Below are 61,615 nucleotides of genomic sequence, written 5' to 3' on the forward strand. Positions count from 1 at the left end.
ACGGAATAGAGAGAAGGTCAGAGTTGGTCACTTGACATATTTATTTGGGAAAGTACCATCCAAGCTGCATCTAGTAACAACTGTCGTATTCATTGAACTTCGTTGTCCACTGTCCGAATAAGTACGATTGACTAGCATATTTTTGTAATGTACTACTCATAAGCTTGCTGAAAATCCATCGACAGCCCACAACCGGTTTCGCCCTTTTTGGGGCTCATCAGGTAGACGCAGTCCCCGGGTTTCCGTCAACCAAATTAGTTTGCAAATGAGTGCATATTCGTTAATTTCGTGCAATTTGGTTTTAAGTAGAACATAAGGTTGACCGAAACCCGGAGATTGCGCCTAACTGATGAGCCCCAAAAAGAGCGAAACCGGTCGTGGGCTTTCGACCGATTTTCAGCAACCTTATGAGTAGTACATTACAAAGATATACACGTATCGCGATATCCCGAATATCGTAGCGACTGAAACACGAGGCGGCCTGGTGCAGCACATTCAGTTGCCTGAGAACATCATAAACGAGAGATACAGCTGGGTTCCAGGTGAGTCTCTCGAAAAAACTAAATTAGTTTGCAAATGAGTGTATATTCGCCAACTACGATTGACTGGATTCTGCGGTTTTATCAAAACATGCACAACAACAGGGCGAAAAGTATTTTGGGTTATTTTCATTTTGTAAGCACACGGTAGTTAAAGGATTAAACAGGGTGAGAAATACCCCAACTACCATTGAACCTGAACCTAGCACTTGCGTTAATAAGCGACCAAGAACTCTCAGGAACCTGGAGATAAATGAGTGAGATAAATAGTGCATTTCCTGGACAGAAGAATGAGCGTGAGGTCAGTACAGGCGAATCACCCCAACAACGGATTACTGCATCCATAGATAAAACATCTGACTATCGAGAGTAAATCCTTTAATATGTTTTGTAAAGTTTCATTCAGCTACATTAACGGGCAAAAAATCGCAAGGAATACCTCTGCAGCACGCGAAAACCCCTCAACAAGTACTCTTTGCTATGTGGATGAACGGAGAGGGAGGCAGTATACTGAGAGCTGCCGTGCTCAGTGACGTAGCACACCTGTTCATACCAATGGACTTAATTTTATACAATGGGTGTTAATGAACTTCATTTTGTAGCTAGCCCAAATTAAATGGCACGTGACTGATGACTAACCCCAGTTGGAGCACAATTTGGATCAAGTAACAGGGTTGCTGTACGGTCTAGTAATACAGCCCTCCAAATGCCAGACCATAGAGAGAAGTCGGTACGACGAAGTTTCTGGAACCCAATAGACGTCGGAAGGCGATACTTCCGATGTAACAAACGTAGGGTGTGCAACGTGCACTGATGTAGAGAACACCAGTATTCACATTTGACGATGGTTTACCAGAATAGCGACTGTGCTGGTGAAAAGTTCGATGAATTTGGAGCAGGCATCTGCGTACTGGCTTGATATGAAGTCAAGGAGTCCCGGGAACATGATAGGAGACGACAGACACTAGTAGAGCTATAAATGAAAGGCAGAATATAGATGTTTACAGATTCATAGCATATGAAGTTAGATGCCGAACAGCACTCAAGACGGCCGGAGGTGAGGACGTTAAATAAGATTGCATGATTTGCTGATACTCTTTGATTTCCCAGTAGAAGGTCCAAGGCGAGGAGCACTGAAATAGTTAGGATCGATGGTTACTGAGTAAATCATTACAACATTGATCAGAGATGATGGGAAAGATAACGTTTCGGAATTTCGGGACATTGAGGGTAACACGAAGCCTCCTAGCCAGTTAACAACATTACTCTGTCCAGTTTATTGCTGCAGACTTGTTCCAGACACATGATAACTGCATCCACTCGCTGTCATCAAAGTATTCATACTGGATGAGAAAAACAAGGATAGACATATCGCTTACATACAAGGAGATAGAACAGGGGAAAACAACATCTCTTCTGGTCGGTAACCGGGAAGAGAAATGGTCATCTAAGCTTGTGGATTATGCATGGTCTCTAGTTTTCAATTAGCTTGACCAGGCCTTGTTCATTCCCTGAACCACCAGGACGATACAAACTCAGGATCACAATCTGATTTGATCTGCTTCATCTTCCTATACATTTCTTCTGCTGCAATTTCATGCCTCAAAATACATTCGCTGATGTGTACAGTGGTCTGGTTTGGCAGGCCTACAAATGCCGAATTACGCTTGTCGAGGTCCCCGCATAGCTACTTCAGGTACAGCCACGCTTCACAGTAGTTTATACTACCGAAAACCTTGTTGATACAGATCCCATGTCTTTTTGACAAAAGTCTATTTCGGTCTCCGATCGTTCGCGAGACCTCATCATATTACATAGTTCCAAAGAAATCGAGTCAGGACATCAGAAAGTATAAAAAAAAGACCGGTCAAAACGGTGGCAGGAAAAGAGTCAGAAAAGTCGAGCAGTTCTGAAAGTGGACCACCACAGGTAGTGTATTAATTTTAAAAAAAGAAAATCCGGGATTGCATCCCAGAGGTAAGCTTACTGTACACTTCGTGGAATATTTGTACCGTGAATGCATAGAACAACACCAATCCTTCACATGCGACCTTCCCTTCCGAAAAGGTAATAGAACGCTCAAAATGAAACAAACCACAGGCCCTTAGAGCGAAAGTATGGTTGTCTTGGTCTTGGCACAACATAGCTCTACTATTTCTGCACTGTTTTCGAAATTAAAACGAGGATAAGTGTACGGTCTTGTCTGATAGTGAACACATTAATGGAGGTCACATCGTGAATCTGAATTGGTTCCGAAATTCTGCAACGAATGAACTGATCCAAGAGGCACGGTGTTTCACATTCTGTCTAGCATCCAAAGATTTTATTTCGCTCCTCCGATTGTGCAAAAAACGATTTTGGATAACTGGTGCTGTGGGTGAATATCATGACCCAGAAGACGATATAGTTCAGCTATCCGTGTGTAGCGGACTTCCTTCTTCAGGGAGGGAGAGGCGGGGTTGGAACGTAACCCCAGAGAAGACGAGCAGCTACTGCATTCCATGACTGAGATTGATTAGACCTCGATAAGTAACAGCATTCCAAGAGTGAAGTTAAAGTCCTCAGACACGGATTTATTATTTTATAAGTGCGCTGACGTTGTATACACAGATTTGTAGGTCTTGTTTGCGTGTTCCTCTAGCTGTCTGGGCGACTTATTGGACGGTACCAGTGCACCCTCGCAAGCTTATTGACCCTCGGACACACCTGATTGTACCGCTTGAACAGACCACACTTGTTTTCACCGTATTTCACCAGCTCGTCATGCAATATGGGTCTGCCTCGACTTTTTGGCACCTCCTGCTTACCATCAGAGTCACAGCAATCGTGATCGTCTCCATCTCATCACGGTTGATCCGCGCCACTTACACGTATCATTTTTAATACAGAGAGCGAACATGTATAAGACAATGGACAGAAAACAAAGAATCAGCTTCGGTCGAACCGTAAGCGCAAAAACCGTGCATACATGCAACAGGCCCACCGGTTAATCCAGTGACTTTTGTAGTGGCAGGATTTCGCACATTGACACGTGGCCCAGTGGCTGGAACTGAGCCTACTCACGATGTTTTTCGCAACGGCGACAAATTTCCTGTTGGAGCAGAGAACTTGGTGATTGGTGAACGGCAAGACGACAAACTACATGCAATAGTAGCGACTTGGGAATTGTGAGTCCAACGTCAGCTGAATATGATTAACAGTAGGTTTTCCTGAAGTCGGCGCTGTTACCACTGAAGAACAACACCCAGCAAACCTTTGGAATTTTCCACCAAAGGATTACTTCCGGTTTAGAAACACTAAAAGAACTGTTCAGCATGCTCCTCTATTCAACTGGTAACTCTATCTGGAGAATGTCGTTCCATGAGGAGGCTTTTCGTGAAGGAAAACCTGGGGTACTGCGCTGCCCCAGAAGGGATGATCATTGGAAAACGAATGCCTTGAGAAAGTGAACGAGACGGATCCCAGTAGCAGAGAAAAAGGGCCTCTCAGTGGTACTGTTTTAAAGAAGCAATTAATCTGAAAGCTTTAAATAATTTCTATGTTCAAAGTAAGTCTCAGTTAATGTACACTAAGCACAGTCATTCGAAGGTAGGTATTTAGCAAGTCACTTTTGTAATCGCTTCGATTCCTCCATGGTCTTTGCCTATAATGCCCATTTGGCGGATCAGGCCACTGAGTTCACTACAATGCAGTATTATCAAATCGGCTTACTTCTATCACTACCATATCTGATATTCAAACCTCCGTCACGCCAAACTGACACTGTATAATTGGCATCTGACTCATTACCACATCACTGACCTGCCGCTGGGGCTCCATCCAAGCGTACTCAATCGGTTATCATGTTCACCACAAAGAATCCTCCTACCATAACAGAAAAACCGAAATTTCTTGGGACACATAAACCTGAGGAGACAATGGTCCAATGTGGAAATATCCTAAGCTGAGCCGTCGTAAATGATACGCATTTTCTAGTTCCTCAAAAGCACCCCTCTAAAGGCTTGTCCGAAATAATGACGTTTAAATGCTGGAACACTTTTGACCCAACAACTTTTGACTCCATCGGTAGCAAACACCTCTTGATGTTCAGCTTGTGTTTTAGCAACATTCCGAAAATCCCATCGTTTTACTTGAGTGAAATAGGTTTGGCATTGCAAGAATAGTGCGAAGTCATTTGATATAGCTGTCTCGCTATTATTTCTAATGCAAGAAATTTTGCGGATTACCATAATCGTGGAGGGGACAGCGAAATTGGTCCTGGTAGCGTAAGACCTGTTGCTAACATTCCTTTCATTAAGGGCACTGTAAGGGAAATTTGCCTGCAATCTGGAGGAATGTTGTCACAGAGAGGGTTGAAAGAAATTCCTCCAAATTTGGATGCTTACAGTCTTGCCGTGTGCACTGTACAACCATATACCTACAACTGGCACAGAATTATTAGATTTCGTTTACCATGACAATGAAAATTTAGCCAACGCAGGCCTGGGTTATAGTAACCTAGCCATTCTTATCTCGCCTGTCAGTTACGGTAGAAGATAACATGAGACGTTGTCCAACACCGAATTCGATTTAGGCCAGATAAGAACCACTCTGATTGTGTGGTTCATCGAGCTGCCAGGTTGATCAACAGAACGTACGCGTGTAACAACAGGAATGAAACCGACATCAAGCCACCTTTACCTACATTCGAGTGTGTGGCAGAGCATCTCTCTGCAAGGTGGTGTTTAATTACGGGTTAGATCGCGACGTTCATATACCAGCTGTCTGAAAGAAAGCCTGGATGAGGACACGTGATCACGTGTAACAAACAGTGTTTGAAGAGAGAACCCTCATTAAGACAAGTAAGCGAGTATACAGTCTGTACAACTGACGAGTATTGTTGTAACCTAAACTGAACGGACCGGCTGCAGAAGCCGTTATCTTCAGTCCACTGCTGTATAATGCATTTCACATAACAAGCATATAGCTATCTCTTTCTTTTTTTCAACTTTAGGAAGCCAGTATTGCATTCACAAGCATATAGCTATCTCTTTCTTTTTTTCAACTTTAGGAAGCCAGTATCTCCCAGCACTTTGCTTCGGGCCAATCTGTATCGCCTCTCTCCATGCTTGCCCTTCAGTGCCAAAAAGTTGGGGCTAGTAATAGTTTAAATCCACCCTCCTACTCTGCAACCAGTCTAGCAGCCCCGAATTACGGTGCTGAGCCAATCTGCCCAGGTCCAATAACCAATACATTAGAACGGGGAAATGTGGCCTCGGAATCTTTAGTGTCTCCGAGAAATTCGTCTCATAGTGTGCCGAGATTCTCAGCTATCAGCAGTGACGCTCCGTCACTCCTCGCATATCCTACCCGGTCACCAATGGCCCCTTCGGATCTATCTTCACTTACAACAAACTCATCGGCGTGTAGCGAGCCAACCGATTTGCCACCGTTACTCCCACAGTCGGGCCCCATGCATTCCGGTTATTCTACTGTCCCACACCAACAACCATCGCAGTGCTACTCAACGTCTGGCAATTTCTATGATGGTTTGCGAGATATTCGTCCTCCTTCAGGGTTTTTATCTGAATTCGATCCAGCTGTTCCACATTCTAGATCTGATCAGGTAATATCCACTCGACCGCACGAGAACGAAATGATGCAACCACTTTCTGTGAATCGAGCTGATGTTACGTCCTCGGTCTCATTTACCCACGATAGAAGGGTCGAAAGTAACCAACCTGCACACTATCCTAATGTACGTAACACCGAATCCTGGACGGCTCTCCTTCAGAGTGAACAAGCACATGACTACCTAACTTACACTCAGGATCATCTTAGCTCTATACAATGTACACAAAATGAATCACACTGGGCAACGCCCTATCGTGCCACATTTGAAGGACAAAGGCTTGAGTATACCCCAGTTTCGAACTCTGTTGGTTCGGATACTTTCAGTCAAGCACAAGCCACGTTCTCCTACGGTCGAGAAACCACACCGACAAGTCATCCCACAGATTGTTTGCCGACAGAAGGATATGCATTGGAAAGTGAACAGCACGATCACCGTCAACAACATCCATGTCTCTATACACCCCAGTGTCATTCATACTCTTATCCAGAATACGCCAGTAACAACTTTGGAGACTGGTTCAAAACACATAGTAAAGAATCTGAGTCAAGACTGCCGGATTCATTGGCCGTATCAGCCTACGAAAATAGTGAAAGTTCCGCTTGGGGAAACGGAGTAAATCAGTTATGGTCAAATGATCCCTACAAGTCCTTTCTTGTAGCTGCTGCTGTGGCCCAAACCCCAACCAGAGGCCCTCAGTTGTATTCCAGTAATTATGCACACATATATCAGTCCTTATTATCCGCTAGAAATGGTGGCCTGACCGAAAGTCCCTATGGGTCGCCCTGTTCACTAGACTACCGAACTGAGAAAAGTGACGATATTGGTTCTCACAGCTCAGTTAGTCTTGAAGGCTCACTCCAATCGACGACAGAGCAAAGTGCTACAACTGTGACGTCAAAGAGCACCACTTCTAGCGGAAGTTCCAGACGCTACTCAGGACGGACAACCTGTGACTGTCCCAACTGCCAGGAAGTCGAACGTTTAAATCTTACGGCTCCAGCTGTGGCAGCCGAACTTCGGCGTAAAAATCTGCATAGTTGTCATGTCCCCGGTTGTGGGAAAGTATACAATAAGACGAGCCACCTTAAAGCACATTTGCGATGGCACACGGGAGAACGCCCATTTGTATGCAATTGGTTATTGTGCGGGAAGAGGTTCACACGTTCAGACGAACTTCAGCGACATCTACGAACTCATACAGGTGAGAAACGTTTTCTTTGTCCGGTATGTCATAAACGCTTTTTGAGAAGTGATCACCTGAATAAACACGTTCGAACACATTGCGAATCCGATGAACTGGGTGGGGAAACGGATACTGTGAAAAGTGTTGATGCGGAGGAACGACCAGATTCATCTCTGTCTCCCAAATCCGACGTCTTCGAAAGCGAGCGAGCCGAAGGACTTCTGTCCCGTTGTTCAGAGGCGTCAATCGATCAAAGCCGACCTGAGTCTCGGACACATGCCAACCATTGTGATTATAAGGATGACCTTTATCCGGATGCTCCACATCGTCCAGCAAAAAGACACTGTGATGGAAGTGCTGCACCTGCTGGAGTTAATGATCGTTCTTCCTCCATGTGGTCAGTCTAGGCTCAGCCTGATTGCAAGGGTGGCTCAGTCCACTGAGTCAGTTTGTTCTACATGACTGAGTCAGTGTGTCACTCTTAGACATGAGCCAACCCCAGGACAAATTACAACTTTACACAAAGATCCTAATCAATGACAGTGATATCACGCATATTGCTTTTCTCTATACTGTATCCCTGGAGTCGTCTTGATACTTCTAACTCCCGCATCACTTCTGACCTACTGATATCTTTCGTGTTGTTGGTATTGACAGAACCACACAATCATGAATTTACAGCAAACAAGCAAGCTTTTTCGTTGAGTTCACTCCGACAGGGTTACTCAGCAGCAGTGTATAGAGTCGAAACTAAGGCAGAACAAATAATGTATGGGGTAGGAACGTGTTTGGAGAATGGAACCTCAACTGAAAATTGAGTTATAGCGCGAGATTTCATCTGAATATTTGAGATTCGATTCCGGTCACCGTATTACGCTTTTCTAGGCTCGATACACAACCCGTTTACAAAAATGATTAGCAGCATTTGGTATCTCTAAGTAAGTCTTTATACCTGAATTTTTAAGCACACGGTCTTCAGCCTTCAGACCACCGAAAGACAAACTCAAAGGATCCCGTAGACCAGTGGTAGAATCAGTCAGTGTAATGAAGAACAAAGTTCACTCGACACCTTCACTGAGCTGGCAGGCACGGGGATGTTTGCTTCTGCGTCCAGAAGAACTGATAATGAGTGACTGTTGTGGGCTACTGTGGATCGTGATGGAAAGTCCTGAAAGTCTCAATTCCATTTTTCATCGTGTGACTGGATGATAATCCAGTAAGAACTTTCATACATCACCAACTGCTTTGAAGACGGTTTTGGCGCGCAGTTCGTCGCTTAAAGAAGGACAAACTACCTTTATTTTCTCTCGGTCGTCAGCATCACCTAAAATGGAGCTAGCAGGGTTGCATATAAAATCCCCGATGTTTGGTAGAGCAGACATCACACAACATACTCCGTTCTTCCCCCTTTTAAAGAATGCGACAGTCTCGTCGACACTCTTTTCATGCTTGGGTGATTCACGTGATTTCAGACTATAATTAGGTTTCTTCAGCATCAGTCAATAGTTGCCGGTTGGTGAGCACTTCATTGTATCTCCCAGGCATTGGTCACGTGGCCAGTTCACATTTGATAATTTATTTCATCTGTGTTGTGTCCAGCGTCTTCTCAGCGCTGACAAGTCTTGGCGAAAATGGTCCGAATACGACAAATACCAAACAAGCACATGGCTGTGACCTATGCTAGGTGGTAAGGTGTAATCGTAAGGTAGCGTCAACCTTTTATCTTTTCGGGGGAGATGTGAACAGGCAATTCCCGGTAGAGTGTGTGCGCACGTGCCTTGATTAATAGAGACTCAAACTGACTCTTAGGAGGAACGGAAGCAACCAAATAGTTGCGTAATAAAATATTTTTATGGATTGCGGGGTTATTATTCTTAGTTGAGGATACTTGCGCACCGTATGAACATTGATTCAACGTGCCGTGATGAGGCTCCTGTACGGTTACCTTAGTCTTCGTGGACATATCTAGTTTACTGATTGTGCAACCGGCAGAACAAAAATGTTTGAACCAACTGAATCGTCATGTAGGTTAGCACATTTTTCCACGTTTTTCAGATTGCTGGCATTCCTTTTCATCCACACAGAAGCTGTTATACTCTATGTATTTATCCTTCTTCGCTCATCTGAGTGGTGACCATAGGGGGGTTTCTGCTCACAATACGTAGTGCAACTGTGGGGTCAGGCACTTCGATTCAGAACTTTTACGTTCGTAGTCCCTAATACGAGCCAGACTTTTCAACTCGTAAGTCTGTGAATTGTCGGTCTGGTTTCATGTAGCTCGAATACCGCACACCTTGTTCAAAGAAGTGGTAGGGTTGCAACAAACACACTCGTTTGCAAATCACTTTGGTGTTCATGGGAGATGTATAGAATAAACGGATGACTGTGAGAGTGAGAGTTAGAATATCGGCTGAAATGAGCGCATCCAATTCCGGCGGCAATCACTCATTGTAGAGTTTTGATCAGTAAGGTGCATATCTATTCTGGTTGCAGCAATTCTTACCCTTAAATTGTATACCTCGAGGGATATAAAGGGATAATCTATGCTGAACTGTTTGTGTCAGTTGTCCTGATGCGGAAAGTCCAAGAAGAAAGAAATTTTATCCGCACAGCTAATTTTACGGTCAACTGCTCAGAGTAATATCGTTGAAAGAAAGGCCAACTCAAGTTTCCATCCTAAAGCATAGTGGAGTTAATCAGTGGGCAGATGGTCCGGGAACACGTGGTTATCAACGGTTCACTATCCCATTTTTCGTCTTGTTCTCTTTTTTCTCTTGTCCAAAGACCAAGATCAATTACCTGAGAAAAGCCCAATATATAACGGCGAGTCAATGCTCTAATGACACGATTCAGCCAACAAGAGTGGCGACCGTGATGGTGGAGCGGTAGGGAGCAAAGAAGCGTTGAAGGGGATAAGGGGGGAGATCAAAAAGTTTCCACAACGTGTAATTATACATTCTTCTGTTCTGGCAATCAGGTCTTGTCGTGTTGTGTTTGTAGGAGACACTACACTCTTGATGTGAAAGCTACCTAACGAACAACGGGACATTTACAACGCTAAGCATGGAGTAGCGAAATAAATGCTTGTGTATGGCTGTACGCTTGTGTGTGTCTTTGTACGAGGGCAGAAAACTTTAATGGGAAAGTGGATGGCAAACGATGGGTAGCTGGAACTTCAGCTGTCACATTTTAGTGAGACCGGAATCGAGCTGGATAGACTGCTCGAGCAAAGTAAGGTGAGAAAAGAACTTGGAATCGAGGCTTTCTATTGTGCGTATGTAAGTTCTACTTTCAGTTCACGTCGGAACCAAGAGCGTGTGAGAGCTCGTTAAGTAACTGTTGTCCGACAGATTCAACCAACGGCTGGAATTCTCTCCAACAAAGTGAGAAGTACACACTCACCTGCGTCCTTACATTTTACGTTAATATGAAGAGCTGGACAGTCCGAGATGGGCACACTGAAGACCCAAATAAGCAAAGACCTTGAACTGAAATACTAGAATTCAGAAACATCCAATTGTCTATTTCTGCACTGGGATGCTTGTGTTGAATCAGACCACATTCACAAGAGGTACGATTTATTTTTCAGTCATTGTAGGAAGACGACGAAAACACGAATAACCAAGTTCTCTTTAGGTTACCAAGGCAAAACAATCAGTGATTAGGGTTTTTGGTTATCAGTTGACTCCACTGCTGTTCCGTATTGATCAGACGCACCTAACAGCTACAGCCTACGCGTTACATCCTCGATGACTGAACTAAACCATGCAGTTAATCTACTTACGTTATTGCATACTACTTGTATTTACTCAGGATCCCATCCAGGGTATGCTTCATTGTAAACGTATTCACTCTCTGTAGTCAGGCTGTCTGGGAGAATTTCGATCGCACTGGTTTACAGCACTGTTTATTCTAGGGATAAAATAATGGGGTAAGTAACTACGGGAATGACCAGACTAGCCTAAAACACAAGTTGTGTGAACTCAGCTTAAACCTTAACTTTAACTCTTGCATTTCTATGGAGAATGCTTTCATGGGGGGCAGGAATTGAATTAGGGTAACTCTTTTGAACGGAAAATAAACTAAAATCATGTACCTGACACACAGAAAACGAAACTTGTTGGCAGGTAGAATCAGTATCGAAGTCTTCAGATTGCAGCCCACTTCATGTGCCGTCACTTAGGCATCCACTGAAAAACAGCATTCTCATGCTGATCATTATCTAACTGATCAGCGTATCCTTATTGAGATTTCGGTTTTCGGTGTGTTCTTTCTGGTTTCAGTTTCGGTAGTGCTACGGAACGATTTCCAAGACAGGGAAACCTCTATTGGCTCATCTACCAAGGAACTGTTGGAGTCAGTCTATACCCGGGAGTAATAATAATCTTAGGGGAGCTGTATGCATATCCAACAGCCCCTACAACTGATTTTCGTTTGCTGGCGGTAATGTTGCACGGTATGTGTGTGTGTGTGTGTGTGGAGGATCCGTGATTTAGAAAAAGCAGCTGATGACCAAAGAACTCAGTGTTCGATATGTGCGAAGAACTTCAGTTTCAAAGTGGCCACACAGATAAGCTTCCACAGAATGCACGTGACCAAACTGGGAATCCATATAAGCTAGAAGATTGATACTGACCCAGCTGGTTTCTAATGGACTAGGGTGATGCTCATGGGTTTTTTTAGGTTCAGAGGTGCTAGAGGTGTTAGAGGTGTGGTGCATGAATGTGTACAGTACTAATATTACACCTTTACCTTGTCGGGAGCATCTGACCGTGATTCAACCACAGATTCTGAAGGACATGAAACAAATACTTATGAAATCCACAATAGCAGACATAAGCCACTACGTCAGGATAACGGGGACACCAGAAGGTTAAATTTGGCCGATTAGTGTTCATCCCAACCGAGAATTTGAGAGACGCGTCCATTTTGGTGGCACGCTACTAAAAGAAGGAATAGGGAGGAACGTTTCCTGTCAGCCAATGAGATTTCAAAAAGGATACCTACTGAGTCCCCTCATTTGGAACTCCGCAAATAATAAGATAGTACTTTTGTCCTCTTATAGGAGTCACGAGAAGTAGCCGAGCGAAGCGTTTACTGGATTACAGGGAGTGTGGGGTGATGGCCAGTTAAAAAAAGTGTGCGTGGGCGGGTGATGTTTTCCCGTTGCTGCCCACAGCCATCGTTCGAATTTTGGTGGTTCCTGGGGCAATTTTGAAGTACTTTCTCAGAAGAATGTGGAGCCCAGTTTTCTGCCCACATCAGAGTTGTCTAGACAGTCGCTATTTATTTACGCCATTCGTACTGATCTTTTTGAGTGTCTTCTCCAAAGTTAGACGACTCTGTGTGGTTTGTTACCAAGTGAGGGTAGGGCCAGATTTAGCAAGCTCAGACAACTGTAAGAATGTCAATTCGAAACTGCTTGTCGTCAGATTGTTTCGAATCTTAGATAAGGCTCAATTACAGGGAGGGGTGATGGCCAGTTAAAAAAAGTGTGCGTGGGCGGGTGATGTTTTCCCGTTGCTGCCCACAGCCATCGTTCGAATTTTGGTGGTTCCTGGGGCAATTTTGAAGTACTTTCTCAGAAGAATGTGGAGCCCAGTTTTCTGCCCACATCAGAGTTGTCTAGACAGTCGCTATTTATTTACGCCATTCGTACTGATCTTTTTGAGTGTCTTCTCCAAAGTTAGACGACTCTGTGTGGTTTGTTACCAAGTGAGGGTAGGGCCAGATTTAGCAAGCTCAGACAACTGTAAGAATGTCAATTCGAAACTGCTTGTCGTCAGATTGTTTCGAATCTTAGATAAGGCTCAAACCGACGCTTGGTCAACTTCCTTGCGCGGACGGTTACGTCACAGTTCACCCTGGCTGCATTATCGACCACGTTTCACCCCTCGGCGTCGGTGCACACGTGAGTCAAACTGCGTACACTAATCTACACTTGTCGAATGTGCCATAGCAACAGCCGTGGCACGTGCATTGGTCCTTGTGGCTGAGCGAAATCATTTCTTGTTTCATCGATTGACGTTCGAACTCTGAGATCACACTGGTGGACTTGACAACACAGGTGCTCAAATGCCGACCAAATAGTGGTTACACGACTGTAACTCGTTTTCAAGTCTCATTTGTTCAAAACACGAATCCTAAATTTTCCTTGCTGGTATACACTTTCACACAGATCGTTTTGGCAGGTTCCCAGGTTCCCAACACAAAGAGGACCTCACGGAAAAACTGGCATGAAAATGAAGCGAAGGAAACTTGAGATAAAACTCATGTTCCGCCTTGGCCATTTAACCAATTCGAAAACATTTAAACGGATCATAAAGTATAAAGTTTAAGACTAATACCACCGTTGTTCCTCCTTCATGCTCGGCATTAGAAGGCGCAAGTATCACCCTTGATTTGGGAGAGTGAACAGTGAACTCGAAAATTCCGGCATACTGATTGGTTGTCCGGAAAATAGGGCTTTTCAATGGTGCAGCTGTTTTTTCACGTTGACAAAGAATATCCACGTTATTTAACATACAGGACAGTCACAGACCCAGAAGTATGATCCGCAATCAGGCGGATGGGACTTTAAGTGGTCTAACTCGAACGATGCAAACAAAGTTGTTACCAGAACGGAACTGTTAACTGCCAAAAATTTCGTCCTAACTACGGACTGATCGATTCTGATCAATTCTCACATTTTGCTTATATTTGTCGTCATCACATGTTCAGCCACCAGATTGCATCGTGCTGAGCCCCTATTGATTTATCATCGTTCCACTCTCACATGTGACTCCATTGGTCGTTGCATTTCGTTAGTTGTCTACCCGATCATGCATAACTGTTGTTTCCTATGGGTTATTCGGTTGAATGAGCAAGTCCCAGCCAGTTCATGCCGTTTTCCGATGTATATAACCGCATTATTTAGCGACAAAAAAAGACCTGTTCCTGTGCTCGACTTTGGCTTCTTCCTTACGCAAGTTGACGGGTTACCTCCGGACGACACAACAAAAGTAAGGTTAAAGTAACTCCGCCCCCGGTACTCGACCTTGAACCCTATCTGTTGCATGACTGACTGCCTAGGAATTGTGTCTAACGGTGATGCTCCCGACTTAGACCCATTCTTGTTGATGGACCGTCAGCGTCGGAACGGACTTGGTCATGTGACTCTCAGCGAGAATTTAAATTGTTCGTCCACAGCACACAACCCTTCATTCAAGATAGAACGAAGACGGAATTTTAACTGTAAGCACATTAATAGTTTATTTCATTTGTACTGATCGAGCGTGAAAAAAGTGGTCTAAATCAGTTGTACAAAGAAACACAACGAGATATTATTAAGGTAATGCACATAATCAAAAGCAGAAATGAAGTGTTAGCTCTCTATCCTCGGTGGTTTTTGAAGCATTCGTGAAGCTGAACGCAACTCTTTGCTAAGATCTTGTGTGCATCGAGGCACTTTGTCTATAGCATTCATATTAATCTATTCATCGCTTCCAGTATTAATAATACTAAACCTATTTATAGTAATCGGAGAAGGCTGTATCATTGTTGACATAGGTGCTCCAGTGCCGTGCAGCCACAAGGTCTATATTTAGAGCCTTAGAATGAAAAGAAGAGAAGAGAGTGGGTGAAGGATAGAACCTGGTTTTGGCCTGTCGCAAGCATTCCGAGATGTCAGCACCTTCAAGTGCTCAATCAGACAATCTGGAAAGAAACTGACGACACTGATGCCAATGACATTGATCAGCTGCCATCTGCAGTATCACAGGGCAAGCCCTGGGAGTCACGCGGATTTCATTGTGGAAGGTGGGCCACACCAACAACGTCTGACCTCTCCGTAATCCCCTTCGCACCCTCATTCCAAGTTATATGCTGTCCACATCACGGTTTCCGCCATCCTTAAGGAGGTAAGGAGAACAACATTCGTCTCAGGAGACAGTTTTTCGGTATGCGTCGCACATCGTCGAGCCATCGAAGTTGATGAGGCTGGGGGTTCCACGCGATTGAAATACCTGCTGTACAACCGAAAACCCGCTATCTAATTACTTCGCTATGAATTCATTGACACCATAGAACACCAGCAATGCTCCTGATACACTGATGGTAAAAAAATAAGACGCTATCTATCATCTGTCCACAGGGACCGTGTCCCGCAACGCACAGCAGTACGGCCCTCACTACTGTCTGATATACGTGATACCTGAAAACCAATGATATGTACTTTCGATGCTACAAGTGAAGCGAATTAGCACACGAGGTTCGGTCACTAACTTCAGCAGACACACTGCAAATATATCTATCGAAGCATGTAAGATTCTTCACAAGTTCCAGTGATTTTTCTTGATGTATAGTGGGTATGTCCATAGACTGTACTTGCCGAAGCACGGTTTTACACTTTCAAAGTATAAGGCATAGATCGAAAAATGGTATGATAGTAGTCAATTTATTGAACAAAGCTAGTTGTTTGGGCTTCGTCTTCAAAGATGAGAATGATGTCGTCTGCATAATCCAGATAGACATGGTTGTCGCCGGCAACGAATTGAACACTAGAATTTTGAAATCCTTACAGTTTTTGTCTCATTATTTCATCAGTGATGAGTGGAAACCCTATCGGACAGCACTTTCTGTAGGAAAGCTTTTGGAGACCGCATCATACACTCTCAGGAGCCCAAAAGTATCTGAATATGGGGACCGAGTTATGTTCACAAAATTCTGGGGTATACCTTGTTGAGCAAGTGCAGTTAAAAACACCAACCGATCGACAGAATCGAAAGCAACCTCGAAGTCAAGGAATGCCATGACTGTAAGTCGTGTGTACATGTGGCGTTGCACTAACACCTGGTGGAGTGTGAAGATGTGGTCGATGCAGCCACTACCCGGTCGAAACCCGGCTTGATTCTCACGAGTCAAGATTTCGCTTGCCACCGTAAGACGACGAAAAATCAGTGACCTTGTCACAACACTTTTGTAGTTACTACATTCACTGCGAGTACCTCTTTTCAAAATGAGTACTATTATCAATTCACCCCAGTTGTCTTGGACGGTCTCTCTCTCTCTCAGATAGGTCCGAATAGGCTGGAGAGGTATTGGTCGAGAAACCCACTGCCATCATTGAACAGACTAGGTGGAAAGCCGTCAGGACAAGCCACACGCTGACGCTTGAGTTGATATATGCATTCAAACACTGTTGAGATTAAAGACGGCTCCATATTTACGGTCCGCCTTTCTGTTGAAGGCCGGGATTTCGGATTAGCGGTAGAAGGTGGCCAACTGAATAGATGTTCGAATTATTGGGAGAGAACGAGGAGGGGGGTCAGTTCAATTATAGTACTTGCATCCCGTATCCTTTTTTGTGGTAGACAACATACATCAACGCAGAGGGAGTCCAGTGTACGAACAAGAGCCGTTTGTTGTCCTGCTTGCTTCAGTGTGCGAACTTTAAAGGCAGTTAGGTAGACCGGATTTCGGGGTGTCAAAACGGCCTTCAGAGTGCTCAGGGTCGACTACAAAGAAGCTGCAGCTGAGTGTGATGCACGGTAGGCAAAGTGTTTCGATCTGTGGAGAGACTAGTCGAATTGGGGCGGGTAGGGTAAAAGAGTGAGGACCTGAAAGTGTAAGAAGTGGGGCATTAGCAGTAGTATGCTTTCGCTTACCTTCTCTGCTATATGCACCAGCTGTGTGTGGCTGAATACCCCACACGATATGGCACCAGAGTATTGTTAATTGTAAGTATCATTGTTGTACGTGGGCCAGGATATTGCCAGAGTGCCCACACTGAGACAGTAGGACGATTAGCACCCTCGATCAAAGCCTGACTGCAAAGCAAAGGATTTCGGCGGAATGCACAACTAGATAACCATTCTTATAGAACAAATAGCCACGCATTTACCAACCCAAAACTTGGGGGGGGGGGCGGAGACTGCACTGTTCAGCCCTATAACCGTTGACCAACCTCGTACGAAAGACTATGTGAGTGTAGCACGGATACCCCACATTACCGTTCAGTGGGTGGGTGGAGAGACGGAGGCGCACAAACTGTTACACAAAGGCGAGGTTCAATTTCATCGTGACGGGTCTCTTCGCTTTCGGACACTCATTCAATCGTCATACACAGGGCGCCACTCAGTCACCAGGCTAGGATAGCCATTGTTCTCCACACTTTGTGCCTACGATCGAGATTTTTATTGATGCCCAGCCAGTGTCTTATGAAACCGGAAAGACAAGTGGTGGGAGTTGCCATACTTATTTAATAAGAGGCATTTTTACTTGATGGAATCGATAGTCTGCTGTCTGTTTTGAGCACTAGCTGACATGTCTGTGTGTCAAAATGAAATATCTGTAGGCCAGAATGTTTGGAGGTCGATTTTCTCAGGGTCTCAGCATATTCACAAAGTAACTTAACCTCTCTCTGTATATCAAAGTAACTATTTGGCATATTCACTTTGGAAATCCAAAGAACGTGATTACAAAACTGGGCTTCAATTTCCAACGAACACACTCATCTGCACATCGATTTGGTTTTGTCGGAAGACTCGCCTAAAACCCAAATGAGTCTCTCGTTTATGATGTCGTCACATAATCCTATGAGTAGTGTATTGCTTCTATTCGATGGATTTCGTATTGTTCAGTAGACAATTTGGGCGGTCGTCCAGGGGGATGACATCTCTCAGCAAATAAAGCGTTGTGTTGTCTGATAATCCGAACTGAGTCTTTTGCCGGTTTGTCATTCGAGCATTCACACGAGTGTCACATGCGTCAGGGAAAGTTTCAAAGGGGAAAAAATTTCCGGCTGCATTTGCCGTTCCATCTTTGTGTTATGTTCATGTTTATTAACTACATTCTGTTTGATGAGATTAGGGCTGTTCTGTTCTTTTGCGGCTTTTTGTGATGGGCTACACCCCTCTCAAGGACATCGGAAAACCTAGTTTTATCGGTTTAAATTTCTCGTAGTTCACCGTGTTAGTGGTTAATTTACCCCCTTCCTTCCGATTGTCGTCTGACCTCTTGAACACTATGTGATACTCTAAGTTTAACGGGATTCTCCTACTCTAATTAATTTTGAAGCGTTGATGATGAACGACGAATCAGATGTTCATTACTCAGCTGAGTGATTACGTCGCGCGACTTACCTAGTTTTGCTTCCTCACGGCAACTACCTTCTGGTCCCACCTTATCGTGTGCAGTTCTGTCTAGATTTGAGCAAATCGGAAACTTCTGTCCAATAGTTTTTCAGTAATGTGGTCGCCTGAAATTAGTGGCCTCAAAATACTGAATAAATCAGTGAATTTGTTAAGCTATCGAAGAAGACGATAAAGATAACCGAGTTCAGTTCTCTTCTGATAGTCTTCGACATTTCGTAGATTCGGGTCTTAATTATCCTGCCTGTTCTGTGCTTCCTCTCCTACCATAGACTTAATACAGTTTTAGAGGGGCTTGGTCCATACTTGATTAAATTTGGTTGTTCTATTTTTGGCCATTTCAAGACCAACAAGGCATGATACCGGTTGAGAAGTTGTTCGAGGATTGCAATCGCTGTACCTTTGGACAAGTATTTTGCAAAGTGAATACATTCAAGTAAAGAACGGTCACCTAAAGTTATCGTCCGTTTGTTTTACGGAAGTGGATTTAGTAAGCTGGCGAATAATGGCAACAAACTTCCATCAATCCAACTGATGAACAACGCTGGTTGTGTGGTTATTTAAACTAATTTCTTTGGAACGGTTCTTATGCGGACAATCATCTAGGGATGAAATCAGCTATATTCGTTCGTTCCATCAGTTGTCAAACTAGTTAGTCTGAAGTTACATTCATTCGCCTTACAAATAACTGCCGTACTGAACTCTGGTTGTTGTGGGGGTCGTCTATTAGGCACGTTCATTCGAGAACCTCCACTTTACTTGGGTCTTGGCAGTTTGGACCAGAACGGACCTGGGCAGGCATGGCACTCAGCAACATTCATTAGTCGAAATGTCAGGATTTCACAGCAAGGCACGTAAAGTGGACAAAGCGAATTTGTACCTCATTTGCTATCTGAATGCACCTTGGTCTTTAAAAAGGCAGCTTCACTTGTAGCAAGAGTGAATTCCGTTTCTTCTTTCATGCGGCTCAATGGGTTAAAAGTCTTTTTGTTATTATTTATTTAAAGTTTGAAGAGAAACAATAATTATCCCTGGTTTGGGTTACCACACAAGTAAAATACACCTATGGGGCGAGATGGCCCATGTGGCTACAGCGCGAATTTACTAAATGCAAGGTCAGTGGTTCGAACCCGACCTCTGCCTCTAGTTTACCCCTGTTTAGGCGTGGGCAACCTGGCAGTATCCCGGCCCTCGTGCAACCTTCGGGTGGCATGGCGTTTAGGCACCGAAAGGATGCGACAGCTGAACGATTTGGAAAAAAATACACCTGTAACACGAATTATTTCCGTGATGGTTAGGATCCATGTGCTAATTTCCAGATTGGGTCATGAAGTGGGTTTACCTCTGCTAGACACTTGCGTAGCCCACAGGAGCATTTGGTTCAACCACATCTAGTTGCATTTTTGCCACACAAAAATGCATCTTTTTGCTCCTGGTTGACGGAATCAGACAAAATTTGGAGCTGTTGAGTCAACTAGATAAGTAGCCAAAATAGCTAAAACGACAGCATTCAAGGTTAGTTGGCTGTCGGTAAAGGTTCAGATCTACAGCTTGCAGACTGAAGTTTCTGCTCCAGTCATACTTATGTTAGAAAATTTAGCTTTCCAAGTTGACTCGTAATACATACTAAGCTGAGGGATAATCAGTAATAAGGGAGCAGAGATTGTCCTCTATATAGTTGCTTAGAGGCTTATGAGAAGGTCTATTCGCAGTCGAGCAAACCCTTTTGTAATATGAGTATATGGATAGCCGTTTTTAATGCATACAGGGAGAGGCGAAAGGTGAAGTTGGTTGCAGTATACTTCCTCACTTAAATATGACCAACTTTAAAGCCAATATGACTGAATTTAACTGACTATCACTAACCTTGTCAGTGGATATGTTAGCTGTTCGCTTCTATGCCAGTTTTGCTTTCTAACGTGGGAACTCAACTAAGTCTGCCTCTGCATTTGTTCCGTCTCTGGGCATTGAGATTGCTTTGCCTCACAAACACCACTTCACAGAAGGCTCAGTGGCCTTTGAAGCAACACTGCATCCCGAACATCCCCTTGGAAATTTAAATCGCAGTTTCCGTTTTTTACACGTGGGGATGTAATGCACAGTCCGTTGTCAAGGTGTAATGCACTGAAAATCCTTACTCTTTAGGAACGACACTGAGTTGGAATTGGCACGCCCATGGGAACCCAGACTCTGAACTTCTCATATTGTTCTCGTCATCAGTGAACTTTTAATAATGGTGTGGTCAAACTGCAGGACAGAGAAAAGTCTGGCATTAATAGTTAGAACAGGAACTGAATTTCCATGTTTTCTTCTTGCGATCAGACACTGGAACAATAGGTGAATAATACTGCTCAGATCTTGCTGATGATGGTTCATGGGGACCAGGAAAATTCACTTTACCTGAAGCGAGACTCGTCACTGAGCAGGCTTTAAAGCAGTTCGACTTTTTAAGAACAGATGACTAGAAACAGCTCGCGTTTTTACTCTACTTTTAAACTTATGAGTAGCCTAATAAAAAGATCTTCAGCGAGGGCCTTCCAGTGGCCTCGTTTTTGGCGCTGTTGAGGTATTAAACCAAACGGAATACGGCGTTTCAATGTAAATGGGCAATCTGTTCTTCTCAAATCAAGTTCCGAGTAGGTCCACCGAGAAGCCGATTGGAGTCGTTGTTTTTGATGGGATTGTCACAATTTAGCTAATTTGTATCGTGGCTATGCATGCACACAGATGGGCATGAAAACCTAAGAAAAATAAGATCTCAGGATCCAATGAAACTCATCCATTAGAGTTCCAATCAAGAAATGGTTTTAGTATCTAAGTGTCAGTGGCGAATTTCATCAGGCTGTCATCGTCAAACCAATTCACTAGTTAGATAAATCAGGATGAAACCCACCTATTAGTAGACCGGAACTAAAATTGTGGAAGGCCACACAACCGAGCAATTTTCTTGTCCGAGTTGGTAGTAGATAGTATTGCTTACAAGAAAAAATTGATCGAATCTGGTAAAATGGTCCTACGCTGCCTAATTGGATACGGGCTTCACTAATTGTGCGGTGCACCACGTCAGTTTAAACAAAGTACTACCAGTATCAAGAACTTACGCATCAGAACGTATATTCCGGAGTCGTGGTCTTACGTCCTCCTCTTTTGGCTCACCTGAACCACCATCGTCATCGTTATCATCGTTATCATCGTTGCCATCGTTCATCATCATCATCATCATCATCATCATCATCATCATCATCATCATCATCATCAGCAGCAGCAGCAGCAGCAGTAGCGGCCGCAAAAACCGCATAATTACCTTACACTAGTTATAGTTGTCACCATTTCGTTCGCTGATCATCTGGAGGGATGGGTTAGACAGCTGCGTATCAGAGGAAGTAGCTTATATTATAAATAAAAGAGTGTCCGTGAATTTTTAATTGGGAGATTAGAGGGAGAGCCATGCGTTGAACTTAATGGCTTGGATGCCCAAGCGTAAAATAGGGCGCGACTGCGTCATCTCTGACAATGTCTCGTGGTATCCATCCAGGAAGACGGTAATGGCCAGCGCAGCTAAGTTTGCTGGTAATGGCTTACATACTTCACTGTCAAGTCATTGTTTAACTTCCCTGGGCCCGTTTCCACCCTTCACATGGTTTGAGAAAAGACCCCTTTGAGGAAGCCGGTCGACTTCCATACGGAGCACGTGACCCAGCCAGCGCGACCGATGCAGTGTGTCCAGTTGACCTACCGTGGGCGAGTTATTGTCCTCAAAAAGCATTCAACCTACTTCAGCATTACTGATCCGGTGATTCCATAAGGCTAGGGATATGTTAAGAAAATGTATAAATCCACGAGGTATTCATTATGTAGGAGCTTTTAACGTCCGTGCTCTATGTCAAATTGGCGAACAGGCAATGCTTTCTGAAACCTTATACCCCCTTAAAATGGATGCATGCTGTGTCTCCAAAACACGCACACAAGACCTGAGCCTGGTTATGCATCTCAGAACGCCGAGAATGAACTCAGCTCTTTCACATTTCTCCTTCCATGTGTCCGGTAACCTAGAAGTGACGAAACGTGGAATATATGACGTGGGAGTTGCACTCAGCATCAGAGCTGAATGTGCTTTGCTGGTTGAATCCCAGTGAACAGTCGCCTTTGCGCCGTCCGGTCATCCAGTTCAATGAAGTTCAACGCCTCTTTACATAAAAAGCGGTGCCTGTTTGTAGTGTCGGCTTACGCCCCAACGTACTACAGTTTTGATGCTGAGGAGAATACTCTCCACTGAGAGCTATCCGCGCTCCTTCGTCAAGCAAAAGCATCGATATTGTAATCCCTGCGGGCGATTTGAATGCTCAAGTAGGTCTTCTGAACTCCCGGGAATCACATTTTGGCGGCGAGTTGGAGTCGCTGCTTGCCTCACAGACAACGAAGATCGATTCCTTCAAATGTATGGTGATCATGAACTGTTTCCGGCTAGTACAAACTTTTAACATAAACGTTTGCATCGTATAACCTGACGGCTACCAAATGCAAATCAACCGTGGAGCTGGTTGGACCACGTGACCATCAGCAACCGAAGAAAAGCCACAATTCAAGACTGTCGTTCCTTCTGGGGCACACCAGATTGATTCCGATCACGCCGTGGTACGTAGATACCCAGGAGCTCGTTCCACGTCAGGTCCTAGCAAGTCAGCAAGAAGCATGCCAATTCATTATCTTTGAGGAACTACCAAAGCTCAACAGTGTCGATCTGAGCATGTGGATACGGGAAAATGTTAGCGGCCATCAGTACTGTCTGACTTCTCCGATTCGACCACAAGACCACAGGATGTTGTCAACTGACTGATGCCAGGAAATCCATACTAGCAGGTAACGTCTAAGACGGTGCACACAAATCCCTCAAACGCCAAATAGTGAAGAGGCTAAGGAAAGATTGAGAGCTCTGGTGGACATCGAAAGCCCTATATCAACTGATACGATCGACTGGCCTTAGGAAAGCAACGGTCAGCGAAACGATAAGTGAAAAGGATGGCCCATGAATTTGCCTGCAAAAGCGTCGACTAGAAAAATGGGCTACACACTTCAAAGAGCAGCTTAGCTGGCGTGCTGCAACTAAGTCTGTGGAGATAGCGCATACGGGCGAATGGAATGTAAATCTTGGTTGTCCATCTGAAGAAAAAATAAAGTACGAAATATCCTTACTGAAACGTGGCAAGACACCAGGACCGGACGGTTTGTATCCAGCCCTCTTTAAAGAAGGCGGAGAATCCCTGGTGGCTTATGTGACAAAGTTAATTGTGGCTATACGGAACGAAGAAAAGGTGCTTGCAGTATAGGGCATGTCGACAAATATTCCTATCTTCAGAAAGTTATGCGCGGACGCCGTGTGAAAGCCACAGTGGCATCAGTCTGTTAGCTGTAGTATCGAAGGTGCCCTCTGGCCTCATTCTTCGAAGGTTGAATGAACACAGGGACAGACAGATCAGTGAAAACAAAGCTGGGTTCTGTCCCGCAGTAGGATGCATCAATCATATCTTCACCCACCGAAAGTCTCCGGAGCAGCGACACTGATTCCAGCAACCAACAATGGTTGTGTTTCTTGACTTGAAAGCTGCCTTTGACTCTGTAAACCGTCGGGGACTATGGTAGTGTCTGTGTAGGAAAGGTGTTCCCCACAAATTCTTGACCGTCCATGAGGCGCTGTACGCCCGTGGCCGTGTGAAGGTCTACAGAACGCTCTCTTCTGAGTTAGCCACATTGAGTTGTGTCAGACAATACTGTCCTTTTTCACCTTTCCTCTTCAACTTCGTCATTGATACGATCATGGAAGACTCGCTATCAGCCTCCAATGGCTGTGAGGTCAAAATGCTTCCGGGGCGTCCGCTCACAGATCTGACGCCGTCGTAGTGCAAACAATAATAACTAATCTAAATAATTCTGCCTCAGGGTTTGGCATGCATTTCCCACCTGCAAATTGTAAAGTGCTACTGCAAGACTGGGTGAGCTCGAACCCTAGCCTCATGCTTGCGATGAATCGATTGAGGAAGTAGACAAATTTGTTTACCTGGGCAGCTGTATCACTTCCAATGGTCTCGCAAAGGATGATATCTTCATCCGGATTGGGAAGGCCAGAGCAGCTTTTTTGAACCTGCGTCACCTATGGGTTAGGCGTGACGTCACGTCATCTCTCAAGAGTCGAGTTTACAATGCAGCAGTGCGATTTATATTGCTATACGAGTCAGAAGCATGGCTACTGTGCTCCAAAGAGTCAAAAGACTTGCAGTGACTGACCATCGATAACTTCGGACCATTGCTCTATTCTGGTGGGAACACCGAGTAAGCAATGCTTAGGTACGCCGGATGGTATTTGGAAGAAATGGCTCACCTTCGATAAATGAACTGATTATACTGCATAGGTTGCGCTGACTTGGTCACGTGCTGAGTATGACGGTCAACCGATTTCCTCGAAAGGCACTTTTCGCACAACTACGTGAAGGGTGGAGGAGGGCCAGAGGTGGTCAAATAATGACTTGGAAGCGAGGTATAAAAGGCATTACCGGCGAACTCGGCTGCATTTGTCATTGCGGTCTTCCTGGATGGGGACCCCGATACAAGACAAATCAATAGTTAGGGACTGTCAGATATGGCCCAGTCGCGACTTCAACAATGCTGATGCATCCAAGCCTTCAATGCACAGCACCCTTTTCAATCTCCCCGCTTGACAGTCCACTGACAGCGCCGTATTTACGCACCAATGTATCAGCTCCCGCCTCCAACGCCTAGCTATCTACCTCACCTCCCCATATCATCAGTGAACGAAACTGTAGCAGCCACAATCACTGTACGACAAGTTCGCGGTTCTTACATCTGGGTGATAAGGATGACTACTTAAGGCGGTTTACAGATGAGTCTGCCGACAGTAAGGAATATCACACAACTCCAATAACGGACCCTTACTGACAAGTAGCTTCTTGATGACGCGGCTTACGTGAAAAATTTACCTCTCCTGTTAGTTCACATCTCTGAGGAACCAACTAGGCATGACAGACAAGGTTCTACCCTCCACTCACTAGAAGAGAAAGTAGGTAAACAACTTCTGGTGTTGTTATTGGCCCTGAAGCCTTTGAAGTCAAGTTGCTGTGACCGAACTTCCTAAATATAGTGTACAACGAATGGAAATTAAAAATAATAAGTAATTGTTTGGCATTTTTGTGTATCCCCAAGTTCGCACCAAAGAAGAAAACGAGTTATATCCGGTCGCATATCTAGAGACCGGAAAAAATAAGTAGATATTTCAATAAAAACATCTATTGTTGATAAATCGGCATTGGTGACGGAGGCTGCACCTTGATTGGGATCGCTGATTTTTCCTCCTCCGGTGATAGCAGATTTTGAGTCCCGGCAGAGGTCGACCTCAACTCCTGATTAGCTTCAAGATCCGTTTCTATTTCATTGGCCGTTATTTTGAAGCTTGTTTTCGCAGTAGGTCGGTTGGACGGTCTCCTTCCTTTGACTTCAAATATATCACAAGAAGAAACTCTCAAGCTTGCTTCTTGAAGTATCCTCTTCGCAAATCCAAGCAAAACCACGTCTTCTGCATTACTCTCGGAATTCGTTGATTTCTCCGGGGTGAGAATCCCGTTGCAGGATGTGTTGTCTGTGATGTTTGATAAGTTGTATTTTGTAACAACTCTTTTGTGAGCTTTTTTCACCATTCGGCCCAGATTAGTATTCCTCTCGTGGTTGGGAAACCCTGAAGAAGGTTTACTTTCTTGTTTTGTGAAGGAAATAATCGCTAGCTTAAGCGGCTTCGATATTTTGGAAACGGATCTATTTGTTTTGGCTGTAGGTTTCTCAACACATGACTGAGTTGCTCCAAGGTAACTGAAAGGACCGCGTTTCTGTGGAGCACCAGACCGCACTTTTGTCTTGGTTTTTTCGGTCGCATCGTTTTTGGATAGATCGGTTTTGCAAAATATCTGACTTCGATGTCTAGCATAATGTCGAGCCCCAGAATATTGTTCCGTACGAACGTCTGTTGGAACCAATAGACTTAGTTCACGTGAAATGTGTCCACGACTCAAGGAACTACTGCTCCATATGTTACGCCGGCGTGGATCATTCCCTCCAGAGGCTGGTCTACTAAAGGGAGGCGCTACATCTCCTTTGGCAAGAGGGGGCTTTTCATCAGATGTCTGATCCGCAGAAACTACTCGTTTCTCCTCAGCTAGCGAACCGACCACCTTAAGATTCGTTTTGATCATCGTTGGCGTATGTTGTTGGAATCTCTTCGTCTTCATGCGTTTACCGAAACATTTCGGTTTAATTGTATTTGTCCTAGCTTTCATAGGGTTCTTCTCTTTGCGGCAGTAAAGCACCGTGTTGCTTGTCACTCGCTTTTCGGAAGAAGCTGGTACTGCATCGATTCGGTTGTTTGGGGAAATCACTTTGATTGGTAGGCTTCCATCCGATTGCGGCGGGACCGTAAACAGATTAATGGTGGATTCCGTTTTGTTTTTACTCGGTTCGTTTTGTGTAGCAGTGGGTGGTATACTTTGAAAGAAAGAGACAAGGCAAGCACATGGTGATGCGGCGTCCTTTAGATAGTCGAAGAATTTGGTCAAAGCTACCAAGACTACATTTTCTATATGTGAAAAATAGCAAACTGTTTATGTATAGAAAATTCGGGCATGAAAAAGCAAATAAAATCAGGTCAAATATCCTCAAAACCGGCACTTGTTCTTTGATCCGGTACTGATGTGTTTGGAAGCAAACCTATACCCACTGCTCAGTGTAACAGAGTGAAACCTGTCCACACGCAAAGTTGTGGTGACATATTCAGGACTCATTCACAACTAATCTAGGTGTAGAGCCTCTGAGATTTCGGTAGACCTATCCTTAATATGGAAATATTATTTCTTATTGGTCAACGAATACGTTGCATAAAATGCTGATTTGGTTTCACTTGCCTTGAACACATTGTGCAGCTTTTCCACTGCTGTCGAGTAACAGCAGTTGATACTTCATGTATAGTGAGGTAGAATGGAACTATAACCACTGGCATACGGACTTATCAGTCAACCTCGAAGATACTATGGTTCAGGCAGCAGAACTGTGGAGCAATTCATTATTCTATAGGATAGGGCAGTTATTACATTTGCTTAAACGCAGTGAAATTTTTTGAAGAAACCAGATTGATACACTATGGCACTTGCGTGTGTATGATTGCATGCTATTCTGAAATGGTATTCATGGTTTGACGGACCTGTTTTCTGCCAACTCTATTAATGATCGCTCCGGGATCTGTCAGGCCATGCTAAATGTTTGGCTGGTTACCTTTTAAACATTTTCTCAATGAAAAGTTCTACTGAATACCTTGTGTTATTCAGTCAGGAAAGTTACCACTGTGAGTTATATAGGTGGATGGAACTGTAGTCGAATGATAAATACCACAAACTATGTGAGAATATCGAGTCAAATTACGGATTCCTGGCGTACGAACCCGCTCTTGACTAAGAAACTGTTAGGTCTTGGAGAAAAGTTGCAGATTTCGCAATACTTTAAACAGAGAGACAAGCCTTTATAGGACATTTGTCCGTGCGATGAAGCTTGCCTAGCTTTGTCTTGCGTACTGTAAGTCGGACACGCCAATACTTAGTGGCTGGTAGCTAGAAACCGAAGACAAGGGCAGCTTTCAACATTACAAGACTTTAAAAGCCACACTTAAAGCTGCCACGTTCACACTGGAAAATAAGAAGGAATTATGGGATCTTTTTGAGGTATTTAGGCCGGAACAAACTGATTATTGGTTGTCGATTTGTTCGCTGAGCTGAGCTGGGCAATTTGATTGCAAACGTTTCATCATCAATGGAGCCCCAGACATCATCAGTGCGTTGTTGAGGAGTGTAGTGGTGGGTAGCTAGTGGTAAGTGGTTAGTAGCTACCCACCACTACGCTCCCTAACAATGCACTGATGATGTCATCTCGACTGGCGATGAAACGTTTGCAATCAGATCGCCCAGCTCAGCGAACAAAACAACGACCATCTACTCTACCTCAGCTTCTGCTGATTATTACTTGTTATGTCAAATCTCTCAGTTGACAGCCGATCAACAGTATGGCTCGTGGGATCCAACCACACGAATCTAATTGAGGAAGCACGCTTTTTTGGGGCTGCAGCCAGTGGATATTACCGAACAAGATAAAAGTGTGCGCAGAACTCTAGTTGCAAACTTCGATAAGCTGTATGCTAGGTCCAACTAAAATAGAGCAGCAGGCACTTGTGGCTATGTTTAGAATTTCGCCAAAAAGACTGGAAATTCCGTCCAAAGGGTCAAATAGCTAACTGATGGAGCTGACTGCGAAAGTGAATTTAATCAATTTATTCTCGGGCAGAAGGATGAGCCTTTTAGATTATGTGGCAGCCGTTAGCAACGCAGAATATTTCACCAACTATGTGCCAATGCAGTACTAACGCAATAAGCGACATAGCATCAGTGCCATTAAGTAAATTTTTTGGTATCAGGTAGTGACAACGGCCAGAATCTGGTGAACTGCTTTTGACATTCAAGCAGTACGTAGACGATATGGAGTACGACAACAATGATACCCAAGCGATATCCAGCATGTCACTCAAAGCTAAAGAATCCACCCTAACCAACGATCTGATAAGCTGATGAGCGCAGATCACTTTCTGCGACGGAAAAGGCCAAATTAGCATCTTAGTAAACGAATATTAGAATCCCCTGGACGCATCAATCAAAAGTGATTTGGTTAGTAATCAGAGACGAACACTTACCACTGTCTAATGAAGGATGCAAGACTGTGCGATTTCTTCAGTAGTTCACGATTTTCAACATGATTTTCAACAGGGTTATGGGACATTCTGGAAGCCTGTTGTCCATCATTTGAACGTGGCACTGGAAGCTGAACGCCTTCCACACGTAAGTCTAATCCGATATATACCAACGGATTGTGTAAAGCCTGGCGGTAGATTTGTTCAAAATGTCCTGTCTCACAATTGCGGTCCAGTCGTCTATCAAGAACAACTTATAGTAAAGAGAGGAAAGTAGAAAATCCAAATTTTGAATTTACCGTATTTCTGACAGCTATTACTAACAGTTATTATGCTTACCTAGATTTGATCAATATCAACGGCGTCATTTGGCCGTGTATATGTTGTTACATCAGTTGAGTACTAGTGAATTCACAGTGGAGGTACACGGGATTTCAGATGACAACTGCTTGTAAACGTATACTGTTTATAATACTACTCATAAACAAAGTGGAAAATATCGAGCTGAAGTCCTGAGAGGAGGATACAAAAATCCACCGCTGTCCGCTGAACACCAGTGGTAACAACCCAAGAGCCAAAACTGCTAACCTAGGGTTACGCGTCTTTTCCCACCCCCGGATGAATTCCACCTAAGTCTGAAGTGCCTCATGTGGCTAAACTACCGATGGTTCGGTCACATCTGTTAAAATATCTACTCGAACTCCATGTTGAGCGTGCATCAGCTGTTCTGCAAGGACTGAAAACCATCAAGAAAGAAAAATCGGATTCCCTGGGTAAGTCAGCTGAGTAGACCGAAGTCCAAACTATTTCTAATGCTATTGCTGTGCAAAATGGTAAGTGGGCGCTGGTTCCTGGCTTCAACAGCCTAAAACATATCTAAATACCCTACACCCACATGGCGAAGTCCAACAGGAACAAAGCATTCAGCGTTGCTGCGTTTTATTAGGGATACAAAGGACTGATGGGAACCAAATGTTCATGTGTATTCCTTTAGTCACGTCTATCTTCACTAACGATGTGATCTGGATCTCGCCAACCTTGGTAAACCTGGCCATATGCACCAAATATCCGTGGAGAGAGCCAAAAAGTAAGGTCGTAGGGGGTACTAGGTTCCTGTATTTACTTATGCCAAACCATATTTTATTACGGTTTCACTGATACCATCTTTATGAAAAGACCTCTTGCGGCTGATAACTGTTGGCAGTTTTGTAGCCATTACGAAATGAGTGACAAGATCTACTTTGCGACAGGTACTGTTCTCACTGCCCCTCACCATTTATTACAGTTGCTGATAACGACTGAATTTGCTAACTTCAAGTAATCTCTTGAAGAGTCGAAAAATGCATTAGAATATATTCGAATGCAAGTATCCTCATAAAGGATGGATTCTAGTGATAACAGGATGGATCATCCCTTTCCACAAAGTGGAGCGGTTTTCTCCGCAAGCAAGTACCTAAAATGCATGGTTCCAGCGCTAAATCCGATACAATAGGCTCCTTTGGCCAAATATTTTTATTTGATAGCACTGTTTCAGAACAAGTAATCTAAACCCGGTATCGAATCCAGGGATGTTTGTTTTCATATGCGCAAAACTATGTTTCCTGACGATTAGCACCATGATACAGCAGAATAAATCGGTAAAATACATAGAGCACAAAGTTCACAAAGTTGGTAGATGAGGAAGGCACTAATTGTGGCATTACCTCGAGAATTTACGGAGAATGTCTGCACAGTTAACCCACTGAAATGCATGAGACTCGCAGCATCTGTTGCAGGGAAGTCTGATGCCAAGTAGTAAGTGTAGCATACAAAGCTTTGGGGATGAAATAACAGGTAGATAGTGTTTCAGCATTATATAACTTTGTCACATTTCCTCGCTTACTCTGTCCGTCTCCGAAAAGCACTGTTCATGAAACGAACCGATTGTTTCGGAAGTTCACACTCTGGTAAACATCTTCGGTCATATCGATGTCTACAGAAACGGGTTCAAAGGTGATAATGGAGGGCTACTGTGAGTAGCCCATCTATAATGTCAACGTTAGAAGTTATCGTTCACTAAAAAACCTTTGGTGATCGAAATGTGGAACCAAACCGTTGTAATCACTTCAAAATCACTCACCTTTTATGGTGTCCTCTAGTACATTGGCTGTCAGCTTGGCCGTAACCGTTGTGCTGGGCGCCATACATGGACTGGAGTTAATTTCAAGAAGCCATACCTTGAAGTCCTCGGTAAGCATAAAATCCGCACCATACAGCGCAAAACAATTCTGCGAAATTCAATGCAAAAATTTAACTCTCCATACTATTTTGTTTTTCCACGAAGTACCAGTGAACCAGGATCCCTATTGAAACAGTTTGACAAATTGATTTCAATCCGTCCTAGACTGATATGGACCATATTTGCCGCAACATTAAAACGACTGACGTAAGGTTTTTAAAGTTTTTTTACTAAATCACTGCACGAAAAAGCTATAGGTTCTTCTTCTACTTTACACAATCTGTTATTATTGTGGCCTTTTTTCGAGCGGTCGACTCTTTTCACCAGTCTACCGGGAAAATTTCCGAATGGAAATCTGCTTGTTGATATTTAAGACAGAATTGGCAAATCTCTGTTATCCCTATTTTTAAGAACAAGGATTAGGTATGAGGCAGCAGAAATCAGTGTCATCCAGATACGGAGAGGCTTGTTTTCACAGCGCCGTGTGAGAAACACCATAAAAGCGCGGATAATCTCTGACACGGCGAGAAAAACCCGGAAGAAGTGGAAGAGAACTTGAATACTGAAAGAAAACTCCACCACTATAATCAACAGCAACAAAAGCTGATGCATTTGTTCTTGAAATCATGACATGACACAAATCAAATCAGTCCGAAAGCATGCCAAATCAGATGAAAAAGCGATACATTATTAGTATACATCTTTAGACACCTAAGTGAGCAAACAAATAGGGTGATTATTGGGGAAAACAACCAAAAACAGGAATCTATAAAAGACTGCAACAAGGCCTCCCAAGGAAGCAATTGGGTGATCACCTTGCGAACATCCATGCCATCTTGAACGCACAGCAGTGCACCAATTATTGCACGTTTCATCTCTGGCTGAATCTGACTGTCCCAAGTGTCTTCCCGTCCTTGATTTCTAACAACGAAAGAAGGAATAGGAATACGTGGTGCATATATTAGGCAAAAATGTCATTTAAAATGAAAATATGGTTAGTTTAATCTTATAGTTGAGGTCAATATTTCAGGTTATTCCAACAGTGCCGCACTAAATAAATAGGAATTAGGTGGAAGTGACTAGAAAATTGCTTTTAAAACCAATCACATTGATGTTTCCATAAAACTAGGAGAAACTACTCAATATCGAGTACGAGTGTAGAGTTTATCAATGCTGTTATGGGTATCTCACTTGAGCCAACTTCGGAACTGTTTCAGGGTCCACATATTCTCCGCTGGCAGGCTTTCAGACCGCGCTCCGTTTGTGTACTTGTGTTGGATCGAGTTGTTCGACAGGTGGATAGCTCTATAATTTAGTTTGGCAGAAGAGGCATGAGTTAAAATGCGTATTCATTAGGCCACTCTTCAAAGAATAAACAGTTGATAGTTTGTTTCAACCACTCCGGTTTACGAGGTCAAATCTTTACCAAAAATGTTTTGTAGCATTTGTGCACTAAATGAACGAAAATGTGTATTTTGCACTTCACACAAGTGTTATTCTTAAAAAACAAGCGGATCGGAAGAAAATTTCATCCGAGGTCAAGATTGATGTTATAGTTTTATGGATATCCGTTGAACGGTTAATCAGCTTGTCGTCGAGTCGTAACTCATTTTCTAATTGAAGAGATAAAGTTTAATTGATCTTTGATGTTGCCTTGAAGAGAAAATGCTTTGCTATTTTCTTTCTGTTCTTTCTCCATAGGATAGCACTTTGGCTACCTTAATTCAGGAAGCGAATCATCTCGTGTTGTCTTGTGTCTAAGAGCGAAAGGATGTCATAGTTGCCTTTAAGACCAAATATCAGATTGCACGAAGCTATACTATAGTATAATTTACTATACCAAACTACGCTAGACTGTACCATATTATTCTGTGCTATACCACTGTGCTATCCTATCCTATTTTATCAAATACTGTACTGTACTACACCATACTGTGTAATGCTACTTCGTGCTGTTATTCGACAACACCGACTTACTTAGTTGCAAGGGGAAGGCAGTCAGTACTAGGTATTCAGTATATCTTTACTCCGGTGGTGTTGGAAGTGCAATGTGAAGTTCTTGTTCACTTGACCTTTCTGTATTTTATCGCTAACATTTCTTCACACTGCTGAGGCGATCTCGCTATGGTAGTTATTGTCACAGACTTACTCACTGAAGTCATCCAGTGTGAATTCTTGCGAGCAGAAGCGCAAGTAGCATTCATTGTACCACCACACAGTAAGGGGGGACCAATCAGTTACGAGAAACCACTGACGTATATCGAATTTTGTCTTGTACAGAAGCAGCGGTGTCTCTAAGTATTTTTGCACAACGAATCGGCAGTCTCCACAATTTAGTGAGCCCTGTGAGATCCGCAGCACTTCGTCTAGCCGGTTAGAACAAGTGATACCTGAGATGAGAAATTCAGGATATCCGAAGTAAGCAGGTGCCGCGTGAAAGCGGAACTCAAAAAGAGGTCAGTTAATTGAAGAGATAAGGAAATTACCCGTGATTTCCATGTTTAGAATGTTTCTTTATGTTTAGACAGTGGGGAAATGCCGAAGTGAAAAAATGGGCCCATCCATAACAAGTTTAAATTTTTCGGTTAGAACAAGTGATACCTGAGATGAGAAATTCAGGATATCCGAAGTAAGCAGGTGCCGCGTGAAAGCGGAACTCAAAAAGAGGTCAGTTAATTGAAGAGATAAGGAAATTACCCGTGATTTCCATGTTTAGAATGTTTCTTTATGTTATGTTTAGGGGGAAATGCCGAAGTGAAAAAATGGGCCCATCCATAACAAGTTTAAATTTTTCCCACAAAAACTCTTAATAATAATATAATGTAATATAATAATAATATACGGCATGCAGGCGCAGACTGATGTCCATTCTTGATGAAAAACTTCATGGACTTGGGGGTTTGTGCCGACCTTCCAGGCGTCCACTATGGGGCGACATTCGGTGGACTGTCGGTGAATTTCAAACAGTTTTACTATACTTCCTTTATATACCTGTAGATAATAGCGATCAAATCATGCGTCGTTCATCGCCGATTTTAACTCCATTGGAATTGGTAGTCACCAGAATAAGTTCATTCTGCGCACACAAAGCCACACTTAGTCTTAAAACAAAAACTCACCAGAATTTGTGCTGGATTGCAAAAAATCCCACCAAAAGTAGGATAACTGATTTGAAAATATCTAATTCAAATAAACAGTCACATCCTTTTCTCACACGTGTTCTTATACATTTCTAGTCATAGATCCAAGAGGATCCAAGTTGATCGGATGGAGAGAATCTCAAAATGAATGGCACACTTCATTTTTCATGAGAAAAGTAGAATATCTAGACATTCGCGAAAGTCCACAAGTGACCTTAACTCTATACGTTATCCCCAACTCTGCACAGGGACTGAGCCGGATCTTAACAACGAGTATACTACGGATCATTACCTCATGTCTCTTTGGGCAAATTTGCGTTGTATTCAGTCTTCTGTGAGGAATACGACCTCAACTAGTAGCAAATTGTTTTGACTGATCGTAGTCTAATTAAATCGTACTGTATGCCAAAAGACCAGTATAACTCACCCCGGCCACGCGATTTTGCCCCGGGTTTCAAAATCCATATGTTGCTTGTTCCATCCAAATCAAACTGTGGAAGCAGTTTGCGAAGATAGCAGCACAGTTTATGGCATACTTGTGCGTATCCTCTCAAGTTGAGAATCATTTTTGGGTTTCTGATAAGATAAAAAGCAGTACAAGCGAAACCCATCAGAGTCACTCAGTGTGAAGAATGAAAGGGGTGCATCTACTTTCCACTGAAGGCTGTGATCCTTGACACTGTATTGCATAAATCATCTATATGGCAACTGCCAAGTGAGGATTCGGTTGCATTATCCTAGCTTCGAATTCTTTTCAACGTGGTTCTGGTACTAAGGAATTGCTATTTCCACCACACGGGGATGCAATTCATCATTTTTAAACGAAATATTTTCCAACTCTCACCCTAACGGGATCCACTTTGTTGAAATGTTTTTCAAATTTTGGTCTTATTATTCAATGAAGGAAATAAGTTTTATGATTGTGAGTTCTAGGACTGTCTGACTGAGTAACGGGTAAACAGTGGAACCTGCGCATCAATGACTGAGAAATTCTTCTTGAATCACATACCAGTGTCAGAAGGCCCTGCCTTTCTATTAGGCCTGTTTATTGGTAGTTACAGTGATCACAATCAGAAATGGATTTCCAGACCAAACTGGTTTCATCATAATGCGCCATAACTAAGCTTTAAGCCCCTTTAATTTTCTTGATAAATTTGCAACTTTGGACCTTTACAGACTATCCAATTGAACTGTTTGTTCGAACCGGCCGTTGATCCTCACGCAATATTGGATAGGTTCTAAGTCATTCATGAGAAATGACCAGAACATTCACGGGAAGACCTCTGAAAAAGGTGAATTAGTTTATTTAAAGACCAGTTTGACAAACACCAATCCGATGCGAAGGATGATCCTAATATTGACGAGAGTGATAGAACTAGCAATGATGTTGCTCTTGATGGTAATGACGGCGACGATATTGATGATCTTTATTAACAGTCTTATGATAACGATAATGGCAATGATGTTGAAGGTACTGATATTTCTAAAAAATCAACTGGTGGAGTTCGTGCTTTTAAATCATCACAATATGGAGTACACTAAGCAGGGACCAAAGAGCTTGTGCTGCCAGCCCAAGTTTCTTATGTGCCGCTTTTCCGTTTCATCAGGTGATAGAGTCAAGACTGCATGACTGGGTCTTAGAACGAACAGTGAGCTTTTTGGCCGTCTGTGAAAGACTAGAAGCATGTCTATTTCTTCTCTCATTGTGGTAGTATTTTTACAGCAGCGTCTTCGAATAATCACGTACGGATTCCGGAAAGAGAAGCACTTTCATAGACACTCAATTTGATTTGATTTGGGTCACCTTAAGGTAGCCCTGTGGAACAGATAATAAAGTTCCCATGCTCCTGAACTTCCGAGTTGGCTGTTTGTTTTGTTCAAGAGAGAAATCAAGATGCAAACAGTAAATTTGACAGCTGTATCGAATTCACCTAGCTGGAGGAAGGAACTCTTTCGTTACTAATGGTAACAAACTGGTGGAAAACGCCTTCTGCACATTGCCTACTGAGCACAAACAAATGTGCAGCTTGCTGCTTGGATAGTGGTGAGGAGTGGGCAATTGTTGCTGTTGGGATTTGCCGCAGGAGAAGCGATACATGCATTTGTGAACGCTAAGTGACGTACTTCCTGGTTTCGTAGTACCAGGTAAGAAACTGATCCCATGGCCAGAGCTTTTCATTGAGTTCCTGAAAAACGAAAACGTGAACCAATTTTAGGAATAGTAGTACCAGTCATCTGTGGCTAATTAGGTGACGACACTGACAAAGCGGGAGAGTGCGTTTGTGAACAAGAAGGACTCTCCATTCAGTTTCCTTCTCTTTCTGTATGTATACTAACTAACACGGCGTTTGCTATAGCAAGCGGCAGAAGAAAATAAAACTAAGAGCGCTTTTCCGTAAGCAAATTCGGTGTAGACGCTGATACTAATGAAATGGCTAGGAAAGTAACTGTGATGAGAAAAAGCTGTCGAAAAAATGTCAGGGCTGGATATTACTGTCAACATTTCGCCTAACTGGCTCACAGGAATCTCTCGGAGTCAATCAAAACACAACCATAGTTGTCAGTGGTCAAGTTCCACATGAAATCAGCTTTATTGCAGTTGTGATTTATCGATCGATACACACGATGCGCACTATATTGCCGGTGTACTACCTACTAGTGTTACATCTCAACACTGGTTTCTTCTCATAAACGCTGCACAATATTTTTCATAATTACTTTCACACAATATCCACTTTTTTCAGCAACTTCACAAAGCAAAATTTGTGGGAGTTATAGCATTTTAGAAAACGTACTCTCTCAACTGTCGGGTCATTAGGAACGTGTGGTAGAGAAATGCATTCCGCATATCTTCTGTAGCAAAATCTCAAGCCTGGGATTCGAAGTGAAGGATTTTGCAAACAGCAGTTTGTGTCTGTGCTTCATGAAACTTCATGAAGCGATTGTACTTTTTTCAGACCATGATAGAAGTCGTTCGCAGTAGACACAACTGGCGGGGTTCGAGACTTGGTAGACTGCAACTTTTTATGTGCAAACCTTTCAGAGTGTCTCAGACCATCCAAATATTTAACTTTAGACTGAGGGAGATTTAATAAACGTAGACACCATTGAATAACCAAGACCTCATTTATGAAACGTTGGAATTCGCAGGGTGGGTCAAATGTAAAGTGTGGGATTTGTCCAATATTTCCTACTGATTTTGAGAAACGGCAACACTTAAAAGTGTAGAACTTCTGTCACAGTGCTAGGCCATCGGCCTCCACCATTCCCACGAGCGCCGTTATGTGATATGTGACGGGGGCCGAAGGAAATCAGTAAGATAAAAAAAACCAATAGAATAGACTGATAACACCAGCACATCAAAATTACACAAATGCAGTCTCCATTCCTAGAACACTGATGCTGCTGTCTCTGGGGATGATGCTGACTGGCCAATGACTATCAGCGCGACCCTGTCTGTTTTCTTGCAGCTCATGTTCGTCCGAATTTAGACGATCTTCGGGAAAATCCAATGTATTATCATTTTTAGCTAAATTCCATGTTCACAGGCTACCAAGAAGACGTGTTACCTGATTCTGAGCAAATTGTGATGAGAAGAGCTGATAAAGAGAGAAATATGGCAGCGTGAAATTATTTCTGTCCCTACGCTTCTCGAGGATTCTACACTCAGGACTTAAGAGAAGACACTCCTTTTCTACCAAGAGCGAAAAACCATGGTGGAAATGTTCTAAAAGGACTGTCCAGATTTACTAATCTACCGATATTTTTAACCTTCACACGATAGTCTCTTAATATAGGACTGGCGGGTTTCAGAGATGTCTCGGATGCACGATACCTATGCACGACGATTGGTCTCCTTATCTGAACGAATTGTGGGTCACTGCCGACTCCAGCAGTGCACCCAGTAGAGTTGCTCCTGGTCGCTCTTTACAGTAATGAGCCGAGTTATTTGTGGTCATTCTAAGCCACAACAGCATCCTTAATGAAGTTTAAGGATGAAGCTTTTTTATGGCAGTCTCGGTGGTGTATCTGCATAGCTGCAGGTATGGTAGATCGTGACAAGTTTTCCAGATCTCGCCAGTGGACAGCGTCCCCGAATAATGAGCCCTCACTGTGTGTTGAAAACAATGGTCAGCTGTCAGATATGCTAGGCCTGCAGAAGCAATGGCTCTGAAGCATAAATCAGGCCCGGGTGATGGGGACCAGATATTTTGCGCAAAATAGTTTTTCGCAAAAGGGAGCAAAAGCTACATGAATGTCTGTCGGGTGATATCAACACGTCGTAGAATTTCTCCTTTACCCTGTCTGTCTGGGAAAATGCTTGAACCAAGTTATTTGAAGTCGGAAACATGTTGAATTATTTTGTTTCTTGTGTTGAGAGGCTGAATATGTACTATCTATTCGGGTGGAGAAAGCGTGGTCGTTGATGTTTTGATTTCGACTCCGTTGAATGCTGGGCAGTGAGATTATTTAGTACATGTTAAATTTCTTTCTAGTCATCAACTACAAAACGATATCATCAACGTATTTAAAGTCGCTATCCAAGTTTGGGCACCTAATAGGACACCAAAGTATCCTTCCAATACTTCAGCAAGTGACTAAAATACAATGAATTTAAAGTGTTCTAGCAACAGTGGCAGCCTCGTCTTACACCATATACGATGTCGAACTCAATAGTAACTTCGTTGTATACCCGGACGTAGTGTTTCACTCAAGAGTGATGTGTCTATTAGAACTGATGAACTACACCAGGAGACCGTCAGCTAAGAGCCTTATTCGTAGCGATTTACGATTTCCCGAATCAAAAGTGGCTAAAAATCCAGTGAGGCAAGATGTGGTAGGCTGTAAAGATTTGTAACGATGTTTCAGTTTTTGTGACGAAGCGAACAGTTGGTTTACATAGCCACTCTAAGGATGGGAGCTTCCTTGGGTTCGAACTCGTGGTTGTATGCCGTTTTCGGGAAACACGTAGTTACCAAAGGAAAGCGAACAGTCCAGTAGCAATACCAACAAGACGGATTCCGTGATATTTATCGTAGACCATCCCATCGGTTCATTTTCTAGTTGTGGTCGTTGAGAGATTCTCTGCTGGCTTAACGTTGGGGCCGAAATTTCCCTAACACAACGCGCACGAAGAGGGGAGGTTTTCCGAAATCTCTAATGTTCTTGGCCAATTACCTCTCTGATACAATAACCCACCGGGATGGGATGTAACCCCACGCTATTCATGTGGCTTTTTGCTGGAGTATGTAAAAGACAGCTCCTATGGTGAGACAGTTTCATCGTCTTTCTCAGAAATCTGGTATTTGCGACATCTGTCTTAGCCTTAGCTCGTTGTATGGAGCTTTCTGAGGCTGTGTACTGCTCTTTTACCGGAACGAGCTGGTTACGAGAATGGTTTAACCTATTAGCGTCTAATCCCGTGGTTGTGACACCGATTGGGTTTCTGGATGGCTAAGTGCAGCTATACGGACTTGCTCTGGAGGACAGTTCCTTCCTCTACAATCCGGGTGTGGTATATTCCCAGCCAGGTTTGTGGCGCGCGCTGTTGTGTCGTCCACCAGCTTCGGAGTCCCGGTCACACTGCCAATACTATCAAAAAATCTTGTCTCAGAGTCTTACTGGCCACCTCCTCTTTTGTGGTTGCATTCGACGCACTCTCAGGTACATGGTTCCTCTTAAATTAGACTACTAGGAGCCTTTAAGATCCTGGGTTTCAGTGGATAATTTAGCACGGCTACTTAAGACAAACGAATCATTGGGAGTGCTTAAGTTATCCACTGGTATTCTATGGGAAAGCCAACAGGAATTCTCTGACCTACAAAACTAGGTTCGTTGTATCCCAGGGCTAGGTTATCGGGTCTCTGGAGGATATACAATATTTGAATATTAGTGATGAAGAATGCATATACCGATAATCTGGCTGCAGCTTCAAATGAGTTATGGACATTCCGGCAATAAATGGAGAGTTTCTACCTTGTGGTGAGAAACGCAGCTTGTTTTGATTCCAGCCCAACCACTGGGCCAGTAAAGGGTGTGTCGATTTTCGGGGCTACTGTAGCACAAATGAACTGCTTATTGTCGACAGTACCGTAGACGTCTCAAGAGGATTAGTTATGGGTCACTCTCCCTGAGTCATTGATCGATTGGCAAATAATTCGCTTGATATCAACAGCAGTGCTGATACGCTACCAGCCAGACATCGAGCACTTATTAGTTGGAGTGTGTTTAACCAGTAAATTAGCCTAGATTACGTACACAGTGCCACTCGCTGAAACCACATTCGAAACCCTGACTGAGGGGGGTAAAGCTCAAACAGGGTGTGGGACTGCATGAAAAATCGTACTGTAGAGTTTTTTAAGGACTAACGTTGTTTCCTCTGTGAGGTAAATATAGAAAAATTGCGCCATTTTAGAGTTCATTTAGATAGAAAAGATTAGTCTTTCTTAATGATCAGGATAACAGATAACAGAAAACAGAAAACAGATACAGGTTCATTGAGCTGCACCAATGGATGCCAGTCAAGAATATGCAGGTCCAGTGAACTTCTATGACACTCATGCTCATCACTAGTATGGGAACCTCAAGCACTTATTCTAGACGACTCAGGATACTACAATTCACACTGGCGAAATCTTTTGAACAATCGGATACAATAAAAACGCTCATGGTCCCGATACAGGTGACCTACTGTACGGTAACGATTAGGTACCGCTACTCCGGAGGAAAGTCCAATCTATGAAACTGGTTATTTTCTAGGTATGTTATTCCAATGAAAGACTGTTTTATATTGCATGGCAAATGAGTAGGCTTATAAGGCATATAAAACAAATAACAGATTTATTGACATTGCTGAAGCTAGATTATCACAGATTTGCTAGCAACTTGATTTGTGCATTGGCACATCCCGGAAAAAACAAGTGTCAGGATCCAGTAGAAGAAGCGTTCGGAGAGATCCAAGACATTGGCCAGTACAAGTAAAAAACAACTTCTTACAGCTTGTGGTGAATCAAGATCCATGTGAGCTGCATTTCTAAGAAAGTATTGACAACGGGCTATGGCCATCTCGAGGACGATTGGTGGTAGGCTGTCCGCTTGCTCAGGCACGCACGATGGGAAGTTGATTTGGTCATCCAGGTGTTCCGAGGCTTTTGTGGGGAAATAGGAAAAGAAAAGTTTCAATGCTTTACTGAGCTTGGTTTATAACAACAAGCCAAAATATTTTTTGACCTGCACTTCTAGTCTAGCACGTCTGTTTCTGAGCACCTTTTGGAATCAAGTGGCACCCAACTGGCCGAGCGTACTCTGATTTTAAATTATTGACTAAAAGAAATAACACAGGGGAACAAAAAAGCAAAGAATCCTGAAAGTACTACTACACTTCGTTGATAAAATCAAGCACGAAATATAAATGATCGCCTAAGTAGTCGCTTGCATTGAACTCATAAATCCCACGGAGCCTACAAATTACTGGATGATTTCAATAGACAACGCAAACTTTAAACAAGTCATGCAGGAGAAAAGTGCATCTTTTAACAGTATGGCGGAAGCCAGAACACGGAAAGTACCCAAGTCTTTCACTCAATTCCTGTTTATCATTCTATTCACTAACAGTAAGTATAGTCATCGTCACCAAATTCAGCAATATCATTGTTGACACTGATGCTTCACTGCTGAACAAGGAAAAAGTCTTGACGTAATACACTGCTCGTAAGGTAGCTGAAAACTCTTCGAGAGCCCACGACCGATTTCGTACTTCTTGAGGTTCATCGGGTAGGTGCAATCCCCGAGGTTCTGTCAACCTTGCTTTCTATTCCAGCCCAAATTGCATGGAATTAGTGTAATACACTCGTTTTTTTCTTAAGCTTATGAACATCACAAACGACAGATTCAGCTGGATACAAGTGAGTCTTCCGTCAAACTATAAAATTTATCTAATCACGCCTAAAACCTGAAAGGCAAAAAGGGAGAAAAGAGTAGATAAAGGAGAGACCTGATACCATCGTTACGTAAGCAGTCGGAGATGAATACATCTCCAAGCGCTAAGTCAGGAAATTTGGAAACAAACTTGCAACACGAACCTCAATAGAATCAACTAGCCGCCATTTCCGGCAGTGTCTGCAACCAAGCGCAGGGCGGGACGTCACGAAGACTCCATCCTAAATGACAGACCAAACCAACAACTAAAATTTGCGTATTCTATTTCAAACCCTCCTATCAAGCCACACTCGCAGTTTGAGGTATTCTGAGGAGGTGCGGAGAAACACAGTCGTTTGAGTAGACGGTATTTCGACATACGTAGAAGATGACGGAGTCAAAGGAGTTGGTGATGCCGGGTGGGTGGCCACCAATTATCTTGGTTCGACGTGGGGACAACCAATCAAAGTGTCAACAGTTGTTGGCCTCCTGGGGGTTGGTTTATTGATGTTTTTTTAACAGAGCTGACTCCCGAAACCGGAAGGACATGGCAACCAAACCTATCCTTTCATAGTGTCAAATGATATAGTGAGTTCTCAGATAGCTGCAACATATGGCTGACAGTAAGTGACTATTTTGCTTTCAAAAAGATTGAAAGCTGATTTTTAAAAATGGACATGAGTGGGTTTTGACTTAACATAATTGAGTATGTATATGAAATTCCACGACTTGTTCTAGATCCGTAGGATGCTTTTACCATTACACACGACAGATTAACAGAAGACTTCTTCTCTGGCTCTTTTCACGTACTCTTTTGGAGCTGTTACCGGTTGTTGTTTTGATAAGAACAGTATGTCAAACCACTGAGAACTGGTCCAATCAACCGTTACTGGGTTAATTTTGGGAAGGAGAGATACAAGCCTTAACATATTCATCATCTCTTATTGTCTGACTGTTTTCAAGTCATCCCTCTAGGTATTTGTTTGATATTTCCTCGTGTAATTTTACCGCGGGACATGTGCTGTGTGCACTCAACCTTGATGGTTTTAGGTCACCTTTGTAATTTCCAATGGTTTGCTTCCCTTTATGCATCGCCGGACATTTTGGTTGAAAAAAAAGAATAAAAAGACGGCATCAGGAAACTAATGGTGAAATAGTTCTTGACTGGGTCCAAACCTGGAAGCGGATTACCTCTGTCAATCTCAGTCAAGTAATAGTAGAGTTTTTATATCAAAGTGTCTCACCAGCATCAATACTTTTAGGCGCAGATTCCAGTTTGATGTCCCCGGTACAATGCAGTGGTTGGAACAAATCTCCAGAAGATAGAGATGCACTATATGCAATTTGTTCCGATAATTCGCCGTTGGTGTTTTTGAGAAAATCTGTTTCCTCGTTTTCAAACTGATCACGGAGCTGGCTGACCAGTTTCAATAGAGAGATACACGCAGTCAAGCGAAAATCGTCTGTGCAACAAAAAAGCCCATGCGGTTAAAGTTAACAGGAAAAGTATATTTTTACATTACAAACTTGACAAAGTCGTAAGTAGAAGCAATTGTAAAAGTATTTTCGGCATGTCTTCGACCTCAATGGCTTCCAAACAGATATCAATTTGTGAGTTTACTTTCTTAGATTGGATTTTTCTTTATAGGGAGCAAAGTTAAGTCTAATATCCACCCACCATATAACACTTTCCATTCAAATCCCTTAAGTTCCGATTGAACCCCTGTAAAAATCAGTGTCTGATACGGTCAGACAATCAGAACTGGTGAGAATGGCATCCTCCATAAAATAAGGCGACTTGTTAACCGAGAAAAGAAACTGACGCCTGTAATTTGAGGTCAAGTTTATGCCTCATGGGTGACACAGAGAGGGTACAATGACGATTCATAGAAAGACCGGCAAAAATAGAACGGTCGAGGGTGCGAAGAGCTGACTTATTGTTCTACGGAACCTTTAGAGTTCGCTTTGTTCAGCAATGTGCAAGAATATAACATAGTTCATCAACAAAATGGACCATACGCAGTAATTATCCATCAGACTGCATAACACCTGGAGCTAAAAAATCGTAATTATTTCACCTATGAATTGAGTGCTTATCAAGATGATATTGCGTTCTAGACACGATCGTCTCAGTAAAATTACCTAACACAAAAAAGCCTGTATACAAAGTATCCTACTACCATGCTGTCTACTCTGTCTGATTTCAGACCCACAGCAAAGTCCCTCGGTAATTCCGCACAACCTTTCAAAACATTTGCCCTTTATGCACTCCAAAAGAAACAGACCAGTTGTGCGGCACATTTTTCGCAGGTTTACTATTATACTTTTCCGGCGGAGGCAAGTCCAATTGGATCCTGAGGGAGGATGCAAAGACGATTTACACAATGAAGGTGGTCCATTCAAAAGCTTCTTGTTTGCCTGTAAAGTCGGATGAGCTTGGACACTAACTGATCACAGAATCAGTGAGATCCGGATGGCTTTCTCCCAATTTTTAGTCTAAGCTAACTGCTCAGAATTCAAGTAAAGTTCACTTTCAGTTGTTAGTTAGCAATCCCTACGCTCTTTGGTACGGTCATCACTTTGCGAAAAGTGTTTAACCGAAGCTGTATGCACAAAAGGAGTACAAACACTAAGAACTTATCTAATTTTCACTGTACAATTCAGCTGGATTTTGTTGATAGGGCTGTCACCAAGTGCGGAAAAGTTGGATGCCATTGTTTTTAATAGTCATAGAGATGTCTTATTTGTCTAGAAGTTGTATTATGAAACGTAAACGCTGGTAAATCTAGCAGCTGCCCCAGGTGGAGTGTTCGTGATATCATTGCAACTGAGCTGTTTAGTTTAAGCCCAAAGCACGCAAATTTCTCGTAAGGAGTATTGCAATTACTGGGCACTTTACCCGTTTTATTTCAGTAATTTGTGAACAGTGAAGTGCCAGCGATGAAAAAGTCAGTGACATGCATTACAATGATAACCGCGCATAGTTATCGGGAGGAAATTTTACGTCAACAGAATTCGGCTACCAATGCGGATGAGAATAGCGAAGATGTCGACAGATTTCCTGCTTCCATAGCTGCTAATGAGTCTAGCAACTTATGTCAAAACTTGATGGAGGTTTGATCGGCTAGCAATGTGGACTGTAGGCCGGGAATAGTACACACTAGTTGTGTCTTTCAAATGAGAAATGAAACATACGCATGCCTAAATGTGAGTGCGTAATAAAAGATTGCCTAGAGAACTTGATGAAGTAAGCCTGATATACGGTTCTTCCCAAGCCCTGAAAGTTAGTGGGACAAACCACAGTCCGGTTGAATACTGTTATGGAATCCTTAAGCGAAATGTAAAAAAGAACGTTTCAGGTGCCATTATGCGCTGAAAGCAAACTGAGAGTTAACGTACCCACAAAGGCCTGCTTATCCTCATCATCGGCAAGAATATAGCAGCGAGGAAAGAATTCACTCGCATCTCTATCCTCAAACCATCGCAGCTGACGCAGCCAAAGGCACAGTCCCACCTGCAATGGTGAAGGCAGGTAGTTCCAAAGTTGTAGGGGTAAAGCCAATAGGGATATTTATGTAAGTTAAATAGATGTACCAGGGATCCTTCTCCTATCGACGACAAAAATGTTGGTGAAGATGACAATGTTTGCGATAATGACGATCATTTTCCTAATGATGATGACCGACCTTTACTTGGGCATCAATGAGCCTGTTTGATTTAAAACCCTTATTGCCTATTTTCACAATGAATTTGATGTCTTGCTTTATGCCACGGTAAGTTATCAGCACAAAGAACTTCAGTGTTCCTGCTCCTCACATATGGTGGAGAATGAGGAATGGATACTGCATACTCATCAGCTTAATTCTAAGCGAAATGCTTTGAGTCAGAATGAGTTGACTTCAGAAATATCTCGGATAGCAGCCGTTCTTCAGAGCGGCTGCAAGGTTTGAAGAAGTCAGAACACCATTGTGGTTCCAGCGACGAATTCCGCATATTGCCCCTGACCGTGGTAGGATAAGTGTCTATCTATCATCCGATGCACGAATGCCACCAGTGACGTGTTGTAATGTTTGTCTCTTTTGCGAGGCACTCACCAAAGCCATTACCAAGTTGGCCGTTGAAGGACCTGAGCTGCAAGGTTTGAAGAAGTCAGAACACCATTGTGGTTCCAGCGACGAATTCCGCATATTGCCCCTGACCGTGGTAGGATAAGTGTCTATCTATCATCCGATGCACGAATGCCACCAGTGACGTGTTGTAATGTTTGTCTCTTTTGCGAGGCACTCACCAAAGCCATTACCAAGTTGGCCGTTGAAGGACCTGAAACAGGTGTGACTGGATAATTTCTTCCGTTACCAAACTTTTATTATTCATTAAAAGCAATGGCTGTCAGAATCTTCCAATCTACGTGTATTCCCTGCCTATGTAAACCACGTTTTGCAGACGCATAATAGAACCAAACGGATCTTCGGATTTAAGACTCGGATTGTCGTGCTCAGATTCTACTTCCTCTCCACAGTGCGTTGTTCAGCTGAATAGGACCATGCCTGGCATGGTCCTTAATCCAAGTAAGTAAGTACAGTAGCATGTTCAGTTTCTACACCACTTATGTGGAGAGNNNATATATATGGACAGAAGAAGCCTTCATCTCCGTGGTATATTTCCATAGTTCTAGGACTATTGTGTCGTAAGCTAGATCGTCTAGCCCGTGTTTTGAAATCTACTCAACTGGTAGCTTAACGGGTCATCACCAGCGTGTTCCAAGTCCTCCGTCTGGCTTTGATGACTCAGCTTGACATTACAGTATTCTTACTAAGAGGGCTGAAGTAACCAGTTAAGTGCGAAGTTCAGAAAAAAACTTTATCAATTGAGGACATCATCATACATTAGATAATCTCCTGAAATCAGAGGGTTTTTCATCCTTATATAAACAAGTTGGCCTCCATGATCAGGCGAATGCTGATTACTTGAAAATTAGCATTGCTGTATACCAAAGTCCATATTTCCTCTTCGTTATCGTCGTAGATATCTTTTATGTAGAGGCAGTGAATTATCAAAGTCATTATCAGGAAAATCAGCTGCGCTGGTCATTGCCGTCTTCATTGATGGAGGATCCAGAGATGAAACACTGAATCCCAAACTCCGCATCTATCCAGGATAACAAATAAACGGTATTCTCCCCGCAATAAGGGAGACCATCCACCTCCCGTACTGAGATACACCTTGTAACAAAAGACAAACTCCCCGACTCTCTCCACTCTCAAAGAACAAGACTACTCTAAATGTCCTCACGGAGCAAACCATCAGCTCACCAAAGATCAGGACATGATGAATTTCTGCCAACAGGGGACAACCCCTCGCCCTACACAGACTACTGAAAAGGGTTTCCCTTAGAGGAAAAATAATCGTTCAGCTGCATCACATATTTACAGCATAGCTACCGTGTCATCCGAAGGAAGCAGGGGGCTGATATACTGACAGATTTCTCAAGTCTAGACAGAAGAAATTTATATGTCGGCTTTGAATTCGAACCACGAACCTTCCAGTCTGTGAGCTCTCTCGGGCCCTCGCAAGAAAACACTTTAAAGAACTAAGAAAAATCAGGTTCCTAAGCTATTTGTATTTTTTTAGAGAGATTATACTACTTAAATAAGCTTCGTAGTCAAACAGTGTTTTCCGATGGTTAGTCTATCCATTCTCTGCAGAATAGTGATAGACAAGGTTTTACGAGTTTGATATCAGCCTTTATAGATCCTCATGACAGGACAGCTTGAACGGGAATATTGGCTGATGATGTTACGCCATGTAATTCTGTGTCATCCCGCGCCAAACGTCCAGTAGATCTGTGCAGACCTAACCGAGATTTAGATAACCTCGGTATTAGCGTTGTATATTTGTGGAATGGATACCCTTGTAACGGCGGATACTACTGTTGAGGCATGTGAGTAGTATGTGTTTTCTCGTAGCTCCGCCTCACGTCTAATGGGAGGTGAGGTTTATTACGGAACTTGTGCAACTACTTTTCAGCTTTCGTTTACAATTGGGTGATAGTCAGTGAATATCCACCAAAGTTGAGAAAAACGCGTGAGAATGTTCAGTTTTTGAAGAACATGTACATATGAGACGTTTACTTTCCTGTCCAATAATTTGTAACTGCTTAGTTGGTGTTTACTAATAAATGACTTCGCGGTGAAGGGCTTTCTTCATTTCGCCCGTAGCGGAGTAAAAATTGTTACAAAGCGATCGCGTACAAGTGTGGATCCACATGAGAGTTTGTGGTGCCATTACAGCTGGCCTTATTGAGATGTTGGCTTACTAACTTTCACCGCAGTGACAGTGTCCACGAACAAAAAAGCGGACTTTGTACGAAGGCATCCATTATATTACAGGTGCCACGCTATCGATAGAAAAGTTTCCCGAGAGGGACTGCAACTCTCCAACTAGGATCGCTGACAGTTTCTCGTGGATTTCCTTGTTTGGGGAGTGCGTTTTATTCCATCCACTAATGCTAGAATGTTTTTGGAGGAGGCAAATATAAAGTACAACGGAACTATCCACAAAAAGCAAACAGTCAAGACAACAGCTGATTACACTCAACGCAAACACGGAGGGCACGAATATACTTTTGCTCACCTTGGTTGTGAAAGGTGCCCGACAATGGTGGTTTATGATTTGGTCTTTTCGTAGAAAGCGGAAATCCACTTGACTCTTTTTAAGTGACCATATGAAAGAAGGATATGCGGACCGGACCAATCGAGACTGAAAACCGAGCAGGAATATTGATGCAAAGTGCTACTGTACAGCCCAGTGTGATAAAGAACAAGTACACGTCAACCAAGCATGGTAACGAATCAAGTCTTCGTTTCGTGTACATCTTACGTTCCTGAATGACATGGAAAAATAACGCCGACTGCGGCGCCGTTAATGCCCAACTCAACGCAGATACGAATACAAACGAATAACTATAGGGTATGTTCACTGTACACGAATGCGATATTAGACAATGAGAATCATTTGGGAGTAGCAATGAAAAAAAAGGGAAACCCGAAGTTCAAATCAGTGGCATTGGTTGACGAGCCACTAAAGTTTCGTAAATGCTTGAGAGTTGATACGACGGATAGGCAAACAGCGAGGGATCTTTCACCCGCACTCTCAGTCATGCCACCTTGTTGAAGCTTTAATAATTCCCATTTTGTTTAACCTTGCGATGGAGTTCATGTAGGTCATTGGTCAAGGCCATGTAGTGAAATTCCATGATGTGGCCGAATTTCCAACATTAGTATGGCTCAAATTTCCATAAAATTATGCCACTTTTATGGATTGAATTTACGCCACGCAAGTTACCTTCTGCGTTCTGGTTAACCGCGGGAATTAGATATGCATGTATGTACCGGATAATTTTGTATTCTCTTTCACTACTGATACGGGTGACATGTTGATTGGCTTTTTCGAATGCTGCGTGACTGATGTTTGTCCGCCGGTCAAGGCACTTTTGCTTTCCTATCAGATGTTTTCAAATCGAGACGAACATGGGTGTTTTTCTCCTACCTTCATAAGCTGGGTTACATCCACCTTTCATCTATACCAAAAGATACACCGTGCTATTTCCTCTAGAAGTCGAGCTTCGTGTATAATCAGCTAGCTCGTAGTTCTAGCTCAAAGTTGCTATGGCCTAAAAAATTTACGTATATTTTATCCGGAAACTTTTAACTAGCAAATTTTGAAGTCTTACGGTGGTAGGCAATTTTTGTATGATACCTTCAAAAACGGCTGGACTTCCTGAAAAGCCGATTAAGTGCAAAGTCCACTAATCCTTTCGATGCCATACGAACTTGCACACCCCAGAAACCGAGTGATTAGCCGATGTACCTATCTGTTCATTCTGACCAAGCATAAGCAGCTGCATATTCATTGAACGCATTGCATCTTCCATCCCTATAACGGAGAATCGGAATACCAGTCCAGTGAACTAACTCAGCCAGAGCATGTGAAGTTAGAAGGTTCACCTACACTTGTCCCACTGCGAAGTTTGTGCCTCACTCAAACGAGTGCTTGTTTTACATTGGACAATTTTCTACTTACCGATTACTTTTCTTCCAGCTAGCAGAATGTCTAGCCAGTTTTAAGTGACAGCCACAGGAGTCCATCCGCTTCTTAGAGTCACTTTTCCCTTTTTGTAACCTCTAACATCTATCCCATGATCAGACAGACAGGGTTTGTCAAATGATACTCATGCTTTCACAAGCAAACTTAGAGAAGTGGCAACTGTGCTTACGCCCGCATTTTTTGAGTTGACTAAAATATGTGCCCATGTAAGTCCTTAGAGCGCATGATCATCCAGGTTATGTTTTTGCATAAATTACAGTTAATAGTACTCACTAAAATTGCGTAATAGCCATCCTTCTCTTGCCAGGGAGGGACAGTACAGGTCGCTATAATGTAAGATAGTGAAAGAAGCGTCGAAGGTAACCGAAAGTAATACCTTTCTAAAATTGCAGTGAATGATACTACAACACAGATACTTAAAAAACGACTGACACGAATCACGGTGATTCTTGTACACCCTTCCACACCAGGGTTGTATTACTTATTGGGTTGAATCCAACATTGTCAGCAAAAAGACAGATGAGGTGCTACCTACTCAAGGTACATTTTATAGCAAAGTCTTTGGAATGAGTGAACGAACTGGATCCTTTTTGTGCTGCACTAGAGAAGTAGCCCTTAAAAGCATCAAATCCTTAGCCAATTAGGAAACTTATAGATTTTTGTCATCAAGCGAATATTATTCAGACGGTGAGGGCGCACAGCTAACCACCGATGGCGCTGTAAACATCTACGTATTTACTACAAGCAATTTTGTTTTGTTCTCGGACCACCAGTCACCGTGAACTGTATATCCGCTGAGGGCAAGCCAGAAAAACTTACAATTTAAGCCCACAATCGAGTGATGGTTTCGCCCCAGTCCTTAAGCCAGAAGAGAATGAACAATGAAGTGGATCTGATCAAGTCATCTCATTTTCTCAACACTATACTGACGATAACACAAGGATGTCTCGTGTGAAAAACGGAACAGGAAGGAAGGATAGTGTTGCTATGGGCTGAGCATCTCAAGACGACCAATCAGGTAACCTGGATAGAAGGTGAAGCTGAGAGCGCCACCAACATTCACTTACAGCTGTATAATCTAAGATAGATGCAATATTTTTCCTAGATGCCTTCTTCTGTGGATGTGTCGAACGGCGTTTGAGAAAAGTGTGCTTATAAAGCAAATTAAAACAGCAGAATTTGGCTGAACCGTGGTCAGCTTTAGCCATCAGCCTGTCCAGTAAACCAGCATTCTATTATTTGGGTCCGTAATCAACATGAAACGCTTCAACTTGACTTATGACTGTCGTTCTGATAGTATGTCTACACAAGATTCTAAAAGGATTGTTCTAAACTGCACAGGTGAACAGCCGAAAATGATGCTGATGCGGCTCACTTTTAATAGATCACTGGGATGATAAAGAAAGCATCTACTCAAAAATTCACTAGGGAAATGCTACCGGATAGGAGGGGAGCTACTGTGACATTGACATAGTTTTATATAATCCACAACGCTTATTTAGCAGCAGCCAAACAACTCGCTGCCTTCTCCAGATTGTGAATGGCGAGAAAAAGCATTTATCCTGGCTTACTGGTTTATACTCTAGTTTTATACCGGTACAAAGAAGCAATACTGTGGTACTGCTACTAAAACGGAACATAAGGCTATGTGTTTATGTTGTTACTTGCAGTTCGTTGTTTATCCATCACAACGAAGTTCGAATCAGCAAAGATAAAACAACATATCAGTTGGCAGTGAGTAAGGAAACGTCTCATAATAGACGGATGTCGTAGTACTTTTCAACCTGAGTAGAAGTAAAATCATCCATTAATCTACAGCTTTATTTTTGTGGCACCATAATCAGCTTGATTTTGAGATCTTATTGTGAGATCTAGGACACAAAGAAGAAGAGAGCTATGACTGATAAGTGTTTGCAAATATTCAATCTTAACGTACGATCAGTGGTTGACGGACGCATCGGGTTGTCAGAATCTTCATCATCTATATATGTAGGATTCGGAACCAATTTTCTTTCATCTGAACATCTATCCAAGGAAACAGAAAGCTGGTGTTTGTTCCTCTTCACTGTTGATCGGGAGCGTTCATCTTGGGACTGGTTGCCTGATAGAATTGGTTCGAAACTTTCCACCCAACCGCGGGACCTTAAAGCCATTCGTACAGCATGATAAGGGCCAAGGATTGAAAATATACGGTGATTCTAGAAACGGAGAAATAGTTCTTGAGTTGGTACCATGGTCTGGATGTACGACTTAAGCAGAAGGTAAAAACGACGTATTTTCTGAAAAGGCAATTAGATAAGTGAGGGTGTAAGTGTTTATCCACGGGAAAAAACTACTATTGAAATTCTGTTTTGTTACTGCCATAGGCTAACGATTGAACGGAGGAGACCGATAACCCAAACTAATCTTTGCCAAACAAAGACTAGAAAGAAAACTCTGGAGATGATAGTAAACCTCGTTTGGTTTATTTTTACTCAGTAACCCCTTTGTGATGATGCAGATTTGGTTTAGTTTAATTAAGAGACTGATCTTTCCGTTCATATTCACAAAAATTAAAAGGTAATAATAGGTTCAATAGAATTCGTGTGACATTGTAATATTTCGCTTTTTGGGGCTCTTTTGGATAAACATTTTTCCTGAGAATTTTAATTATGGGCTTTATGAGTTCTTCTCAAAATTGTCTATACCTGCTACTGGCGGAAGTAAAATCAGACCATCATCACAATCGCCCTGGTAATGTGAAATCTATTTTTAGGACAACAGTACAGCTTCGAACAACATGGTGCTATAATCCACTAGGTTAATAGTGAAATCCATTAAAAAATTGTGTGGAAAGCCTTAGAGTATCTAAAATATTTTCTGAAGAATAGAAGATGACAGTCAGTCGTTTTCACAGTCCTTATTTTGCACGCTCAGAGCGAAAGGATAAAAAATAAGTCCCAATTTGGCCCACCTTACAGTCCTCCCACTTAAGAATGATCATCGTCATGATAAACTGACGTTCGGAACCATTTGTTTGGTCCTTCGCAGTTTAGCCTAGAAGTGACTTTTATATCAGAGTAGGTTACTCAGCAGACAGATCGCTGCTGGTCTGTTCCTTTTAGAGGGCGACAAAACATCTTCAAAATTACAGACAATCCTCTGACGTTCTCCTTCTCGACAGTACCTTTACCGCTAATTCGGCCTTTTTCTTTGCTTCTTTTAATACATTTGAAGGCACCAGGGTCGTTTTCGCTTCAGTTACCATAGGAACATTGGTATGAGGTCTTGGAGGAGGTAAGCACCGCCTGACAGTTCTTGATGTGGGAGATATAGGGCTATCCTTTCTCGGCGTCACGGGTGGAGATGGCACATTCAGTTGAGTGGTAATTTCCCCGAGGGGAAAGTCCGTTTGTGATAAAGACGTCTCGGATTCAGAATATGGGGAATACAGACCGGAAACAGGTAGAGAAACCGCGTTGCGTCCTCCCACTGTCACAATCCGCGGGCTCACTAGTGCGCGAAAATTCGTTGATCTGTTTTCCCCTATGGCATCTGCAGCTGAAGGGCAATCATTTCGAGCATTTACGGCATGGGCTTTACGTTCAGAAGGCAAGCTACCGGATGCATCATTCTCTCCGCCTTCTAGATGATTGTGCTCACCGCTTGCTGATTGGCAAAAACCGTCCAGACGGTAAAATTCTATGAGGTAGGATAAATTTTTCAAGGATTCTCTGTGACAAAAATTGGCCAGAACACAGAAAATTTGCAAAGAATGTAGTATGCAACAGCTTTACTGAAGTTAAAATGGGCTATTTGATAAGAATTAGTACGCCCATTTTACCGTGATTGCGCTCATAAGAATTTTACTGCATTGTTCTGCCACATTTCACCAGTGGTGAAAATTAGCGCCCTAGCTGGTAGTACTAAACTTTTGAGGATGTATAATGTTTGACTATGGCAGGTACTGGGAACTATCACATGGATGGTTAACTGAAATAGTAGCTTGAATCACTGCTACCCAGGATTTTGGACCCAGCATTGTTAAAAATCTGAGAGGACGAGGCATATGCACACAATCTCAGCAGCTTCCGTAAAAAACACGGCGTCTTGCACAACTGCTGACTCTACTCATACCGGTGAAAAACAGCAGCTCTTTATAATCTGGAAAATAAATTCTGTCAGAGTTAGCATATATCTGACTACAAAAACTACTGAAGTAGTGGTTCACAGTCTTTCGTCGTACTGTGGAAGGAAAATTCATTCCTTGAAATTTTTTTCGGTCAAAACAAAAGTTGAAAAAATCCTCATGGAAAAACTCAGTATTATTGCTCTGTTAGTGTCCTATAAATCAGGTCAGAAGGACAATAGGCCGATGGAGACAAGACACTCCGTAGAAATACTAGTGAATTGGTAGCTTTTGATGTTTTCCTAAGTAGCTCCAGAAATCTCACTTGTGTGATAGCAACAACACGATATACGTGATTTTTTGACTACACATACCTTGGTCCACAAGGGAATCGAGATACCAGATGTCAGTACCACTGTGGACAATACACAGATAACCACCTCTGGTCACCTAAGGTATAAAGTGCTTAAGAGAAGCCATAATTCTCTATTTTGTTAGTGAGAACCCAAATGTTTGGAGAAAATAGCCGTGCTTGAAAAAAAGGTGATGAGAAAATGGAAATGATATAGAGGCGAGGATTGTTGTACTATCCGTACTAGGTTCCACCTGGCAACAACGACAGAGCATAAGCCAATTTATAGTTCTGTGGATTAGTTGTGGAAGGTGTAAAGTCTCCATATATTTTCTAACGTTCCAGACTCACAAATTATTACAACAGATTTTTCACCGTTTGTAATCCTTTACAATTCTCCTCAACAACGGGTGCCTCGTTTGGGGAAGAACCGAATGAGGACAAACATTTCTCCCTAGGGATCTCAAACAACCAGTCACTAGCGAAAAAGATACGGTAGAATGCATCGAGATGAAATAGATATTGTGGGCTTACATGAAATTCACCGAAGAGCGCTTTTGCATTACTGGCAATAGGTAATCTAGATGGTATCATGAACAGCAAAATGATCAGAAATGGAGGGGTTGGTGTACACCCTATCGCTGAGCTAATGCAAAGACAGTTTGGCGGTAAGCGCAATAAGCAACCTCTTATATCATGCACCTCCATTTGAGACTAAAGTTGTAGATGTCAAAGCTTTCAAACACTGTTGAACGTTTGGTAATCGGATTTCCCTCATGTATCATTTGGCTACGGTACCTGCGAACTAATTCTGGGCAGGGTAGACGTCCCACAGTAGGTAGGATATTGTGGTCCTCTGAGCATTTAGTCTGGTCATTTGTTTTTCATATTTCGGTCTCAGGTCTATTCATGTTCACTAGTAGGATGTGTGTAGCACTGTACGGAGATCAAACGGAACCCTTTCCATGCTCCTGCTAAGTACATTTGACCATTTTCTTCGAGTAATAACCCCACCCAAACCACAAACACGTTATCAGAATTAGGTGTGGCTCTCATTAAGCACATAAAAAAGACAAAGGAATTAAACTTTTAGAGACGGGGGCCCACTGATTTAAATTTCACGCAAATTTTATGTGGAGTTTATTCAAATTTCCGGGTCCTGCTTCCTTCTAAGTCCTTGGAATCTCCAGAAAATCAGAGCTTCCTCCGTTTGACAACCACGTTCACCTCGATTACACTGAAACAGAATCTGTTTTTATGTGCTCTACTTCTCCCTAAGTTTATTTCTAAGTTTCTAAGTTTCTATCTAAGTTTTCCCTTCACTGCAACATACCTTCCAGTTGCAGGCGTTGGTTGAGTTGAGCAGGTAGTAGAAAAAGCCGCTAAAATAATCTTACGAACAGATATGCCTTTGGACCCCAGCTTGACCCTTTTGCTGCGCGACTTTAAACTTTTGATTAGTATGGTGTAGATGTGCTAATAAACTGGACAGCACTTCTTTGCTATAATAACAAACACCCAAAATTTATTGATCTGCAATGTGCTTGATTTCGAATGGCGTCTTTCGCAGCTACAAATTATTGTCAATCCTTGATTTTTAACACGAGACAGCAGTATAGGGACCACAAGTAATAAAATATGAAAGCCCACGCTGTTAGGAACTGTTTGAAAGTGAGATTTGGTTCGATTACAGGTGTCCGAATAATCTTAGCTGACAGATTAACGATCAGCTTCATTCTCATGCTTCAACTCGCCTTAGTGGCTGATGCCTGAATGTACAACAAATATGATTAAACACCTAATAAGCTTCTGTCTGTAAGGCCACCTCTTGCCACCTTTTTCCATTAAAAAGATCCATGCCGACAGCAACACCAGTGTACAACACTGATAATTTGTGGCCATATCACAGTTCAGCTATAATTAAATAGAGCTTCTAAGTGACTCAGTTAGCGATGCAGATATTCTTGAAACGAATGGTAACTGGTCTGGGAAGATCTCATTGTACACGCGAAATAATCTTACCACACTCAGGTGTAGTGGGCGCTTTTGGGGGTGCGATATGTTCCGTATCATTCACCGGCGATGAGCTTGCTTTTGGGCCATCTGACGGGCATAACGAAGATTTGCGAGATGTGCGTTTTCCAAAAAGCCTTCTTTGAAATAAAAGTTTCATCATATCACAGTTGGGAGGGCTAATATACCCCTCACGCCATGCGTTGCTGCTGTAAATGAAAGGGATACATACCGGTAGAAAAAAGTGATTTTTTCCAACTATGTTTATTCGAACGGGAAAGTGTGTTTTTTTTACAGAAAAATACAGTACCAGTCAGTAATATTGTACTGAAGTTAGTCTTTTCAACTGTGGGCAAGAATGCACTTTAGCCTGACGGCAACGCAAGACTATAGCCTATAAATCCTCCTTTAATGGGCTATAAGTTGGCATGTATATCATGGCGAATTGCTTACTCCGGTCAGGTTTAAAGCTCACTAAACGTACGGGCTGATGCTAGTGCCACAACCTCGTAAAGAAGCTCTTACTGTTTTGCCCCATACGAACTGGACCTGCACGATAAATACCTCATTTGCGACTATATAGTTACGCATAGTCGCTGGATGGCGTTTTAGTTACCACTGATTTGTGTCAATTGATAATCAACAATCGCGCCACATGCGTATGGAAACCGCGAAAGTCTCCGGGGTTATATTTTAAAAAATTTACACCATAAACAAAGACGGAGTGCAACTGGATCAAAGTAAGGTTATATTTGTTATTAAAATCTTACATAGCCTTTTATGAGCTCCTCATAGGTCACTAAAATGAAGAATCGAAAAGTTATGGTACTGGTGATATTCTCTAGTCGCTAACTGTCTTTGCGTAAGGTGCAAAGCTTTTTTAATGTAATCTCCGACGCCCTACACGGTCTGCAAATGCATCTGATGGGAGTGTTGTTGACACAAATCAGTGATACCTAAAGCGCCATTCAGCGACTATGCATAACTATACAGTCGAAAATGAGGTACTTATCGTGCTGGTTCAATTTGTATGTGATGAACTAACAAAAAATTGTTTCCGAGGTTGTGGTAATAGCATTAGCCCCTAAGAAGCATTTCATGAACTCATCATAAGTCACAAAAATACGGAATCTAAAAGTTGTGGTAATAGTGGTATTCCTTTGAAAGAGCTAGCGGTTGGTACAAGGGTGTGGCATTCACAGGTGGTAATACTGTCCGACTGATTTTGCGAAACAGGCCACAAGGATCACAAGTAACCCAGGGTTACGCCGAATCATAAACTCGGCAAGGTCAATACGTAAATTTTGAAATTCCTAAACAAAACTAAGCCATTTAGTTTGATGACCACAGGACTGTCAAGGTTTTAACGCCCGAGAAATCAATGACAGTTTCACTGGAAGTGGATGGTGAGACAGTATAAGCAGGTCACTTATATACGGGATTTTTGCATAGTAAATGAAAGAATAGCAGAATGATAAGCGACATGGTCGACTGGATCAAAAGAGGACCACAGCTATGCATCACTAGGCCCGGCGCATGACACTTGTTACTTTTTGAAAAAGAAAAACACTGGACAGCAGCAAAATCAATTACATCAATCAGTAAGGCAGTGTGGTGAATGAGAGGAGACGAAATGTCAATACGGCCCTGAAAGTGTCGTTCAGCTTCTTTTTCATAAAGGAAACTACTCACAAGGTCGCTGAAAACTCTTCAGCCTCTTGTGTGGAATGTGTAGTTCCTCGCGGATTTCATCGGATAAGTTCGAAAAGGAAACGGATATTCAACGTTCGTATTTAGTGCCAACGTGTTTCTGTTAGCATTCTGTCTTTGGCTATAGTTTGTTCCTGTTCTTCACGAAAGCCATTTACTTTCTAACATGTACATTTTCTACGGCTGTTGAAATCCATTCAACGCGGGACATATAACACATGGTCGTCGGTTGAAAAAGGACGCTCATCCTAGGCTGCTCTGAAACCATGGCATGGACGAAGGAAAGTTTGGCATATTGTCTCAGCATTTCATTATATTTATTCGAACCCTTGAAATCTTAAAATGCATCCACAGTTTTGATGGGCTCGGAATCCATATTTAAGTGGCTTTCAACGGATTCGTATGATGCCTCCGCGAAAGTCGTGAATAATTTTGCTCATTTCTCCAATGTTTTTTCTGTATTGGATTTGGGAATAACATGAAAATGCATGAACAATAATTACCTCCCCTCATACCACGCAAGCTCGAAATGGAGCACTCATTCCCGACCCGTATAGGGAAAAGTTTTGTAACGGACTAGAACCTTATCAGTTTGATCGAACAAGTTAACAAGTAAAGCAACCAATACAAAATCATAGTGAAGAAAGTATGAGTAGACAAATGACGACTCACGAATGCGTAGATCCAACTTTTCACTACACCGATCCAAATGCACTAAATGGCTGTGAAAGAAATATTCACTCGTAGAAATTTCCCACGGATAATTCGCGTGTGGGAGATATATTCCTCGACAGGAATGTTATTCACGGCTAAAAATATCGCGTGAATTTATTGTGACGTTCAACAGTTGACGCAAACACCGAGATTTAATCGCACTCGTTCAGCAGTCAGCAGACAGTCCAACGGAGCATAAATACATTCATTCAGCAAGCAGTCAGCAGGTCGCACCAGAAAATTGTGTATTCGGAAAATTAAAACAAACGTCAGTTTCAAGGTATAGTTTAAGTTCAGGAAAAATGGTAAATGTGACAACGGATTACAAACACTACAGTTTACTGCCGTTGCGGCATGTGTCCTGTGTAATAAAACCAGGGAATTCGGCACGGGTAACAGTTTATGTCATGAGGTCAAGTACACCCTCTTCGCCTTAAGGTTTTTGTTTTCACTGGTATGCTTACCTCCTGATAGTGCCATATGAAGAGTTAGTGCGTTTAGCCCGGCAGTTGCTATAATTAGCCAAGGAGCCCGTCAACGCGTACTGTAATGAGTACGAAGGCTCATCATAGACCATTGGATTAAGTTGCCCTGCATAATTCCTGTCTCATAATCATCGCCCTATATAGCTATGGGTCTTTCAGTTGCGGAAAACAGCTGAGGGGAGCGGCAACGCGTACGGTTGAGCGTGACAGCCGGTCGTTGGCCGCTAGGTCAATCTATAAGGTACAGCTGAGTTCTCGCGTTCATTCGCCTCTGTGGATACTGGCCTGTTGGTTACCTTGAATAGTGAAGATGTGTGACGACACTTACGGTAGCGCGTGCTGCTATCATGATGTTCTGCATTGAATGATTCTATTTTTCGCACTTTTAGTTTTGCTTGATGACGTTTAGAAATAAGGAGCAGCATTATTTCTAGTGAGATTGATACCGGTTGGTTGTTTATAAGGATACAGGTATTTCATAGTACTGCAACGCCTGCCCATTAGTTGTGAACATCAGAGGATGGGGATCATACATAGGTGCATAATGTAGTCAGTACTGAAAAGTGCATCCCATTCTCTTCCATCAATGTAATGGACGAGTCTAGCTTCCTTAAAAGTAATGTTGTGTAGAGGTTCGCAGTGCATGTCATCAACTTCGCTACGTTCGAGGGGTTTCATGCATACAAACGTTAATCCACTTCTGTCCTGGGTGGAATTTACTATGGGTGTTTATATTCTATCTGTAGCAAACAGTGCGGAATGCTATGGCACGCTCAGATTAAATTTCGTGCTTTGTCCTGTAAAACGTTATGCAATATGAATTGGGGGTGGTCGACAAATTTGAAATTTTACCCAATTGAACAAGATGTCATGAGCGATCTATTACCAAAACGCGAACAAAACCAACACTCTGTAAAAGTCTCAACTTCAAAGACCTCATGGTCAAACCTAAAATAATATGGGTTTACTTTTAGTAAGGGTCTTGAAGGAGGCAGCTTCCTAGACGCACATCGTAAATTTGTCTGGACGGGTGGTTCGAAAAATGGAAATTTTAACATAGAGTTTTAGCATTTGATCGTAATCATTTTGGCCCTGGAGATCTCCCCAAGCATCTTCAGGTTTATTGGAAGTTGGTTAAACAAACTCGGAGTCCACTGTGGGCACGAATTTCGTATTTTAATGGCTGCCGGCAGCTTTGCGCATTGTTCCCATGACAACGGTTAGAAATTTTGTGGAAGAGCTGGCTTATTCGCGTGTCTTCTAACGTGTTAGATTGGAAGATAATCCCAAAACAGCCTAGACAATAATCACGTCCAGTATGTCCACACGAACCCAAATTGGAGCAGCCATTCGCCATCTGGATGTGAAAAATTCTTCTTCGGCTGTTGCAAGCGTCCCGCCAAAGCTAAGGAATTCGTCACACCGAGTAAGTTGGTTTCTATGATAATCAGCATACGTGATATCGGTTTAAGATAAGGCTTGATATTCACCAGTACACCAAGCCACAAAGAGTGCCGTTGGATTCACGGATTGATGCACAGGATCGAGGCTTTTGCCCAAGTTTCCCGGGACGGTTTTGTTCTTGTCGGTCGGTAGCTGTC

General features: G+C 42.8%; 2 protein-coding genes across 2 annotated transcripts; one reads left to right on the forward strand and one right to left on the reverse strand.

The window, feature by feature from the left end:
* Positions 1-5,643: 5,643 nt before the first annotated feature.
* T265_02933 (hypothetical protein) lies at positions 5,644-7,743 on the forward strand (the record flags this gene model as incomplete). The annotated part of the gene is made up of 1 exon (XM_009167297.1): positions 5,644-7,743. One exon carries the CDS (start codon positions 5,644-5,646, stop codon positions 7,741-7,743), a length of 2,100 nt encoding a protein of 699 aa, XP_009165561.1.
* A 17,809-nt stretch (positions 7,744-25,552) lies between these two features.
* Positions 25,553-60,106, reverse strand: T265_02934 (hypothetical protein; the record flags this gene model as incomplete). The annotated part of the gene is made up of 17 exons (XM_009167298.1): positions 25,553-27,009; positions 29,258-29,504; positions 31,371-31,518; positions 32,285-32,390; positions 32,661-32,774; positions 33,619-33,859; positions 35,037-35,185; positions 36,734-36,795; positions 41,606-41,757; positions 43,771-43,989; positions 45,926-46,040; positions 49,160-49,285; positions 50,906-50,958; positions 52,569-52,830; positions 53,805-54,313; positions 57,115-57,314; positions 59,994-60,106. 17 exons carry the CDS (start codon positions 60,104-60,106, stop codon positions 25,764-25,766), a joined length of 4,062 nt encoding a protein of 1,353 aa, XP_009165562.1.
* Between the last annotated feature and the right edge of the window lie 1,509 nt (positions 60,107-61,615).

Source organism: Opisthorchis viverrini (genome assembly GCF_000715545.1).
Source record: "Opisthorchis viverrini unplaced genomic scaffold opera_v5_38, whole genome shotgun sequence".
In the NCBI taxonomy this organism is placed as follows: Eukaryota; Metazoa; Platyhelminthes; class Trematoda; order Opisthorchiida; family Opisthorchiidae; genus Opisthorchis; species Opisthorchis viverrini.